This window comes from Aotus nancymaae, unplaced genomic scaffold, assembly GCF_030222135.1.
Source record: "Aotus nancymaae isolate 86718 unplaced genomic scaffold, 86718_ANA_hifiasm-v0.15.2.pri h1tg000017l, whole genome shotgun sequence".
NCBI classification, from domain to species: domain Eukaryota; kingdom Metazoa; phylum Chordata; class Mammalia; order Primates; family Aotidae; genus Aotus; species Aotus nancymaae.
In genome coordinates this window covers 15,959,991-16,031,866 of record NW_026988429.1, presented here as the reverse complement: position 1 = coordinate 16,031,866, position 71,876 = coordinate 15,959,991, and the positions used below count along the sequence as shown (strand labels likewise).

Sequence of the window (71,876 nt, the reverse complement as noted above, 5' to 3'; positions counted from 1 at the left end):
ATTTTCTTAATTACTATATTTTGCAAGAATCAATACTATTATCTTTTTTTTTTTTTTTTTTGAGACGGAGTTTTGCTCTGGTTACCCAGGCTGGAGTACAATGGCGCGATCTCGGCTCACCGCAACCTCCGCCTCCTGGGTTCAGGCAATTCTCCTGCCTCAGCCTCCCAAGTAGCTGGGATTACAGGCACGCGCCACCATGCCCAGCTAATTTTTTGTGTTTTTAGTAGAGATGGGGTTTCCCCATGTTGACCAGGATGGTCTCGATCTCTTGACCTCGTGATCCACCCTCCTCGGCCTCCCAAAGTGCTGGGAATACTATTATCTTTAAAGCAAAATTAGGAATGACTTTGTTCTCCAGATATTGGGATATCTGGACACTCCAAGTCTGGATCTCTTTAGTAAACATTATTAATTTGTTCCCTTAACCATAAACATCTAGGGGCTAGGAATCCCTAACTTTCTAGGGATGCAGCCCAGCAAGTCTCAGCCTTATTTTCCTAGCCCTCACTCAAAATGGAGTCGCTCTGATTCAAACGCTTCTGACATAAGGACTTCCTTCCCAAGAGTACAGTAAGGAAAGAAAAAGAAAAGAGGGACTTTACTGTGAAGAAACATGATGGACACTGTCTTAGCCAGGTGATCAAGGTCAGCATCAACAGGGATAAATCTAACTAGTATCCTCAAAACTGTCAAGGTCATCAAAAACAAGAAAAGTCTTAGAAATTGTCACAGCCAAGAAGAGCCTAAGGACGCATGAGAACTAAATGTAATGTGGTGTCCTGGACAAGATCCTCCAACAGAAAATAAAATTCAGGGCTGGGCGTGGTGGCTCATGCCTATAATCCCAGAACTTTGGGAGGCCAAGGTGGGTGGATCACAAGGTCAGGAGTTCAAGACCAGCCTGGCCAAGATGGTGAAACCCCGTCTCTACTAAAAATACAAAAATTAGCTGGGTATGGTGGTGGGCACTTGTAATCTCAGCTAATTGGGAGGCTGAGGCAGGGAATTGCTTGAACTGGGGAGGCGGAGGTTGCAGTGAGCCAAGATCGTGCCACTGCACTCCAGCCTGGCTGACAGAGCGAGACTCCATCTCAAAAAAATATGTAAATAAAAATATAAATAAATAAAATTTGGCAGAAACTAACGAGGTCTGGATAAAATATTGACATTAGCTAATAATAACAAATCAATATTAGTTGAGTAATTGTTGCAAATATACTGTACTCATGTAAGATGTTGGTTATAGGAGGTATTGAGTACAGGGTATATGGGTGCTCTTTGTACTAATTTCTTAATTTTTCTGTAAGTCCAAAACCATGCAAAAAGTTAAGACTATTTTTTAAAAATATTCAACTATCGCAATGTATTAAATCAACAATTTAAACTAGGATAATATGATTAAATCAATAAACACTAAAAAGCCTGTTTCTGATTTTTTCAAAACTTCCAAGTAAAATGATTAAATATGATAATGATTAGTCATCAAGAGAAACCTTTATACTGAAGAGTAAAACACAGAGCCAATTTTATCCATCACTTTCAAGCTAGAAATACCATGTCACTATTATTAAACATCTTTTTTCAAAATTCTACTCGATATAAGTAGATCAAAAATTGAAATAATTGGGGCCAGGCACAGTGGCTCATGCCTGTAATTCCAGCACTTTGGGAGGCCAAGGTGGGCAGGTCACTTGAGATCAGGAGTTCAACACCTGCCTGGCCAACATGGTGAAACCCAGTCTCTACTAAAAACACAAAAAGAAAAAATAAATTAGCCAGGTGTGGTGTCATGCACCTGTAATCCCAGCTACTCAGGAAACTGAGGCAGAAGAATCACTTGAACTCAGGAGGCAGAGGTTGCAGTGAGCCGAGATTGCACCACTGCACTCTAGCCTGGGTGACAGAGGGAGACTCCGTCTCGAAAAAAAAAAAAAAAAATTAATCAATTTAAATATTGGAAAATAGGCAAAACCATCCAAGATATTTTAGAAAAGAAACAAAAACAGGCCAAGTGTGATGGTTCATTCTGTAATCCCAGCACTTTGGGAGGCCAAGGCGGGTAGATCACTTGAGGTCAGGAGTTCAAGACCAACCTGGCCAACATGGTGAAACCCCATCTCTACCAAAAATATAAAAATTAGTTGGGTGAGTTGGCACATGCCTGTAGTCCCAGCTACTCAGGAGGCTGGGGCAGGAAAATTGCTTGAACTCAGGCAGTGGAGACTGAAGTGAGCTGAGACTGTGCCACTGCACTCCAGCCTGGGCGACAGAGCAAGACTCTGTCTCAAAAAAAAAAAAAAAGAAAAGAAAAGAAAAAGAAAAACGAACTTAAACTAATAAGTAAATTTGGTTAAATCGTTGCACATATTTTCTCTATGAACAAAAATCAGAAATGGAATTGGAAAAACATGTCATTGAATAGCAACTAAATTCAACATGAAATAAAAATAATATCAAATACCTGAGCTTGAATTTGAATAAAATTTTATAGAGGACATTAAAACTAAGTAAATTGAGAGACACCATATCTGAATGGGGAGACTCAGTATCACAGGAATAAAAATCCTTCCAATATTAATAATGTATGGATAGGCCAGGCGTGGCGGCTCATGCCTGTAATCTTAGCACTTTAAGAGGCTGAGATGGGCAGATTGCCTGAGCTCAGGAGTTTGAGCCCAGCCTGGGCTCAAAAATACCAAAAAAAAAAAAAAAAAAAAAAACCCCAAAAAAAATACCAAAAAAAAAAAAAAATCAGCCAGACATGGTGGCGGGCACCTGTAATCCCAGCTATGTAGGAGGCTGAGGCACGAGAATTGCTTGAACCTGGGAGGCAGAGGCTACAGTGAACCAAGACCATGCCACTGAACTCCAGCCTGGGCAAAAAAGTGAAACTCTGTCTCAAAAACTAACTAAATACATAAATAAATAATGTATGGATATTGCTGCAATTCTTACACATGTGTTTGAGCTAGCTAAAAGGATTTCAAAAATTATATGGAAAAATAAATGCTTGGGAATCGCCAGGACACTAAATCAAAGAATAATAGGAAATTGCCTTTAAAGCCACAATATGGTGGAGAATGCTAATTGCTCCCTGCATTCTATGTATATACAACCTAAAGTTAAAATCTCAGAAAGACCAAAGGATCACAGTCATATTCAGTCACACAAAGGTCCCTTTAAAGAGATTAAGGGTGTTGCTTTCAGATTGTCTCAAACAATTAAATCTTCAGTGAGCTTAAGAGCATTGTTCCTCAGCCTCTCAGCAGAAGCTAAGATAGTGAAGGGTTTATCCAGGGAGATTTGTAGTGTTTCATCTAATGTAGTTAACACATTATGCAAGCACACAAAAAGACCCACACATTTCCTGAGAAATCTGTGTCAGTCAGTTTGGAGTGGAAAAAGGCAGACCCAGTACAACATGAAAAGGGATTGTTGGACCTCCAAAATTCTAGCAGGAAGCAGGCTGAGAAAACAGATGTTACCTTTTCTTTTTATTTATTTATTTATTTGAGATGGAGTTTCGCTCTTGTTGCCCAGACTGGAGTGCAATGGCACGATCTCCGCTCACTGCAACCTCCGCCTCCCAGGTTCAAGCGACTCTCCTGCCTCAGCCTCTGGAGTAGCTGGGATTACAGGCATGTATCACCATGCCCAGCTAATTTTGTATTTTTAGTAGAGATGGCGTTTTTCCATGTTGGTCAGTCTGGTCTTGAACTACTGACCTCAGGTCATCCACCTGCCTCAGCTTCCCAAAGTGCTGGGATAACAGGCATGAGCCACCGCACCTGGCCTACCTTTCCTTTTTTTATTTTTTTAAGGATGATTCAGAGGGAAAAAATAAAGAGTCCAGAGGATGGAGCCAAGAGCCATGGAGAATTATTTTTAGCAGAAATAAGACTGAGTTCTAAAATTTGGATTTCAGAATCGCTATGGACCAGTAACACCTGTGTGCCTCCTATTTGCCCCTTTTTTGAAAAAGACGGTGTGTAGAGGTTATCTTGTGCCTGTCCCACCATTGAATGGTGGGTGATATGGTTTGGCTGTGTCCCCACCCAAATCTTATTTTGAATTGTAGCTCCCATATGTTGTAGGAGGGACCCAGTGGGAGATAACTGAATCATGGGAGAAATTTCCCCATGCTGTTCTTGTGGTAGTGCATAAGTCACATGAGATCTGAAGGAGTTTCCCCTTTCATTTGGCTCTCATTATCTCTTTGCCTATCATCATGTAAGATGTGGCTTTGCTCCCTCTTGCTTTCCACGACGATTGTGAGGCCTCCCCAGCCATGTGGAACTGTGAGTCAATTAAACACCTCTCTCCTTTATAAATTACCCAGTCTCAGGTATGTCTTTTATTAGCAGCATGAGAACAGATTAATAATACATTGGGTGTGGAAGGTGGGTAGATATCTCATCTCTTTAGCTTCAGAAATCCACAGATCAATTGGAACTGTGCTCAAGGAGTTGTATTTGGGGAACCACACCCATGGCCTCAGGAAGGAAGTGGCCATGATGGCATAGACGGAGGCTGTGCAGAGGCCCAAGAACACAGGCTCCTCTCACCAAGACTGGTGTGATTGTCCAGCCTGTCAGCAACAGAGACGGATGCTGAGCCTCCTGTGCTTACCCCTATGGCAACCAGCCAATGACTTGGTGACAAGTTTATTACAATGGACCCTTTCTACTCTGGAAAGGGCAGCAACTCATCCTGACTGGAATTGATACAATTTCTGGGTAAGGGTTTGGCTTCCCTGCCTGCAGAGCCAGAGCCAGCACCACTATGTAAGAACTCACAGTGGGAATGATTTACCGATGTGAGATCCCACAAAACCTAGCTTCAAACAAGGGTGATGACAAAGGAGGTGCAGCCATGGGGCCATGACAACAGGATCCACTGTTCCTAACATGTACTGCATCCTCCAGAAGCTTCCAGCCTGACACAGCAGTGGAATGGCCTCTTAAAGATGCAGTTGAGGTGCTGACCTGGAGATGACACCCTATGAGGATGGGAAGCTATTCTTCAGGATGCAACACACTCCTTAAACCAACAGCCATTAGATATGCGGTGTTCCTGAAAGGTAGAATTCATTGAAATGGGGACTAAATGGTGGATAGGGGAATGGCTTTTCTCACCGTCCCACTTGGGGAATTTGTGTTTCTGTTCCTCACAACTTCAGATTCTGTGGGACTAGAAGCCTTGGATCCCGAAAAAAGCATGCTTTATCAGGAGTATAGGAAGAGTCCTACTAACTTAAAGTAGTAGATGCCACGATGCCTACTCGGGTCCCTTCACCAGCCCACGCACCTATTATTGCAATATAGGCTGCTAACAGCTCATGTCTATCTGCCCCCTCTCCAGGGAATTGCCCTGAGATGATATGGCTACTTTCACTGGGAAGTGATCTTTCCTCCAGGTGTAGACTACAGCCAATGACCGAATGAAACAGATGATAAAAGTTAAGCCCCTTGCCTCTAGGGGATGTCAACTATGATGCAGTTTGTTTGCAATGCTTATATCTTGCTAATCAGACCAGGTTCAACTTGACCTGATACCACATCCTTGCTTAGCTCCTTCCCCTGCCCTCTCCTGTTTCTCTCCTTCCACTATAGGTTTTTCCTGAAGGGCACGTCTTCAATACATCATGCGCCCCCAAACCACTGTCTCAGGCTCTGCTTCCAGGGAAGCTGAGCTAAGACCCTTCCCCCAGCTATATGGATTGCTTCAGGGAAAACAGATAACTTCAGCTTGTCCAATTAGGATTAACCCCAGAAATCTGTTGAGAGTCAGCTTATGTGCCTGGAGGTGCAGCCACTTTGCCCCCATGATGGGGGCTTGCTTGTGGATAGAACCAGCACTGAGCAAAGTGTGGTGAGAAACAGAGAGAGTGAGACCAAGTCCTGAGGACATTGCTTACGCCCCTAGACTCAGGCAAGCATTTGTCCTTCAACACATGCTTTTTGTTCTGCTTAAACCATTTTGATTGTGTTTGGGAGGCCCAACTGGCACACCTGCACACACACCTCCTCCCTCGATCTCTCTGGGACCTTCCTTTCTGCACAGTTACAGTGGTCGACATGAAGTGCTTATGGAGATGGAAGGAGGACATGTCGGATCCTAACACACCTTAATTATCCAATAACAGAGGTGGATGTATCTAGTATTGTTTTTGTTTACTTCAGTAGCCCTTGCTTTTCATTTTTAAATGGCTAACTCACACAATGTTGTTAGCATGAACTCTGTTAATGAAACATATTAAGACACCAAAATGTATTCTAAAATAAACGATCCCAGTTAACAAAGAGCTTAACACGTAGGGAAAACAGGAATGTGATTATTCCTATTTCTGAATACATCTAGAGATCAGTCAACAGCATCACATTCAGAGCATAAATTGTAAAAATCCCATAATCCTTGGCCGGGCGTGGTGGCTCACGCCTGTAATAATCCAAGCACTTTGGAGGCCAAGGCGGGCGGATCACCTGAGATCGGGAGTTCAAGAACAGCCTGACCAACGTGGTGAAACCCCGTCTTTAAAAAAAAAAAAAGAAAAAAATCCCATAATCCACCTTTGATTGACAGTCATGAGAGAGTAGCCAACCACAGAGTATCAACAAGGAGAAAAACATGGATGTTTTTACTTACTTTGTTGGGAAGACGCTTTGCATTCTCCAGAGGAACAAACAGATAATTAGATTCACCCTAAATATAAGAAATCCAGATGGTTTACCAAGTCACAGGAATCTATGTCCATCTACAGTAGAGTTCTGAACTGTGGCATCTCCCAGCAACTGTTAGCTGACTCTGCTGCTGATGTCACAGAGAGTATTGCTAACAAGCAGACATCATAATTTATGCATGGAGCTAAGAGAGGTCCGCTGTTCCTGCTGTACTGAAGGTCCCGCTTATTCACAGAAATGAGAACTGGACTAAAGTCTGTAAAAGAAGCTAAATTTTTAATCAATTTAGGCATAAAAAATAAGGTTCAACCATGAGTCTTCAAAGTCTTGTTGTGAGAAACTGAAAGGAAATTAGGCTCCGGAAGTAATGAAGCCAAATGACGAATTGCTGAGCACTTTAATTTGGCTTTTTCTTTCCAGTTATCTCACGTGTGGATTTTCATAAGAATTTGATTCCTGAGTGAATTTTCAGTCTACTGTTTCAATAATTCAGGCTTCTGGAACAATAAAAGGAATGGGTGCTTAAATTGGAGACAAAATTGATTTAAAGACATATTTGGTATGTATTGTGTCTCTAGTGTTTTCCATACATTATATCCCCAGAATGATTTGATTAGGTAAGTATTTTTTACTTCCTTTTTAAATTGACAGGTAAAACTTGTATATATTCGTGGTATGCCACATGGTGTTTTAATATATGTACACACTGTGGAATGATTAGGCCATTTAGCATGTACATTATTAGATAAGTATTATTAACTTTACTCTGCAGTTGAGGAAACCAAAGCTCATGGAGGCTCAAAATTGTGCCCACAATTTCAGAGCTGATAAGTAGATTAAGACTGGATTCAAATCTACACCAACGTGATACCAAACTCCTGTCTTTTGTGAGTAAGAGGGTAAGGAACATCGAGGCATATGAATGGTGCCAAATCTTGGAGGATTATTTCCTGTTCAATTATCATCCATTCCTTGACTTGCAATACATTTCTAAATATTACGGTGTTTGAGTTGTGTCTGGTCAGGAATCAGAAACCACCACTCAAGTTATTTGAAACAGAGGAAATTTGATTCAAGGAATTAATTACAAAACTGTTAGGAGGGATAGTGATTCAGGCAGAACTTCTGGCTGTGGTCAAGTGAGGAAGTCATCAAATCATCTTCCCTAAAAGCAACAACTATAAAGATGGATCAAAAAAAAAAAAAGGAACCATTTCAGCAGGTTGGAAAGTGACCAGAGGGAAACAACAATCTGAGAAGTGTTTAAGTGTTTATGCTTGAGCCCCTGCTAGTCTTTGTGGAGATCTGAGGAATAAATCTCAGTTATTCCAGTCATACAGCCACCCCCAACTCCCAGCTAGATCAATATAGGGTTTCTGCCAGGGAGGACAGCCCACGAGGACCAGCAGTTTCTTAACTGCCATTGAAGGAAACTCCCTCCATTAGGAGCAGTGGATAACACCCACAGTCAGGATCAGTCAGTGAAACTGATTTCCCAGAGGCAGAAGAGTGGGGAGAGCCAAGGTCAAATTTCTACTACTCTGCATGGTTGAGGTTGTGACTGGGGCAAGCATATTCCTGTATGATGCTGTGCACATGTATAGCAGAGACTGAGAATCCTCCAGCTATTCACACACTCCTAGCTGACACAAAGGTTTTGTATAAGCACAGAAGACTCAAAAATGGCATTAGAAAGCAAAACATGGAAGACTTGAGAACAGTCTAATTTTTTTTTAAGATGGCATCTCACTCTGTCACCCAGGCTGGAGTGCAGTGGCAGGATCTTAGCTCGCTGCAATCTCCGCCTCCTGGGTTCAAGTGCTTCTCTTGTCTTAGTATCCTGAGGAGCTTGGATTATAGGGGTGTGCCACTTTGCCTGGCTAATTTTTGTATTTTTCATGGAGATGGGGTTTCACCACGTTGGCCAGGCTGGTCTCGAACTCCTAGCCTCAAATAATCTACTTGCCTTAACTTCCCAAAGTGCTGAGATTACAGGCCTGGCCCCAACAGCCTAAATTTTTAATGTGGTCCCCTATCCATACTCAAATGCATCAGTGGAGGATGCAAATCTCATTGGCTTGAGGTATTTGGACACTATCTAATAATTGACTGACTGCTAAGCTATGCATAGCAGTTGAAGACCAGCCTGGGCAAGATGGTGAGACTCCCATCTCTACCAAAAAAAAAAAAAAAATTAGCCAGGTGTCATGGCGTATGCCTGTGGTCCCAGTTACTCAGGAGGCTGAGGCAGGATGATCCCTTGAGCCCAAGAATTTGAGGTGGCAGTGAGCTATGATAGTGCCACTACACTCCAGTCTGGGTGACAAAGCAAGACCCTCTCTTTAAAAAATATATTAAAAATAAAAATGTGTTGTTGAAGAGTACAATAACCAAAGTAAAGAATTCATTAGAGGAGTTCAACAGAAGATTTAAGATGGAAGAAGAATGAATCAGTGAACTTGAAGATAGATCAAGATAGATTATCCGTCTTAGACAACAAAGAGAGGAAAGACTGCAGAAAAGTGAACACTGCCTTGAAGACCTGTTGGATATCTAGTGTACCTGCACTTAACAGGCATTTCAGATGAGAGAGGAAGAAAGGGCAGAAAAACATATTTGAATAAACAATGGCTGAATGCTTCTCCAAATAATGGAAACATTAACCTACAGATCCAAGAAATTCAGCAAACTTCGCCAGGCACAGTGGCTCACGCCTGCAATCCCAGCACTTTGGGAGGCCGAGGCAGGTGGATCATGAGGTCAGGAGTTGGAGACCAACCTAGCCAAGATGGTGAAATCCCGTCTTTACTAAAAATACAACAAATTAGCTTGGCATGGTGACAGGCACCTGTAATCCCAGCTACTCGGGAGGCTGAGGCAGAGAATTGCTTGAACCCAGAAGGTGGAGGTTGCAGTGAGCCAAGATCGCGCCATTGCACTCCAGCCTGGGCAACAGAGTGAGACTCCATCTCAAAAAAAAAAAAAAAAAAGGGAAATTCAGCAAACTTCAAGTAGGGGAACCACACCTAGACACATTACAGTCAAATTGTTGAAAGCCAATAACTCTTTTATTACTGAAAGCAAAAGGTATAGGGGACATTAATACCATTAACAGCTACTTCTCCTCAAAAATAAGGCCAGAAGGTAGTTGTACAAAATACTAAGTGCTGGGGAACATACCAACAATTATCCAAGAATTCTATATCCAGAATTTAAAAGTATCCTTCAAAATGAAAGTGTGGAGCCAGGCGCAGTGATGTGTGCCTGTAGTCCCAGCTACTTGGGAGGCTGAGGTGAAAGGATTGATTTTCAACAAAGTTGCCAAGAAAATTTAACATAGAAAGGAAAATATTTTAACAAATAGTCTGGGACAACTGGATATTGACTTAAAAAAAAGAAATTAGACTCTGTCCTTTACACAAATATTCACTAAAATGGATTATATACCTAAATGTACAAGCTAGAATTACAAAACTTCTAGGAAGAGAAGGAGAAAAACTTCATCACCTTGAGTTGAGCAAGGAGTTGTTAAATATAACACCGGAAGTACAATCTATAAAACAAAAAATAAGTAAATTAGAATTCATCAAAATCTAAAATTTTTGCACTATAGAAGATACCATAAAGATTTTTTTTTTAAGCCACAGACTGGGATAAATGTTTACCAGACATATATCTGATAAGGGGCTTGTATCCAAAATATATAAAGAACTCATACAACTCAACAACAAGAAGTCAAGCCAATTAAAAACAAGCATAACATTTAATAGACATTTCACCAAAGAAAGAAGACAAATGGCTAATAAGCAAATAGCCATGAAAAGATACTCAATAGCATCATAATCTTCAGTGAAATGCAAATTAAAACCACTGGATACCACTACACAGATGCTTGTCAACTATAATAAGAAAGACGGACAGTACCAGATCTTATCAAAGATGCAGAGAAACTGTACCCCTTGTGCATTGCTGGTGAGAATTTAAAAATGGTAGATCCACTTTGGAAAATAGTTTGGCAGTGTCTTAAAAAGTTACACATAAATTTACTATGCAATACAGCAATTCCATTCCTAGGAATTTACCCCAAAGAAATGAAAACGTATGTCCACATACAGACATATCTGTGAATTATTTCTAATAGCCAAATACTAGAAACACAAAGGTCCATCAACTGATGAAGAGGTAAACAAAATATAGTATTTTCCTACAGTGGGATACTGTGCCACAATTAAAAGGCACAAACTGCTGATGTGTGCTAACACATGGATGAACTTCGAAAACATTATGCTAAGTGATAGAGGCCAGACACAAAAGATGACACTTTGTAAATTCCATTTATATAAAATATTCAGAAAATAGAAATATAAAGAGGCAGAAAGCAGGAGAGTAGTTCCAGAGGGCTGGAGGTAAGAGTGGAAATTAACCATAAACAGACGTGAGGAACATGAGGAAATTTTTAGGGAGTGATGAAACATCCTAAAACTAAGTTATAGTGATGGTCACATGAATTTGCCAAAATTTTTGCAAAGTTACTTATAATGGATGAACTTTATTGCATGTAAATTATATCTCAATAGAGTGTTTTTAAAAGATGTTGGAAGTGCTGAAGGTTAAAAGGGGAAAGGAGATTCCCAAAGATCAGTAATTGCAGGGTGCTACCATCCACCTAACCTGGAGAAAGAAAAGGAAAGGTGTTTTCCAGGACGCACAATCACTGGGCTACTGAGGCTGCTGGGATACACTGCTGCCTCAAGAATAAAAGAAAAAGCCCGTGACTTTCATCATCTTCCAGCTGACTACCAGTGAGTGACTCCCACTGGCAGAACCTAAAATCAACTGAAAAGAGAGTCTAGGAAATGTGGTTTGCAGGCCTCCAGCCGTCCTATGATACGGAGACTCACACAAGGGACGCTAATGGAGTTAAAAGCCAATAGACAACTGATTGACACATTTGGGAAATAGTTATATCACCCCCCCCCAAAAAAACTTTTAATTTTGAGATGAAAGATTTGCAGAAAATTGTAAAAAAAAAAATACCAGAAGGTCACATATACCCTTTTTTCAGTTTTCCCCAATGGTAACAACTTGCATAGCTATTGTACAATATCAAAACTAGGACTTGACCTTGGAGGCAGATAAGCATTAGGGAAATACTAGGTAAAAGAGATGCTGTTGACTTTGGATTTTCCTTGGGTCTATAAATGTTGGAACCAGCTCAGATGGTATTTTCAGTTGCCTTCCATTCTAAATCTGAATCAAAACCGACTTCTTCTAAGAAATTTTTCCTGATTATTCCCCTTACCCCACATTCCTATTTCCTTAGCACCTCTAGTCATTATAGCTTAAGGGAGTAGGGAGGGCAAATTATCTCAAATTTGTATTTTCATTTGTAATTTTTCTCTAATTGTTTCCTTTGTGCATGCTTCATCTCACTTACTAAATTGTAAATTGCTTGGGTTCTGATTTTGTTCTCTTTTGCCACAATTGCCCTACACACTGAGAATGACTAGGAGCATGGACTTTGGAGTCAAAAGAGGTTGGGACCAACTTCTGAGCAAGTTACTTCACTTCTTGAGGCCTCATTTTCTTCCTTGTAATATTTATAGAATAATAATGGTATTAACTGGAAAAGTACTTGTAAGGTGCCTAGCACAGTGCCTGCAACATATTTTAGATACTGAATAATAACAAAATATTATCATAATTATTACAACATGGCATCTGATTTCCCCAGAGAGAGTTATGACAGAGGGGGAGGGAGATGGAGGAGAGAGAGTGGGAAATAGGGCCCACAGTGTATTTTTAACCTAATCTTGGAAGTGATCTATCTCACCTCACCATATTCTATCTGTCACAAACACTAATATGCTTATAATGTAGAAGGGACACAAAGATGTGAATACTAGGAGATGGACTATCTGAGGACAACTTAGAGGCTGGCTGCCCCAACCCCCATAAAACTGGACTGCTCTTGGTTGGTGATGTGTGCTCGGTACAAGGTTGGCCTCCCTGGCCTTCTTTGTCTGGTACCATGCCTAGTTGTGGCAAATCACCAACATTGTGGCATATATGTTACTCTTTCTCTTTAATGAGATGAATTTACTTTTTCCACAGGTTAAGAACAGTCTGAGGCCAGGTGTGGGAGCCCATGCCTGTAATCACAGCACTTTGGGAGGATACGGTGGATGGTTTGCTTGAGCCCAGGAGTTCAAGAATAGCCTGAGCAACATGGGGAAACCCTGCCTCTTCAAAAAAACCAAAATTAGTCAGACATGGTGGTGCGCACCTGTGGTCCCAGCTACTCAGAAGGCCAAGGTGGGAGGATCACTTGAGCCCAGGGGCAGAGGCTGCAGTGAGCTGAGATCTTGTCACTGCATTCCAGCCTGGGCAACAGAGACCAACCCCGACTCAAACACATACACACACACACACACACACACACACACACACACACACCAGTCTGAATCAATAAACCTTTAGCTAGACTGAGAAAAAAAGACAGAGTAAATAAAATCAGAAACAAAAAAGGGGATATACCAACTGAGAACACAGAAATACAAAGAATCATTAAAGACTATTACAGACAACTATACACCAACAAATGGAAAACCATAGAAAGAATAAAGTCCTGGACACATACAGTCTACCAAGATTAAACCATGAAGAAGTAGAAAATGTCAACAAACCAATGATGAGTGCAACAGAATCAAAGCTATAATAAAAAGTCTCCCACCAAAGTAAAGTCCAAGACCTAATGGCTTCACTGCTGAATTCTACCAAACATTTAAAGAAGAACAGCCGGGCGTGGTGGCTCATGCCTGTAATCCCAGCACTTTGGGAGGCCGAGGCGGGTGGATCACGAGGTCATGAGATCGAGACCATCCTGGTCAACATGGTGAAACCCCGTCTCTACTAAAAATACAAAAATTAGCTGGGTGTGGTGGCGCCCGCCTGTAATCCCAGCTACTCAGGAGGCTGAGGCAGGAGAATTGCCTGAACCCAGGAGGCGAAGGTTGCGGTGAGCCGAGATCGCACCATTGCACTCCAGCCTGGGTAACAAGAGTGAAACTCCGTCTCAAAAAAAAAAAAAAAAAAAGAAGAAGAACAATGACAAATTCTACCCAAACTCTTTTTAAAAACTGAAGAGGAGGAAGTTCTTCCAAAATCATTCTACCAGGCCAATATCACCCTGATACCAAAACCAGACCAGGACACACAACAACAACAAAAAGCTACAGGCAAATATAGCTAATTACCATAGATGCAAAAATCCACAACAAAATACTATCTAACTGAATTCAACAACACATTGAAAAGCTCATTTACCATGATCAAGTGGGATTCATGCCAGAGATGCAAGGATGGTTCAACATCAAAATTTGTGGTTTGTATCACAAATCAACAAATGTGATACATCACACTGACAGAAAAAGGATAAAAACCGTATGATATCAACAGATGCTAAAAAAAATAGAGTTTAACACCCCTTTATGATGAAAACCTTCAACATACTGGGTATGGAAGAAACATACCTCAAAATAATAAAGGCCATATATGACAAACCCGCAGTCAAAGTCATATTGAATGGGGAAAAATTGAAAACCTTTTCTCTAAGATCTGGAACATGACAAAAATGCCCACTTTTATCCAACACAATACTGGAAATTCTGACCAGAGCAATTAGACAAGAGAAAGAAATAAAGGGCATTCAGAATTGTAAAGGAAGAAGTCAAATTAGCTTCATACATAGACAACATGGTCTTATACTTAGGAAAACATAAAGACTCCACCAAAAAACTCTTAGAACTGATAAATGAATTCAGTAAAATGCAGGATACAAAATCAACAAATAAAAGTGGTAGCATTTATACACACCAACAGTGAACAATCTGAAAAAGAAATCAAGAAAGCAATCCCATACAAGAGCTACAAAGAATATAAAATACCTAGGAATCAGTTTAACAAAAGATGTGAAAGATCAATATAAGAAAAACTGTAAAACACTGATGAAAGAAGTTAAACAGGATATCAAAAATTGGCAGAATATTCCATGCTCATGGATTAGAAGAATTAATCATGTTAAAATGACAATTCTATCCAAAGAAATGTATGAATTTAGTGCAATCCCTATCAAGATAACAATTACATTTTTCATAGAAATAAAAATCAAATCCTAAAATTTATATGGGACCACAATAGACACCAAATAGCCAAAGCAATCCTGAGCAAAAAGAACAAAGCTAGAGGCATCATACTACCTGACTTCAAAATATACAACAAAGCTACAGTATCCAAATCAGCATGGTACTGGCATTAAAAACAGATACATAGACCAACCAATGAAATAGAATAGAGAACCAAGAAACAAATTCGCACGTTTGCAGCCAACTAATTTTTGACAAAGTCACCAAGAACATATAGTAGGGATAGGACACTTTCCTCAATAAATAGTGCTGAGAAAACTGGATATTCACATGCAGAAGACTAAAACTAGACCCCTATCTCTCACTATACACAAAACTCAAGTCAAAATGGATTAAACACTTAACTCTAAGACCAAAAACTTTAAAACTATTAGAAGAAGACATTGGGTAAATACTCCAGGACATTGGTCTGGTCAAGCATTTTTTGTGTAAGACCTCAAAAGTACAAGCAAAATAAAGGGAAAATAGGCAAATGGGATTACGTCAAGCTAAAAACTTCTGCACAGCAAAGGAAACCATCAACAAAGTGAACAGACAATCCATAAAATGTGAGAAAATATTTACAAACTATTCATCTGACAAGGGATTAATAACCAGAATATACAAGGAGCTCAAACCATTTAATAACAAAAAAATGAAATAATCCAACTTAAAAATGGGCAAAATATCTGAACAGATATTTCCTAAAATATGGCCAATAGGTAAATGAAAACATATTCAACATCGCTAATCATCAGATAAATACAAATCAAAACCACAATGAGATATCAACTTACCCAGTTAGAATGACTTTTATCAAAAAGACAGGGAATAGCAGATCCTTGTGAGGATGTGGATAAAGGGGGACCCTTGAACAATGTTGGTGGAAATACAAACTAGTACAGCCACTATGGAAAATAGTATGGAGGTGCCTAAGAAAAAAAAAACCAAACAACAAAAAAAACCCACTAAACTAAAAATAGAACTACCACATGATCCAGCAAATCCGCTACTGGGTATACATATGAAAGAAAGGAGATCAATATATCAGAGAAACAGCTGCACTCCCATGTTCATTTGCAGCACTATTCACAATAGCCAAGACAGAGAACCAATGTAAGTGTCCATCAATGGATGAATGGATAAAGAAAATGTACTATATATACAAAATGAAATATTATTCATCCATAAAAAAGAATGAAGTCCTGCTGTTTGCAGCAACAGGGGTAGAACTGAAGGTTATATTGGTAAGTGAAATAAGCCAAGCACAGAAAGACAAATATTGCATGTTCTCCCTCATATGTGGGAGCTAAAAAAAAAAGTAGATCTTTTTTTTTTTTTTTCTGCACAGGCTCATGTAATAGAGGGGACTTTTATTTTTTCAGAGAATTCAGACAGCCATTGATTATACAGAGCCATTTCTCAGCACTCTTTTCTTTCTACTTAAGAAATTAGAATACAACATGATGAGGATGATGATGCCAGAACAAGACTGCTGGTTCACATCACCTAGGATACAAATACACACTTAATCACTTGACACTTTATTGAACGCAAAGCAAGATTTAGCATCTTTGCCTTTGTTGTACATAGCTGAAGCAGGAGCCCAGGGAGGGGAGGACTGTATGATTTTTCTTGGCAGGGGAGGTGTGCACCCTGCAGTCCTTTGGTGTTGTGGGAAAATCAGCCCATGTCCTGTCGGTTGCCATAGCCCCTAGGATGGGTGTCCTTCCAGTCATCCCACTCCCGAGCTCTGTACAATGTTTGTTCATCATCGTCTTCCTCCTTTTTTTCTTGATTTTCCTGTTGCTGAGCTGCTTTTCTGAATTCTTCTGGTGTTTCCTTGGCTATTCCCTGATCTGGTAATGCTCCATATTTCCGATGTTGCTCATACCAGTCACTCACCGTCATAGTTGCCAGACTTGGATAACCAGCTCCAAATACTTTGGCTTGGGCCATGTTCCGAGTGAGAATGAAGGGTTTCATTGGAGGCCTCTCCAGGTGAGATGCCTTAGAAGTTGATGCCTCTCTTGAAGAGTCTCTTTCTCTCAGGATCGTTATTTCCTGGTCAATGCTCTCAATCTCTTCTAAGCTGATATCAATCCACCTCTGAAGGTGAAGAAGATAATATTCACGAACACGCTCATCATCTGCTTGACCACTTTCCACAGCAGATTTCATTGTAGACAACCTATGCTCCAACTCCTTCTTCTGCTTGTATCTCTCTATTTTAGCCTGTCTTTGAGATGCCATAGCAACGAGGCTAGGATAAGCCATGGAGGAATCAGCAGTGTGATTTTCAGCTGAGTTGTCCTTAGTTTTGGGCAGCTCAAACTCTGCCACATGATGGCAACGGCACTCAGTTAAGTAGTTTATAAAGTGTTCTCGAGCCCGCTGCAAATGATCTAGACGCTTGCTGGGGTTGACTTGTTTCATGGTGAGGGCTCCTTGAAATGCTGGCACCAACAGATACTTCAGGTCAGTGGAAGCAATCTCTTCCAAATCTTCATTTCGGCTGAACAAGTCGAGCTGCTTTAACATTTCGGCAGCCTTCTCAAGGAGGTCCAGGCCCTGGAACACCTTCTCCTGGACTATCCGGGAACCAGCGGGTTCAGTCGCTACTTCTACTTCATCTAGCAGCTGTTTGCTGGTTTTGAATAGCTCTGGGAGCCGCGGCAGCAGTAACTCGTCTTCAGCGGCCATCTTGAGGAGGGAGCAAAAGTAGATCTTATAAAGCTAGAGTAGCCTGGTGGTTACCAGAGGCTGGAAAGAGTACTGGGGGGAGGAGGATGAAGAGAGGTTGATTAATGGATACAAATATACACTTAGAAGAAATATAACTTGGCATTCTGTAAGTCAGTAAGATGACTATATTAACAATAACATTAATTGTTCATACATTTCAAAATAGCTAGAGGAGAATAAAAAAGTGTAAAGAAAAGATAAAGATATAAGGTGATGGATGTAAGGCTGGTTGCGTAGCGGAGACCTCGGACACACCCCCTTCCCTCACAGAGACCTCCGACGCACCCCCTTCCCTCTCGGGAGCTCAGACACTCCCCACTTCCTTTCGGAGAGCTCAGACACACCTCCTTCCCTTGCCGGGAGCTTGGACACACACCCCCTCCACCCCCCAGGAGCCCGGGGAAAAAAAGCCCCGCCAGGACCTACCTGATAGCATTTTGTCCGATCCAGGCCCCACTCCCCACCATTTGGTCCTATCTGGGCCCCACTCCCTGCCATTTTGTTCCATCCAGGCCCCACTCCCCGCCATTTTGCCCCACTCACCTTGGGCACAGCCAATCAAATGCCTCCACTTCCTATAAAACCCCACGTCTGCGAGGAGTCCGCGCGACTTCTCCGCGGAGTCCGCGCGACTTCTCCGCCCCCTCCTGTCGGACCGCAGAAGCTCGTCCGGGAGCCTGAATAAATTCCTTCGCATCAGATCTTCTTGTGCTGGCTTCAGTTTCTTCACTTTAAACTCGGCGAGTACAGACCTTACAATGGATATCCCAATTAAACAAAAAGAGAAGTCTAGCATATTTTTTCCTAAAACTCTGTGTACATGCCTTCTTATGGTTTAGACTTTCTCCCCTTGAAACCTGGAAGCATAAGTCTTTCCTGGAATGCTGAGTGGCTACTTTCTGGAAGTGTTTGAAAAGCTGCTACCAGTTTCTAGTATGTGTGCTGCTGAAGTGAGCACAATGCTACCAACTTCTAATTAAGTTGGATTTTTACATTTTGTGCAGATCCTGAGCAGGCATCGCATTGCAGCAAACATGACACCGGCAAAAGGAGAGTGTGGGGCTTCATCAGAGGCCTCTGGAAGGAAGGCATGGGTGTCACCTAACAGTCACCAGCACCCTGTGACTCTAGTAGGTTTGGACATTATCCTTTGAACGCAATCCACTGAGTTACTTTCCTATTTTCCTCTATGTTTGAACCATTGCATCCACCCCGGAAAGAATGGGAAATAAGAGGGAAAAAAATGACTCAGGTGACACATGGACATAAGCAGCTTTCTCCTACATAGTGAGATGTGAGGGTTTTCAGGAGGCATTCCTGTGTCCACAACCATCACTGCAAACCAGAATTCCAGCAGCCAAGACTGTGGGAATATGTGCTCCTCCAATTAAAAATTTGTCTATGTAGGCTGGGCACGGTGGCTCATGCCTATAATCCCAGCACTTTGGGAAGCTGAGGTGGGAGGATCGCCTGAGGTTCAGGAGTTCAAGACCAGCCTGGCCATCATGGTGAAACCCTGTCTCTACTAAAAATACAAAAATTAGCCAGGTGTGGTGGCATGTGCCTGTAGTCCCAGCTGCTCAGGAGGCGGAGGCAGGAAAATTGCTTGAACCCAGGAAGGAGAGGTTGCAGTGAGCCAAGATCACACCACTGCACTCCAGCCTGGGCAACACGGTGAGACTCTATCTCAAAAAAATATTTTTTTCTCTATCTAGCGTGCACTAAAATGTAAGCTCCCCGAGTTTCATAAGTTTTGTGAGGGTGAGGGCTTTGTCTTAAACCTCCACGCTTACAACACTGTCTGGAACAAGTACATGTTAAATATTGAATGAATGATGCATGTCTTAAGAGTAAATCATTTCAAAAGTCTCTGTCAACAATCCTTACCACTAGGAAAAATAATGCACCCATCACTGAATCTCAGCATTAATAAGTTCATTCAAATGAAAATCTTTTTGTCCTAGTTTTGAGAAATACTTGGAGGAACATATAGTCAAGGCATCTGCCTCAAGGGACCTTACAACCTAGTACATCTATGTGGTGTCTGTTGGCTTCCTGCGTGAGCTGGCTGACAGCAGGGAAGAAAGGTGACAGAACACAAGCAGATTGGTTCAGTAAATATATGTTACTTAACATATTATATATATTAAGCAGCAGAGACATCTTGGCACCTGTCTCAACATAAAATACAAAGAAACAAACCCAATTCCTGCATTACCAACCATTGATAAACTTTATAGCTTCTTTCAATCCTTCTGTTCCATAGATATGATTGAAACACACCACCCCAAACCCTCCTGTTCCCATTTCTGTTGCTTTGTATGATCCTTTCCACAGTTGGAAGTAAGTATCTTCCTTGTCCCTGTTCATGGGACATGACCTGCATACTCAGCTCACTCTGAGAGTCAGGTGCAATCTGATGGGGGGAAGCTGTCCTATGCAGAGCTTGCCTGGCTGTCTTAAAAAGACAGCACCCGCCAGGTGTGGTGGCTCACGCCTGTAATCCCAGCACTTTGGGAGGCCAAGGTGGGCGGATCATCTGAGGTCAGGAGTTCAAGACCAGACTGGCCAACATGGTAAAACCTCGTCTCTACTAAAAATACAAAATTAGCTGGGTGTGGTGGTGCATGCCTGTAATCTCAGCTACTTGGGAGGCTGAGGCAGGAGCATCACTTGAACCCGGGAGGTGGAGATTGCAGTGAGCCAATACCACACCATTGCACTCCAGCCTGGGTGACGAGCGAAACTCCATCTCAAAAAAAAAAAAAAGGACAGTTCCTGGGACATACATGCAGTGGGGCCCTGGTGGCATGGGGTAGATGAAAGAAAGTGTTAAAAGACATGACGTGTGAAGGCCGGGTGCAGTGGCTCACACCTGTAATCCCAGCACTTTGGGAGGCCGAGGCAAGTAAATTGTTTGAGCCCAAAAGTTTGAGACCAATCTGGGCAACATGGTGAAATCCTGTCTCTAAAAAAAATGCATAAATTAGCCAGGCGTGGTGGTGCATGCCTGTAGTCCCAGCTACTCAGGAAGCTGAGGTAGGAGAATCACCTGAGTCCAGCGAGGTTGAGGCTGCAGTGAGCCATGATTGCACCACTGTACTTCAGCCTGGGTTTCAGAATGAGACCCATTCTGTCTGTCTGTCTGTCTATCTCTCTCTCTCTCTCTCTCTCTGTGTGTGTGTGTTGGGGGGGAGGCGGGCGCTGAATTTCACCAACTTAACTATGTGCCTGGAGGCAGTCCCATTTGCATAGAAAATGAAAATGTTCCTGCTCGCCAGCAGGGATATCCCCCTCCACAGGCTGCTTTCCTCCTAACAGAAATGGTATTTTTAGTCACTTATATAAGTGCAGCATCTAAACTTGGTAACTTCTTATTTATAAGGGGTGTATTTATAATATGCCAGGCGTGTACTAGGCATTTTATATGTCATTTCATCCTCACAATTGTCACATTATTCTTCCATTCTTGAAAGATAGAATTTGAGGTTCAGAGTGGTCAAGAAACCTGATTCAAGTCACACAGAGAGTAACTACAGATATGGGATGTTAGTCCAGGCCTGGTTGGCCCCAGAATGCCAGAGTCTTCATCTTTCTGTCACATGGCCTGTGCAGAATTACAAGGCCAGACATGGTCACTTTCCAAAGAAAGTGGCAACAAGCTCCATCATCCCCAGGGAAACCTCAGTTCTCATGATTTCTGAATGACACCATCCCAAAACCCATGTCCTGGTTCTGGAGTTCAAAGCCTCTTTCTATGTCTGGAGCTCTGGGTGGCCTGAAACACACTCTTGAGAAATTCCAGCCCCTCTTTGGAGAATTTTAAATGGTAAGAGAGCAAAGAGGCTAGGTGCGGTGTCTCATGCCTGTAGTCCCAGCACTTTGGGAGGCTCAAGCGGGCGGATCACCGGGTCAAGAGATGGAGACCACCCTGGCCAACATGGTGAAACCCCATCTCTACTAAAAATACAAAAATTAGCTGGCGTGGTGGCACGCACATGTAATCCCCGCTACTCAGGAGGCTGAGGCAGGAAAATTGCTTGAACCCGGGAGGCGGAGGTTTCAGTGAGCCAAGATTGTGCCACTGCACTCCAGCCTGGGCAACAGAGCAAGACTCCATCTCAAAAAAAAAAAAAGAGAGAGAGAGCAAAGAGGGGAGGGAACTGGTTGCTTGAGCTGATGAAACTGTCTCCAGAGAGGCTGAAATCTTTGGTAGAGGTGCATGTGGCTGTTTGTGGAGGGGTGGGGGGCTCCCTCATTCTTCCTCTGGGATGTCCATATTCAGGTGTACTCCCATTCCACAGTCCATTGATAACCTGGCTGTGTCTCTTCCCTGACACTTCACTGGAAGAAGTGTGTTCCAGGAACTGCATACAGAACCACCCTCCCTTCCAGTGCCTTTCCCTGCTGGACAAGCTCAAGCTGTCATTAAAAGGCTCAAATCTACTCTTCGGGCATAGCTGGGATATACAAGGTGAATAGGGAGAGCTCATGCAGAATCCTTGTATTAAAAAGACAACCATTGTCCATAAACATTTGTGCAGCAAGATATGCAAGGGGGCTGGGCGTGATGGCTCACTCCTGTAATCCCAGCACTTTGGGAGGCCAAGGCGGGCGGATCACTTCAGGTCAGGAATTTTGAAACCAGCCTGGCCAACCGGGTGAGACCTGTCTCTACTAAAAATACAAAAATTCACTGGGCATGGTGGTATGCGTCTGTAATCCCAGCTACTCAAGAGGCTGAGGCAGGAGAATCGCTTGAACCCAGGAGGCAGAGGTTGCAGTGAGCCAAGATTGTGACACTGCACTCCAACCTGCAAGACAGAGTGAAACTCCATCTAAAAAAAAAAAAAAAAAAAACATATGCATGGGGAGTTTGCTGACATCAACCCACCAAAGAAAGGCTGAAAAGACATCTTCCTTTAAACTCTTCCTTTCATGAGAGCTTGTAATTGTCTTGCTTACTTCCTGGTTGTAAAAATTCATTTTACCAAATGTTTACAGTTAGAACTTTTCTTTCTCTCCTTCAAAAGATCTTTAAGTATCTTCCGTGGGACAGGCCCTTTGGGAGATGCTGAAGTGTAGAGCTGAGCCAACATGGTCCTTGACCTCATGAGTGAGTGAATGTAACAACCTGAGCTTAGCACTGTGAGGCTAGCACACAAATGAGCTCTCCGAGGACAGAAGAGTGGCCCAGGGCATCCTCGGGGTGTGGATTGAAAGGTTCCAGCAAAGGGTGAGGCAGTTCTATCTCCAAAGTGCTTAAGAGGGCCAAGCACGGTGGCTCACACCTATAATCCCAGCACTTTGAGTGGCCGAGGTGGGCTGATCACCTGAGGCCAGGAGTTTGAGACCCTCTCTACTAGAAGTACAAAAAATTAGCCGGGCGTAGTGGTGGGTGCCTGTAATCCCAACTACTCAGGACGTTGAGGCAGAAGAATTGCTTAAACCTGGTAGGTAGAGGTTGCAGTGAGATGAGACCGTGCCATTGCACTCTAGCCTGGGCGACAGAGCGAGGGGCAACCAAGCTCTCAAGCTGAAGAAATAATAAATATTTTATTCAGTGTTACTGTGAGATAGAAAATGCTGGTTAATTAGAGGTTTTGATGAATAGAGATTTTTATGATCCATCTAGTACGTGGTTTATCCATTTTGGAAGGGTTAATACACACTCAACATTAAAACTCCATCTGACACACCATTATTTGACCTTGGTAATGATCAGGGCATTTCAGTTTGGTTGAGGGAATGTGGTAGATGTGGCAGGAAAGATACAGTGGAAAGCCCTAATGAAAAGCCATGAATTTAGACAGGCACAGCAGCTCACACCTGTAATTCCAGCACTTCCAGAGGCTGAGGTGGGTGGATCACCTGAGGTCAGGAGTTCAAGCCCAGCCTGGCCAACATGGTGAAACCCCACCTCTACAAAAATTAGGTGTGGTGGTACATGCCTGTAATCCCAGCTACTTGGGAGGCTGAGGCAGGAGAATTGCTCAAACCCAAGAGGCGGAGGTTGCAGTGAGCCGAGATCTCTCTACTGCACTCCAGCCTGGGTGACAAAGTGAGACTCCATCTCAAAAAAAAAAAAAAGAAAGAAAGAAAAGAAAAGCCATGAATTTGAAACAGGGCTCTGGCTTCAATGAGCCTCTGCAGTGTTCATGTGTGGACATACGGGATGAATGCTGTGCTGAAAGATTAATTTGGTGGTAGTGTTCAGGGAAGTTGGGAGAGGTGGAGGGGCTAGACAAGAAGAGAAGCTACAAGGTAATTACAGTAACCAAGGCATGGAGTGATTGTGGTGGTGGCAGGGGTGAGGGAAAACCCATTTTAAGTTGTTTTGGGGTCTAAGTATAGGATACAAAGAAAAGACATGGGGGGAGCAGTAGTTCAGGAGTTTGAGGCTTGCTTCCTAGGAGCACCACTCTTAGGCCCAGGTGAAAAAGCTTTAGAGGTTCTCACTCCAGCCCTGCTCTAGCCATGCTCTTTCCTACAGGTAAGACGTTCTTGAGTTCAAGGAGCTATGGCCACCTGGAGACTGTCACCCTCCCACTTTCTAGGCTATGCTAGAGGGAGCCAGAATTCACTGTCCAAAGATCAAAGCCTATTTCCTGGCCCTGTGCAAGATTCCTCCCTGGGCCCACGTCCCAAGGGTCAATGGTGCTGCTGGTGTGTGCACCCCTAGGCCTGGGCAGTGTCCAAAGGGCAACTGTTTGTGGGGGGTGATGGATGGTTGTAGCTTGGACTTCCTGGCTGTGGTGACCCCATGCATGCATGCACAACCGCTGTGGTGCAGGCTGGAGTCAGGGATGGGAAGAAATAGGGGTGAACTATGGTCAGGGGCCAGGGTCATCTCTTCCAGTATTACCAGACTTTGGCATGGAACGCCTATGAGTCTGAGGATTCTAAAAATCCTGGCCTTGCAGGTCAGCCTTATACAAGTATGATTGTAAAACAGGAAGAGAGACAATTTTATTTAGCAGCTTATTGGCTTGGTCTATAACTTTTAAATACTCAGACATATGGTAGACACTAAGACATGTGGCTTCCACGTGTATACAACTATTAGACGTGGGCCTGATTTTTAGCCAAACATATCCCTTATTGACTTTCTCAGTATGACTTCTCCAAATCTCTTTGCACAAGGCTTACCTCTTAGGTTGTCCCTTATGAATATTAAACTCAGTTCTTTTGTTCATTGGCTTGCTAGTTTTTAATTATTAATTTGTTATCCCTTTTAAATCCCAGGTATGAGTCCTTTGTCATACATATATGTACATATATACACACACACATATATACTATTCTATGGCTTTCCTGTTCATTCTCTTGATGGTGTCTTTCGATGAATGAAAGTTATTAATTTTAAGGCTGATAATTCATAATTTTTTCCTTTATTCATAGAGATTTTTGTGTCCTCTTTAAGAAATATTTACCTAGTGTAAGATTATAAAGATTTTTCTCCTGTTTTCTTCTAAAAGTCCTTTCTTTTTTTTAAGATAGGGTCTTGCTCTGTTGCCCAGGCTGGAGTGCAGTGGCGCGATCAGAGCTCATTGCAGCCTTGAATTCTTGGGTTTAAGCGATCTAACACCTCACCTCCCAAAGAGCTGGGATTACAGGCATGAGTCACTGTGCTCACCCAACAAGCTTTATTGCTTTACTTTTCACATTTACACGTATTTGATCATAACACATTTGCAACTGATTTTTGAGTATAGCATGTGATAGAGGTCAAGGTTAATTTCGTTTTCCATATGGATATCCTCGACTCAGCAACATGTGTAAGCCCATCTCTGCCCCCACTAATCTGCAACGTCACCTTTGTTATAAACCAAGTTGTTTATAACATACATAAATGCAATTGTGGGTCCCAGGGGCACCTTTTTGGGGAACTCAAGCCAGGACACTGTGTCTGTTGCTCTTCACAGCTGACATCCATTCCTCCCCAACCACAAACAGCTGCCCCTTGGCCACTGCCCAGGCCTATGGGCACGCACACCAGCAGTGCCACTGACCCTTGGTACGTAGGCCCAGGGAGGAACTCTGCATATGGCCAAGAAATAGGCTTTGTTCTTTGGACAGTGAATTCTAGTTCCCTGGTATGTGGCATAGCCTAGAAAGTGAAGGGGTGACAGTCTCCAGGTAGCCATAGCTCCTTGACCTCAAGAACATCTCATCTGTAGGGAAGAACGTGGCTAGAGCCTGGCCAGAGTGAGAGCCTCTAAAGCTTTCTTACATGGGCCTAAGAGTGGTGCTTCTAGGAAACAAGCCTCAAAATCCTGAACTACTGCTCTCCCCATGTCTTTTCTTTGTGTCCTATACTTAGACCCCAAAACAACTTAAAATGAATTTTCCCTACATAGGTTACGTTGATCTGTTTGTTACATTGGTTAATTTGTCTATTCTTAGGCCAAAATCATGCTTCCTTAAGCTTTGTACTTACATACTATACAGCATTGTGCTTACATACTATAACTTTGATAGTCAGGTTTTGATACCTGGCAGTATTAAGTCGCTCCAACTTTCTTCAAGATCACCTTTGCTATTCTTGGTCCTTTGCGTTTCTATATAAATTTTAGAATTACCTTATCAATTTCCACGAATAGCTCTGCAGAGATTTTGTTTGGGATTATATTGAATCTACAGATCAATTTGACACCTTAACAATTTTGAGTCTCAATCATGAACACGGTACATTCTTTCATTATTTTGTGCTTTTAAAATTTCTCTCAATTTTGCTATGTAGTTTTCAGTGCAGAGGTTATGCACAGCTTTCATTAGATAGTCCTACTTATTTCACATTTACATTGATGCTACTGTAAATTGTATCTTTCTAAAATTTCTTTTCCTATTTTTTTGTTGTTGACATATAGAAATACAATTTATATCTGTATATTTATCTTGTATCTAGTGACTTTCCTGTGTTGAGTTATTCATTCAAATTGTTTATAAATTCTTCAGGATCCACTATATATTACACAAGCATGTTATATGTGAAAATGACAGTTTTTAAAAAATCTTTCCCTTACTAAATAAGTTATTTGATAGTACTATAAATGGAATTGTTTTCTTAATTTTTTTCTTGGATTGTTTTGGACTGTTCCAAAAGTTTGCTGAATTTGTTTATTAATTCTAACATTTTGTGTGTATGTATGTGTCGTAGTTCTTGGGGTTTTTTTGGTAGGATTTTCTACTTACATGTTATCTGTGAATAGACTGAATCTCTTTAATAGGTGTGAAATTATTCAAATTTTGTATTTCCGTGTCATTTTTGGTAAACTGAATTTTTCAAGGAAGTAGTCTACTTTGTCCACATGTCCAATTCATTTGAGAAAATTGTTTATATGATCTTATTATTTTTAAAATCTTCAGGATCTCTAGTGATGTTTCTTTTTTCATTCAAAAATTTGTTTAAAATATTTTTAAATCTTCTTGCATCTGACTTTTTCATTTTAATTTTGATTGTTCTTCCTTTCGTTTGTTGGTCTTGAATGCTTAACAATTTAAAATGTTTTTCTTAATATACCTCCCTTGCCTTTGTTGATTTCTTTATTGTACATTTATTTTTTACTTCCTTGATTTCTTCCCTTATGATTTATTTCCTTCTATTTATTTTGGGTTTTACTTATTATTCTTTTTCTAGTTTCATGAGATGGAAACTTAGATAATTGATTTTCAGTCTTTTTTTTTTTTTTTTGAGATGGAGTTTCGCTGTTGTTACCCAGGCTGGAGTGCAATGGCACGATCTCGGCTCACCGCAACCTCCGCCTCCTGGGTTCAAGCAATTCTCCTGCCTCAGCCTCCTGAGTAGCTGGGACTACAGGCACGCACCACCATGTCCAGCTAATTTTTGTATTTTTTAGTAGAGATGGGGTTTCACCTTGTTGACCAGGATGGTCTCGATCTCTTGACCTCATGATCCATCCGCCTTGGCCTCCCAAAGTGCTGAGATTATAGGCGTGAGCCGCCGCACCCGGCCCAGTCTTTTTTAAAACACATACGCACTTTAGACTGTAAATTTTTATTAAAAACAGCTTTAGCTTTATCCTACCAGTTTTGGGATGCCATATCTTCATTGTCATTCAGTTAAAAAATATTTCCTCATACTGTTGTGCTTTCTTCACTGACTCATGGGTTATTTAGCATTGTACAATATCACTTAATCTCCATGCAACTTAATTCCACTATTGTCAGAAAAGTGTTTAGAATTATTTCAATCTTTTGAAATTGCTGGAATCTACTTTATAATCCAGGATATAGCCAGTTGTTAAGATGCACACTCTGAATGAAGAGGGCCCTAAACAGGCTTTGTATGAGCAACATAACTGTTTATTCACCTGCGTGCAGGCAGGCTGAGACTGAAAAGGGCGTCAGCGGAGGGCAGTGGGATAGGAGTTGGTTTTATAGGTTTGGAATGGGCAGTGGGAAGTTACAGAAGTTACAGTTGGTGGTTTCTTGCAAGCTGGGAGGGGGTCATAGGTTTGCAAGCTGGGAGGGGGTCGTAGGGTGCAGAGTCATGAGGTTGGCTAAAGTCCAATGGCCTTGTCAATTGAGGCCGGAATAAGAAACAATAGAAGAATGTCTCAGGTTAGTTAGGCCCCACAGGGGCTGATCTTTCTTCCAGAATCTCATCTGGGGTGTACATGCAGGTCACCGAAATTACCGTGCCATTCATGGAGCAATCAGACCTTACACCAGTTTGGGCAAATTCCTTACATTCTTTTTTCAGTATTGCTGCTGACTGTATGTCCTGTCTCCAGGACACACCCAATTCTAAGAAGAAGGCACACCCATACTCTAAGGTCTAAACTAGAAAGTGATACATATCACTCGCTCACATTCTATTGGCAAGAATACATTCACATATCCACGTGGCTTAATGCTAGGAGCTTAATGCTTAATACTAGGGACTTAATGCTAGGGTAGAGGGAAAGCTGAAATTTTGGAACAGATTCTCTCCCTATAAGACAGCAAGAGAGTGGCAAGCTGTCCCACAGATAGTGTTCCATCAGACTGGTCTGATTTGGATCACTTTCCTATGTTTTACCTGTTGCTGTGGCAAAAGGGAGGGAAAGTAATGCTGTTGGACCAAGTCCAGATATTCATTTCCTTTATCAATAACAGACACTGTTAATCCCACAAGAGCCACAAAAAAACAGGTTCCAAGGAGGTCAGGTGCTGCGGCTCATGTCTGTAATCCCAGCACTTCGGGAGATCAAGGTGGGCAGATCACTTGAGGTTAGGCATTTGCGATCAGCCTGGCCAATATGGTGAAACCCCGACTCTGCTAAAAATATAAAAATTAGCCGGGTATGGTAGCATGTGCCTGTAGTCCTAGCTACTCTGGAGGCTGAGGCAAAGAATCTCTTGAAACCCAGAGGTGGAAGTTGCAGTGAGTGGAGATTGCACCACTGCGCTCCAGCTTGGGTGACAGAGCAAGGCTCCCTCTCATACAAAAACAAAAACAAAACAAAAAGGTTCCAAAGAGGAAAGAGGAGTTACTTTACAAAGAAAAGGGAATAAACTGGGCGTGGTGGCTCACGCCTGTACTCTCAATACTTTGGGAGGTTGAAGTAGGAGGATGGCTTGAGTTTAGGAGTTCGAGACCAACCTGGGCAATATGGTGAGACTGTCTAAAAAAAAAAAAAAAAAAAAATGGGGGTAGGGGATAAGTAGTACCATACAAAACCTAAAACTAAAACAAACAAAAATGGTGCTCACTACAAAAAGTGAGAAAAAGGAAAAAGGTAGCTTCTGGATTTGGAAATTCAAAGGTCACTGGTGTTCCTAATGAGAGCCACAGTTGTGGAGTGACAGAGAGAAGCCACCTGTGGCGCAGGAGTCGTCAGCGGGTGGGGAGGAATGGATGCAGCATGGTGAAAGTGGACGTCACTTTCAATGTGATCAACTGTGAAGAGCGGAAGATACAGCGTCCTGGCTGAGTTCCCCAAAAAGAGAACAAGAATTTGAGCTCAAGTTCAGTTTCTTGGGAGGTGATCCCAAGAAACATCGGTAGAAGATTGGGGTAGTGAGTCCGGGAAAGGAAGGAAGCCAACAGAAGGTGCCTTGAGGCGCAAATTACAGCTGTGGACAACTGCAGCTCAAGCCTACAAAGGATGACCGCAATACGCCTAGGACACGTGCCTCCCCGCAGGGCATGTGCGGAAGGCAAGGGAGCCAGGGCATTCTCGACCAACTTTGTCCCTTGTGGAGGGAGAGCAGCTGGGAGGGAATCCAAGCAGCCAGCGCCTCTAAGCCTGCCCATTTCTGCTCCAAGCAAGCTCTCTACAGCCAGCGAATGCCTCTAGGGTGGAGGCGGTGCGCAAGACCGGCAAGTGCGTGCCTGGAGGCCCTGTGGAATTTGGGCAATGATGGGAGAGAGAAGGGCGCTTTTACAATATGCTCGGTAGATACCGTGAGCACCGGGAAACAGGAAGGGGAGAGGACCTAGGGGTTCTTTCTCTAAAAAAGAGTAAAAGATGCGAGGCGCAGGGCTGATACAGGTAATTTATGAGGAAGTGTAGGAAGTTTGTGGGAACTCTAATGATCATTGTCCTCTTTGTCCCTCAAATGCGGCAACATGGTCTAAAAGGAAGTTAGAGTGGCAACCAGAATCGAAGGAACTTTTAAGAGCCACTCCCCGCCGCTCACAGAGGGAAATCGAGGTCCAGAAAAGGGAAAGCAAGTGGCCGAATGCCGGTAAAGGGCAGGAAGAGAGCGGAGCCCAGGGGTCCAGGGGGCCGGTTCGGGACCTGCTTCCACCAGCGGAGTCTAAGGTCATCCCCTTGGCCATGCGCCACCCAGGTCTCGGCGGAAGGAAGGAGCACTCGACCCAACAAAACGGACGCCCGAGTCTCCGTAGTCGTTAAGCAAAGAAGGGGAAGCGCATCTTCACTAGGCCACAGGACCAGGCCTTATAACTTTTGGGTTTTATTCATAAAAGGTCCTTGGGAAACAGAAGAAAAACCCAGATCGAGCCCTGCAAACAGGGATCTTCCGCCGGCACCGCCTCCCGGCTGCGACCTAGGCTCGGGAGGAACCGCCCCAGACCCCGGCACCGGCTCCACCGCACAGTCCGCGCGCGGCGGTAAAGCCGCGCCCACGCAGCGAGCCCCTACCCCTGCTCCCCTGCCGCCGCCGCCCCGGGGAGGGTGCGGAGAGGGCGCGCCGCGACGGGCCCCTGCAGAGCGCGGCGGAGCCGGGCCGCGCGGAATCACGGGCCGGAGGCGGGGCCGCGCCGGGGTGGGCGGGCGGGCGGGCGTGCGTGCGGCCCTCTCCACTCCGGCAGACGCGCGGGCGCGCGGGCGCCCGGGTGCGGCGCCGCCGGCACCGGAGAGGCGCGGCTGCCGGAGCGGGTAGCGGAAGCCGGGCCGCGGCGGGCGCCCGGGCGGGGTCACAGGCTCTGCCGCCTCGGCCGGCTGGTCCTGCGGCGGCTGCCCGGAGGCCCGGGCGCGCGTCCCTTCGCCATGTACACCTTCGTGGTGCGCGACGAGAACAGCAGCGTCTACGCCGAGGTCTCCCGGCTGCTCCTCGCCACCGGCTACTGGAAGAGGCTGCGGCGAGACAACCCCAGGTTCAACTTGATGTTGGGAGAGAGGAACCGGCTGCCCTTCGGGAGACTGGGTGAGCCCTTCCCCATTTCCCGCCTGCCCTCCCCGGAGCGGCCCTGTGCGCCCCCCGCGGCCCGTTAGAACCAGCGCTTTTGTTTTTAAAGGTCACAGATATTCCCTTCTGTCGCTTCTCGGGCATATGAAAACAGATCCAGAATGATCGAAACCTGTCGTTTTTAATGCTTTCTTGCCTCCTAACTTCGATTTAGAATCGGAGTAGTGGTGCGGCCACTCAGGGCTACAGCTGCTTCCTGACAATGACCGGTCCCTGCAGCCCAGGAGACGTCGGCCGCTGGGGCTGGGACCTGAGGCGCGCGTATCGCGGCTCCCCGGATCTGACGCCCCCAAATCTGGCAGGTCCGCCTGGGCGGGGCGCGGCTCCGCAGAGCCGGAGGCTGGCGTCGGCTGGAGTCATTTTGCAGCTTTTCTGCACTGAGGATTTCTGCCTGCTTGACGTGGGCGCAGGAGGGAGAGCTGTGGGTGTTGAAACCCCTAAGGCTTCTGTCACCCAAAGGCGCGGAGGAACGGTCAGGGGGTTTGGAAAAGACCTCTGGATATCAAAAGCAGGAGCTGCAGAAGAGACCCTAGCCCAGGGGAAAGATGTCTGATTTTAAACCTTTTCTTAGTTTCACCAAAGAACATGTTTTCGCAGTTCTACATTGGATTAAGGTCTTACACGAGACTGGGTTCACCCTCCCTCTCTTCCCTGCTGTCTCCGAGGGAATTACCTTCATCCACAGGGTTGAAGCTGGCTGGGCACCACCATACCCACTTGTCCTCGGGTAGGAAGGTGCAGGAGATAGGAGGGGACTAGATGCTCCTTTGTAAATGATGTCATCCAGAAGTTGCCCAGGTCGGTTCAACTCACATCCCATTGACCTGAGCATAGTCTCATGGCCTCCCCTCACTGCACAGTCATCTGGGAAGTACAGCTTCTCTGGGGAGCCATGTTCCCTGCCAGAATTCACCAGAGGTGGGGGCCAGTTGTATTCCAAAGACAAGGAGAGAATTGATACGGAGGAAGAGTCACTTCTGCCTTCGAGGGCAACCCAGAGAGAGCAGTGTTCTATGTCCAGAAGAGGAAACAGTTTTTAGAAATAGGTGTGGTCAGAGTTCGAATGGGTAAAAACTGAATATAGGCCATTTGGAATTGACTGGTCATTGGTGAGCTTCCACAGACAGAGCCTTTGAAAAGGGGTTGTGTAAAACTAATCCTTGGAGGAATGAAGAGCTGCAGTGTAAAGTTACTAAATTTTTTTATTTTGAATAGTACCTGGGACAGCTTTTCATTTGTATACAAGTTTATGATGTAGAATGGTGACTCCATGGAAGGGCCAGTTTGAATACCCAGAAATCTCAGAATATGGAGACTGTGCCTGGAGAATCCCTTTTGTTAACCGGTCTCAGGAAGACCTTAGCAAAGAGAATATATGACCTGAGAGGAGGGGAAGAATTGCTTATAGTTCAGAACAATTATTTCTTCCTTGCATTGTCCACTTCCCTTCCAGACTTCCCTCTGTATTCTTGGCAGTGCCTGGCTGTGAAAGCTTAGGTGGAATCCTAATATTAAAAACAAACATGGCTCCGCCCAGGTGGAGACAGGAGTGACTGGCATTATTACCCAGGTGCTTAAGCCTAGGAATGAGAAGCAGAAGCCTACAGAATTTGAATCCTAAACAGGTACCGCAAATTCAGCAGATGATTAGTAAACATATGTTTTGTTTTTGTTTTTAAGACAGACTCACTCTCTGTCACCCAGACTGGAGTGCAGTGGCGCTATCTTAGCTCACTGCAACCTCCACCTCCTGTGTTCAAGCAATTCTCCTGCCTCAGCCTCCCAAGTAGCTGGGATTACAGGCACACACCACTATGCCCAGCTAATTTTTTTATTTTTAGTAGAGATAGGGTTTCGCCATGTTGGTCAGGCTGGTCTCAAACTCCTGACCTCAGGTGACCTGCCCACCTCAGCTTCCCAAAGTGCTGGGATTACAGATGTGAGTCACCATGCCCAGCATACATTTGGTTTTTATGGGAAAGAAAACAGCATGCTACAACGAAGTTGGTTATATGTCATCACTGTTAAGGGATAGTTACCGTTTGCTTAAAGTGCACTATGTGAAAGCCAAGGAGAAGATTTATAGAGCTAGGTAAAGGCTTAGGAAGGCTGGTGCCCTGTGGATAAGAAGGTAGGCAGTTCAGGTGGGAATCAGGCCTGTCTGTCCAAGGGGACCAGTGAGAGCCAGCTAATGCCTACCTGAAACTTTTGATTTGACTATATGCCATTCTCAGATAAATTATTCTTACTTTTGGCATTTTCAACTGAAAATTCCTTTGTTTGGGCTTACTTTGATTTCTGTTACTGGAAATGCAATGCATTTTATTAAAATTTGAAACAAAATGCTTTTTATTTTATTATTATTTTTTGAGATGAAGTCTCATTCTACTGCCCAGACTGGAGTGCAGTGGTGTGATCTCGGCTCACTGCAACCTCTGCCTCCCGGGTTCAAGCGATCTTGTGCCTCAGCCTCCCAAGTAGCTAGAGTTGCAGGCGTGTGCCACCATGCCCAGCTAATTTTTATGTTTTTAGTGAAGATGGGGTTTTGCCCTGTTGGCCTGGCTGGTCTTGAACTCCTGACCTCAGGTGATCCAGCCGCCCAGAGTGCTGAAATTACAGGCATGAGCCACCATACCGGGCTGAAAACACTTTTCATTTTAAATAAAAATTTGTTTTTCTTCGTACCTTTTCTGCTCTAATTTTATTTAAAAAGGCCACATGTAATAAGAGCTGTTGAAAATGAGTTTTCCCGTGGAATGAGGCACAGAAGAAAGCTCTCACGGCTTCTGATTTTATAGACATGGCCTCTCCACTACCTTCATTCACCTCCTAGAAGCTTGCAGAGATAGACTTGCTTGAGAGCAGCATCATTCTAGTTCTCCTTCCTTCCTTGGTGTAGAAAGCCAGGTTACGGATGTGGAAAGCATGACTATTAAAGTAGCCTTACTGTACAGAGTGACAAGTCTATATGTGTTAAGCCAGGAGGGGAATGCAGTGTGCAGTCAGGGAGAGGTGAAATGAAAATTACCCTCAATACCCTCCACCCTAACAAGAAAAAACAAAGGTAGCAGCAGTTTTGGCAGACCTACGATGCTGATATTATGATATCCACTATGGGGAGACTGAAGGTTGCCAGCAGGATACCAAGAGAAAGAGGGTCCTTGGGGACCGAGAAGCAAAACTGTTCCATTTTATAACAGCCAATCCTGAGATGAGAGAAAGAAAAGCTGGGCATAACACAGCTGTCCTCTCTCCTGCTAGCTGGTGCTGACATTGTCATTCCCCAGTTGTCCTGTGTCCCTTCTGACCCTCCTCTTTCCTTCCTAGGTCACGAGCCCGGGCTGGTACAGTTGGTGAATTACTACAGGGGTGCTGACAAACTGTGTCGCAAAGCTTCTTTAGTGAAGTAAGTGTTAAGACCGCCGTTTTCCAGTTTTTACCTAAATAAAAAACTTAGGCAAAAATGTGGGGTTATTTAAAAGGCAAACATGTATTTATTTTAAAAGCCAACAAATATCAGTTGAGAAGCTTCCTCTAAGCCACTTGGGTTGCAGTCCAAAACTTGTTGCTTGATAAAGCCTGTGTGTCTCTGAGGTGAGCCTCCTAGAAGCAGAGCCGGACTCAGGGTTTCCTGTGTAAGTGATTTCCTGAGGTAGGGTTCTTAAGAGACACCCATCAGGAAGTGGCTGGGCATGGTGGCTCACACCTCTAATCCCAGCACTTTGGGAGGCCGAGGCGGGCAGATCACCTGAGGTCAGGAGTTCAAGACCAGCCTGGCCAACATGGAGAAACACCGTCTCTAGTAAAAAATACAAAATGAACTGGGTGTGGGGGCGGATGCCTGTAATCCCAGCTACTCAGGAGGCTAAGACAGGAGAATTGCTTGAGCCCAGGAGGCGGAGGTTGCAGTGAGCCGAGATTGTGCCATTGCACTCCAGCCTGGGCAATAAGAGCAAAACTCTATCTCAAAAAAAAAGAAAAAAATAAAAAGGAAGCAAGGGCACAGCAGGGCAGGGGGAGAACCAAGTAAAGAGGTGGTTTCAGCCAAAGTCTTTCCTCTCCTGACTCCAAGGAGCACTGAAGCGAATGGCACATCAGAGTTGTCACATTTTGAGCAAGGGGACCAGGACTCTGTGCCCCAGTATCAGTCAGCCATCAGCTGTGGGAAGAGATGCAGGGCGTAGTTTCGCATGCATTTCTGGGCATGGGCTGGTCCCTGGAGAAGGGCATATGTAGCCCTTAGCAGCCATCTCTCATATTAGCAAGGGGTCCCTCAGAAAGAATATCTGGGCAGGGTATAAGAGCATTCACTCTACTGCCCATCTCTGAACAGTTGGATTATGGCCAGGTATGACCACAGTATCACAAAGTGGAAGGTGATTATGTTATACAACGATTAAGATCTAGGGTCAAAAGTGTACGTTTTCATCCCAGCTCTTCCTCTCACTAGCTTGGGCAGATCCCCTCATCCCTCTAAGCCTCAGTGCCCCTCTCATAAGGCTATTATGAGAATTAAATAAGGTGATGCATGTAAAGTTTGTATAGCACAGTGGCCTGGTACTTAATGAGTATTTGACACTGCCTTAATTTTCCTGGCTGTAAATTGAGGAAATAGTAACTACCTTAGGTTATTATGAGGATTAATTGAGCTAATTTAGCTAAGGGCTTTGAATAGTGCCTGTCTTGTCATTCACACTGTATTAAGTGAAAGCACACCTTAGTATCATTATTGCTATTAGTATAGTTGTCATTGCTATTACTGTTATTTCAGTAGGGAAACACTGGGTCGGGCCGCTAAAATCAGGGCTGTCACAGGTCTCCAGTATTCTTTCCATGATGACTGTTGAACACGTATGTGTAGCCAGGTACTGGGAGATATGACTCAATGCAAAATGCTCTTTTCCCACTAACATTTCTTTCTGGACGCTAGATATTTACTAGATTCGGTGCTCACTGGAACATTTCTGCTTTGTTCACTCATTGGCCTTGGTAACTTATGTACCCACTCCTCTCTGTGATGGGTTTTCATGATTCATCCCATTCCTGAAGGAGAGTGAGGCTTCCTGAAGTCATCTTGTGACATATTTATATATTTAGAATGCAAATAACTGTTTCACTAGAATCGGGAATAGAAGTGGAACATGCTTGTTTATTCAGATTATTCACTTAGAAATTCTTTTTTTTTTTAATTTTCTTTTTTCTTTTTTGTAGTAACTCCTCTGAGCTAATCACTTAGAAATTCTTATTAAATATTTATTAAACCTTTTCTGCTATGATTTTTTCCCTAAAGACAAAGGTAAAAGTTTGCTTTTATAAGTAGGAAGCAGAGGATGCTACAAAAAATACAAAGGTCTCCGTATTTGCATGTTTTGCAGTTCTAGGGAAGCAGAGTGAGTACATGGCTGGAGTCATGACCAAGTGTGATAAATATCTGTGACTTTGGAGAGCACCACTCAGAATCCCAGTGTTTCATCTTTAAAATGGGGATGGATGATGGTGACAATACCTGCTCGTTGCCTGTCGGAGGCATGCAGTGTAATCCGTGATAGCACCTTGTAACACTGACATGATCTATGCAGGCTGGAGGTTGCATCATCCTCATCAGCTTCCATCTTTGTCTCAGGTGTCCTGTGAGGGGCTTATAGTAATTCCAGGATATGATGGTTCCCTTTATCCATTTGTCTCTCTCCCATGATTTTGTATGGCTTGAAAGGACTCCAGAGAGTTAGAAATGTAGTCTCCTTAAAAAAAAAAAAAAAAAAAAAAACAGAGGGGCCAGGCGCGGTGGCTCACACCTGTAATCCCAGCACTTTGGGAGGCCGAGGCGGGTGGATCACCAGGTCAAGAGATCGAGACCATCCTGGTCAACATGGTGAAACCCCGTCTCTACTAAAAATACAAAAAAAAATAGCTGGGCACGGTGGCGCGTGCCTGTAATCCCAGTTACTCAGGAGGCTGAGGCAGGAGAATCGCCTGAACCCAGGAGACGGAGGTTGCGGTGAGCCGAGATCGCGCCATTGCACTCCAGCCTGGGTAACGAGCGAAACTCCGTCTCAAAAAAAAAAAAGAAATATAGTCTCCTTCATTTTATAGGACACAATGGCAGCTTAGAGAGGACAGCCAGGTTGCCCATGGCCACAGTAGCTCCTGTTAAGCCAGGACAGTTTTAATCTGCACAAATGGGACCCCTGGCCATTGTGACTGTGTACCCTCGGGGGGCTTCCCAGAGCCTTGGTGGTGTTCAGTGCAGGACCCTGTCCAGCCCAATCCTTCCTCCTGTCACTTCAGGGAGTTTCAGAAATTCATTAAGTCCTCAAGGCTGTAGTCTTAGAACCCTGAGGGGCTTTTATTCTCCTGGTACAGATCAGAGGCTTTCTTTTCCTCTCCTGAGCATTAGTGTTTTATAGATGTAAATAAATCTCCATTTCTAATTACTTCCCAAATGGGCCCATGAGGAAATTGTACAAAAGCAAAGGACTTCCTGCAGAGCCTAGTCTTGGTTCTGTACAGGAAATGAGGGCTTCCAAACCAATCTACAGACCAGCACTGTCCAACAGAAATAGGATGCTAGCCACACAAGTAATTTTAAACTGCCTAGCAGCCACATTAAAATAAGTGCAAAAAAACAGCTGCAAGCCAGGCATGGTGGCTCACGCATGTAATCTCAGCACTTTGGGAGAGGTGGGTGGATCACCTGAGGTCACAAGTTCAAGACCAGCCTGGCCAACATAGTGAAACCCCAACTCTACTAAAAATTCAAAAATTAGCCGGGTATGGTGGTGGGTGCCTGTAATCCTAGCTACTTGGGAGGCTGAGGCAGTAGAATCAGTTGAACCTGGGAGGTGGAGGTTGCAGTGAGCCAAGATTATACCACTGCACTCCAGCCTGGGAGAAAGAAAAAAGAAACAACTGCAATTAAATTAATTTATTATATTTAACTGAATAAATCCAAAATGTTATTTTGACGTGTAATTAATACAAAAAGCTATTATATTTTACATTCTTTTTTATTCAGTCTTCAAAATGTGATGTGAATTTTACATTTGTAGCACATCTTAATTCAAACAGTAAATTTTCATTGGTAATCTTTGATCTGAATTTAGCTTACGTAAAAAAATAAGGTTGAAGAAGTAGACTTATGTACCCAAGTTGTACATAAAAGTTTTTCAATAACTTTCAATGCCAAAAGATCTATTTCCTTTAATATTACACACACATTTTCAAAACTAGTTCATTTTTTTCCAGAAGAATTGATTGGATTATGAAGCAAAAGCTTATCATTTTCAAAATAATGTCCAAATTAAGTAAATTCACCAACTCTTCTGTCAGTTCAATATTGTAAATATCAAATTTAAAGATGTATTGAATATATTGAAAAGTAACTCTAAACTTATCAATATCAACAAAGCATTCTTCAGATTTCTGTTAGTTTTTACAGCCAATTTTCATAATGCTATTACAATTAACATTTTTTGCATACTGAGTCATGTTATAAAACTATGTGAAATCATTGTTATCAACTTGTATTATGAAGTTGGAACTTAAATTCTCACACCTGTCTGGCTAAATCACAAATAAGGTCGTCTTTTCCCTTCCTTGGAGCTTTAAATTTAGCTTATTCATATGCAGTATGAAGATAGATGAGAAGATGCAAATGGCAGTTTTTTTTTTTTTTTTTTTTGAGGCAGAGTTTCGCTCTTGTTGCCTAGGCTGGAGTGCAGTGGTGCGATCTTGGCTTACTGCAACCTCCACCTCCCAGGTTCAAGCGATTCTCCTGCCTCAGCCTCCTGAGTAGCTAGGATTACAGGCATGAGCCAGCATGCCTGGCTAATTTTGTATTTTTAGTGGAGACAGGGTTTCTCCATGTTTGTCAGGCTGGTCTCGAACTCCTGACCTAAGGTGATCCACTCACCTCAGCCTCCCAAAGTGCTAGGATTACAGATGTGACCTAACGTTCTTTTTTTTGTGACAGAGTCTCGCTGTCTCCCAGGCTGGAGTGCAGTGGTATGATCTTGATTATTCAATAATAATCACAATTATTGAAATAATGAATTATTGAGTGAAAATAGTGATTTGACAAACGTTCCTTTTATTTTCAAGAAAATCTGAATTGGATTTGAAAAGCAAATCTTTATTTAAAAAAAAAAAACCTGTCCCTCTCTCAATGAGTGAACATTGGCAGAGAACACAGTATCATTAAATTCATTGTCTTCTGTTTCCACAACTGAGGAATCATCATGTATATACAGAACCATTTCAACAACTGTATCCATGACACTTAGAGTCTGCTTCAGAAAACCTAACACAAGGCTGGGTGCCAGGGCTCATGTCAATAATCCCAGCACTTTGGGAGGCTGAGGCAGGTGGATCATTTGAGGTCAGGACTTTGAGACCAGCCTGGCCAACATGGCAAAATCCCATCTCTACCATAAATACAAAAAATAAATTAGCTGGGCATGGTGATGCACGCCTGTAGTCCCATCTACTTGGGAGGCTGAGGCATGAAAATCACTTGATCCCAGGAGGCAGAGTTTGCAGGGAGCTGAGATTGCGCCACTGCACTCCATCCTGGGCGACAGAGTTAGACCCTGCCTCAGAAAAACAAACAAACAAACAAAAAGAAAACCTAACACAAATGTTTTCGATATGTATCACATAATGCAATGAAGCAAAAGTTTCCAATATGTAGCATACAATAAAATGAAGTAGTAAAGGAAACATTAGTCTACTAAAATCTTAGCAAATCCATATTTTAATAAACCTAACTGAAGTCATATCTGTCATGATAGAAAGTAATTTTTTGCATGTAGCTAAAATTCTTTGACAGATGTAAAAGATTATAAAAAATCTATACTATGAGTTTGATATTTTTTAAGCTGCAATTTGCTGGCATTGTTTCATATATTTGGAAATTTTTTGAGGTAAAACACCCAAAGTATTAATTGGACAGTATCTCTTATGTCATACAGTTCACCTAAAGCTAAAGAAGAATACTTAATATTTTTCAAATTTTGAGTCAGTCTTTGATATTGTTAGAAAGGTTTTATAGTTTATGGGCAATTGTGACTCAACTGAAGATTGTTCCTTTTTGCAAATTATATTTTTAAATGTTTTCCTTAAAATAGTTTTTTAGAACCACATTTGCATCAAGTATACAGGCCATTTTGTAGTCTCCCAGAGTTATTAAACTCAGACCCTGTTAAACATTTGCTTAAGGCCGGGTGCGGTGGCTCACGCCTATAATCCCAGCACTTTGGGAGGCCGAGGCGGGTGGATCACGAGGTCAAGAGATCGAGACCATCCTGGTCAACAAGGTGAAACCCTGTCTCTACTAAAAATACAAAAATTAGCTGGGCATGGTGGCGCGCGCCTGTAGTCCCAGCTACTTGGGAGGCTGAGGCAGGAGAATTGCTTGAACCCAGGAGGCGGAGGTTGTGGTGAACCGAGATTGCGCCATTACACTCTAGCCTGGGTAACAAGAGCGAAACTCAGTCTCAAAAAAAAAAAAAAAATTTGCTTAAAAATGTGTTGGATATTGTGATTTCAGCCACTAGTTTTATTAATTTTTTTTGAGTATTGAGAGGAAAATACTTATCGAGTTTATTATATATTTGCTAAGAATATCTCCTTTACACAATTGTTTTTTCAGTTTACTTTGACCATAGCCTATTGCAGTCACCACTTGTGAGTCTGTGGCATACTTCCTTTCAGATGGAGTCTCGCTCTGTCACCCAGGCTGGACTACAGTAGCATGATCTCGGCTCACTGCAACCTCCACCTCCTGGGTTCAAACATTTCTCTGCCTTAGCCTCCCGAGTAGCTGGGATTACAGGTGCCCACCACCATGCCCCGATAATTTTTTTTGTGTGTGTATTTTTAGTAGAGATGGGGTTTCACCATCTTGGCCAGGCTGGTCTTGAACTCCTGATTTAATGATCCACCCACCTTGGCCTCCCAAAGTGCTGGGATTACAGGCATGAGCTGCCACACCCAGCCATTTTTTTTTTTAAATCTGTTACTGTCCTTGTCGTAGTTCTAGTTTCTGTGTTCCTGCTCAATTCCACATCAGTAGTATGCCTTTATTTTAAATTTAAAATGTTGTCCAAATATTTTTTTCACTAGAAAAAAATTCGGTTTCACCTTTGTTACCAATTGTGGTATACGTAGCTAACACTGTAACTCATGCTCTCTGCATAGTAAACATATCATAATGTTTCATCAGTGCACAGAAAGAAATCACTTGAACTGAATCAATCTATTGTCCTTCAGTAGAATAGCAATTTTTTTGTGTATGATACTATTTGAAATGACACATGGCCCTGATGTGCATGCTGCAATACAACAACCAAGTGAAGTGTTACCCTACCACATCAGTAAAGCTGTGCTTCATGGAAAAATATTTTATAATGCATCCATTTTTAAATTAAAGGCAAATTAAACTTTAGGCTAGGCATAGTGCTCACACCTGTAATCCCAGCACTTCGGGAGGCCAAGGCCAGTGGATCACCTGAGATCAGGAGTTCAAGACCAGCTTGGTCAACGTGGTGAAACCTATCTCTACTACAAATACAAAAATTAGCTGGGCATGGTGGTGGGCACCTGTAATCCAGCTACTTGGAAGGCTGAGGTGGGAGAATCACTTGAACCCAGGAGGTGGAGGTTGCAGTAAGCTGAGATCATGCCACTGCACTCCAGCCTGGGTGACACAGTGAGACTGCATCTCAAAAAAAAAAAAAAGTTAAACTTTAAATTCAGTTCCTGAGTCAACAGTGACCACATTTCAAATGATCAGTAGCCACATGTGGCTGGCCAGTGGCCACTGGGTGTGACTATACAGATACGGAATTGAACTTGCAGTGAGTTAAAAATTTATTTTGTTCCTTCAAGTTCAAGTAGCTTTTCAGTTCTTCCCCTTACACTTTAAAATAGCTTTATTTTTACTCTCAATCTAAAATGTCATTATTTCCACCATTTGTTCACAGACTGGGTTTTGTGGGTGAATCTTAATACGGAAGTGGCATTAACAGTTCTATTCTAAACAGAAGAAGGAGCACAGCTCGTGGAAGGCCAGCGGGTGTCTGTGGGCAGGTTCCTCCCTGGCTCTGATTCCTGGGGAGTAAGAGCAGGTTTCCATTTAAGACTAGGGGTTTTGGAGTAGCTTGAGCTGTTAAAAAAAAAAAAAAAAAACTTGGGATTTTGGGGCTTGCATCTTGGCTGGTCCACACTACCTTTATGATCTGAGGAAGTTTACTTCTCTGTGACCCAGTGCCTAATTTGTGAAATGTGATGCCAGTGCCTCTAGCTTTAGTGGTCTGATTGCAGAGTAGATGCTGTGGGAAGCCCCTGTGTGCTAGGTGCCTTGCCTCACTTTATCTTCTGTGGTGTTATGGTATTTGGGAGCAGGAGGTATATTTCACTATGACCACTGGTGTTCTGTGTCCCATTAGAAAGATACCTTTTTTATTCTGTCACCGAAGCCAGCCTGAGCTAAAAGCAAGAAAAGAAGGGCTTTAAAAAGTCTTTAGATAATTCAGGTTCCTACATAAGCTTCTCTCCCATAGGGAGTTGGGCCAGGATAGTCTTTTTGCTACTTAAATTTTCCTCTCTTCCCCATTTCATTTTTTAGTATGGGTCTGGCTCAACAACCTATTTGTTGAAAAGGTATTGGCTCAGAATTATGTCCAGTTAAGTTTCCTTAGAGATGCATTTTAAAAAGAGCAGAAGTGTTGGACATTAAGCCTTTTGAATTAACTGGGGTATGCCTTTAAAGTTGCATCTAACAGCTGTATGCTGCCCAATAATGCATTTGGGCTTTGTCCAGAGAGACCAAGAGCAAACAGAGGTGTTAGGAGATTGGGTCATGCTTTGCCTCCCTGAAAATCTCTGGGGGAAAGCAGTGGGCTTTCTGAAGGGAGTGACGAAGTGCCCTAAGAAGGGAGGCTGACATTTTTATGTCATCTGCCAGGCTAATCAAGACAAGCCCAGAACTGGCTGAGTCCTGCACATGGTTCCCTGAGTCCTATGTGATTTATCCAACCAATCTCAAGACCCCAGTTGCTCCAGCACAGAATGGAATTCAGCCACCGATCAATAACTCAAGGACGGATGAAAGAGAATTCTTCCTCGCTTCTTATAACAGAAAGAAAGAGGATGGGGAGGGCAACGTTTGGATTGCAAAGTCATCAGCTGGTGCCAAAGGTGAGTTGACACTGCTGTCCCCTTCTCTACTCCTGGTAAGTTCCTATTGTGATGTATTTAGATGAATGACCCTATTGTAATCTGAATCATCGAAGATAGAGACCATGTCTAGTTACATAGTTATAAACGTATTTAGATGAATGACCCTATTCTAATCTGAAATATCGAAGGTAGAGACCACATGTAGTTACATAGTTATAAACACCCACCTATCTACTGATGCCTTCTAAACGTATATCTCCAGTATAGGTCTTTTCCTTTAAGCTCTAGATGCATTGACACCCTCACCATCTCTAAAAGGCATTTGCAACTGAATACATCTGATACAGAACTTTTTATTTCCTTCCCGACTTTGCCCACGCCAGCCTGCTCCTCCTTCACGCTTTCCCCTTAGTATATGATCCCACTATTCATTCAGTCTCTGAAGCTTAAAACCTAGGATTCATCCTTGACTACTCTACTCTTTATTATCTACTCCTAATGCATTAGCAATTCTTGCTAGCTCTACCTTCAAAGTACATTCTGAATAGGCTATTTCTTGCTATTTCCACTGCTCCCCGTCTAAATCAAAGCCCCCATTCTGTTTAGTGTGTAACTGCAGAGCCTGTTCTCAATCAGTTCTTCTTCCAGACAATGTTTTAAAAACATAAATCGAATCATGTTACTTCCTAGTTGAGACTTACCAGCTGGCTTCCTAATGCAATTAGAATGAACTCCAGATTCCTAAAGGTAGCCTGCACCATTTGACATTTGCCCATGTCTCTGATCTCATCTCCGTCTGTCCTCAGCTTTGTTCTCTGCACCGTAGACACAAAGACTGCCTAGTATCTCTCAAATACTCCAAACTTGTCTCTGTACCTAGAATGTGCTTACATGGATTGTTTTCTGTTTTTTTCAGCTCAGATGTTGGCTCCTCAGGGAAGGCTTTTCTAATCTAAAATAGCCTCTGTTTCCATTGTTTTCTTTCCTTCTCCCTGCTTCATTTACCTCCTGGCATTAACATCTTCCTGGCACTATCCTACTTACCTGTCCATCTCTCACATTATACTGTAGGCTTCACACAAACACAGACTTTCTGTCTTATTCATACTTGTACGTTCCTCATAGGCACTCAACAAATATACGTTGAACAAATGTGTAGAAGGGGTGAGGTTTATAATACTAACTCAGGCTGAAAATAGAGGCAGTTCATTAACTCAGTTTATGTGTAATGAACACATAAACTATCTTGGTCTATGACTGCCCTCCTATGCTCTTTATAAAACCATTCCCTTTTGAACTCACTTCTTCTTGTATTGCCTTGGAAGACATCTGGCCATTGGTACTCCTATCTATTCCGAGTCAAAGGGACATCACTGTCTTTTCTACCAACCATAAGACAGGAGGCCTCACCTGGTATCCCTGAAAGGGGGAAAGTTGGACTTTGGCCACAAGCCAGGTACCTCACCTACTTTTCTCTCCCTTCTTGTGACCTTTTCTCAAGTACTGCCTCCCAGTGTGGTTCCAATGATAAATGGCAGAATTGGAGGGGGAAATACATATCATAGTACTCCAGAATCCTGTGGGTTTGGGATTGGAGTCAGAAAGGCCATTCTGAGGACACCTGGGTGATCCCTGGACCCTCACCAGGATAAGACTCAGAGGGACACTAAGCAGCAGGAGGAAGTCAAGAGAATAAAATGCCAAACAAAGACTTTTTGCTTTAGGAGTTGAGGAGATTAAGTTTTTGTTTTCTTATTTTGTAGGTGTTATGTTTGGGAACTATAAAATGAAACCAATAGGATGAATGAATGGCTTTTATTCTTGTTAAACAAGTGTTTATTTGGTACCTACTACATGCTTTGTATAGTTGGCTCAACCTTCAAGCTCTATCCGTTATGAAGCCACTGTTCAGCATGTCCACTACCCATCATCTCTAAACTGAGCCACCTTTACCTCTCACCTGGAGCACAGGAACACACTACATCGGTAACAGCAAATTATTGTTTAGAAACAACCCCATTGTCCCACTGCTATTACAGATATCAGTAGTAAATTTTTGCTATAGATCATGCTTGTTTCTTTTTCAATTTTAATTTTTATTGTGTGTGTGTGTGTGTGTGTGTGTGTGTATTTTTTTTTTTTGAACAATGTCTTGCTTTGTTGCCCAGGCTGGAGTGTGGTGGCATGATCTCAGTTCACTACAGCCTCGACTTCCCCGGCTCAAGCGATCCTCCTACGTCAACCTCTTGAGTAGCTGGGACTACAGCCATGCACCACCACACCCTGTTAATTTTTTGATTTTTAGTAGAGATGAGGTCTCACTATGTTACCCAGGCTGATCTTGAACTCATGAGCTCAAGAGATCTTCCCACCTCTCCATCCTGAAGTGCTGGGATTACAAGCATGAGCCATCACACCCGGCCTCAACTTTTCTTTCTTCTTAAATATTTCTTTAGAGTAAGTTTGAAAAATGAGATGACTTGCTCAAATGACATGAAGTCTTTATGGCTTTCGCTTTGTGTTATCCTATTGCTTTTTCAAAGGCCTGTGAGCTAACAGGGAGCAGTTCATGACAAACTTTCACTAATAGTGTCCTCATTTTTGTTTTCTCATTTTGTAGATATAAAATGATACATAAAATTTAAATTGATTGTATAATTTTGGATACTGGTGTATCAAAAAATCTGAGTATGATTCCTGAGGGAGATGAAATAGCATGAGTCGTGTGTGTAGGAAAAGAGAGAAAGGGAGCTTTTCCAGGTTGATTTTCAGTTTCATGTTCAAGAAGCTGATCAGATGGTAGAAGAAATGACAGGAACAGGGTAGTTGAGAAGGGGGTTAACTTTTGAGAAGATAGATCATTGAATTAATGAACTGAATCAAATTCATTTACACTGAAAGCATGAGACCCAGGTAGAAATCAGCTATAAATCTAAAGCATAGATCGGAAGGTTCTAGCAACTTAAAACCACAATGAGCTGTTGCTACACTTTTATTAAAATGGTTAAAATAAGGAATGGTGACAACTCACTAAAGAGTGAGTTCAGCAATGTTATAGGATATGAGAGCAACACACAAAACTTAATATACCAGCAATGAACATGTGGAAACCAAAGTTAAAAACACAATACTACTTACCTGGGTGCGGTGGCTCACGCCCGTAGTCCCAACACTTTGAGAGGCTGAGGCGGGTGAATCACCTGGGGTCAGGAGTTTGAGACCAGTCTGGCCAACTTGGTGAAACCCTGTCTCTATAAAAAATACACATATTGGCCAGGTGCGGTGGCTCATGCCTATAATCCCAGCACTTTGGGAGGCCGAGGCGGGTGGATCACGAGGTCAAGAGATTGAGACCGTACTGGTCAACATGGTGAAACCCCGTCTCTACTAAAAAAAAAAAAATATTAGCTGGGCGTGGTGGTGCACGCCTGTAGTCCCAGCTACTTGGGAGGCTGAGGCAGAGAATTGCTTGAACCCAAGAGGCGGAGGTTGCGGTGAGCCGAGATCGCGCCATTGCACTCCAGCCTGGGTAACAAGAGTGAAACTCCATCTCAAAAAAAAAGAAAAAAAAATACACATATTAGCCAGGCTTGGTGGTGAGAGCCTGTAATCCCAATTACTCAAGAGGCTGAGGCAGGAGAATCACTTGAACCCAGGAGGCAGAGCTTGCAGTGATCTGAGATTGCACCATTGTACTCTAGCCTGGGCTACAGAGCAAAAACTCTTATCTCAACGAAAAACAAAACCAAAACCAAAACCACAATACTGCTTACAGTAACCCCAGAGAAAATGTGATGCTGTGTATAAATTTAACAAGACATGTACAGGTGCTATATGCTGATAATTGCAAAATGATTATGAAAGAAGTCAAAGAGAACCTAAAGAAATGGACAGACATGTTGTGTTCATGGATTGCAGGATAGTAAAGATGTCAGTTTACCCCAAACTGGTCTATAGGTTTATGTAATTTTCATCAAAATCTCAGCAAGATTTTTGTGTAGACATGGAGCTGCTTCTAAAATTCACATGGAGGGCAGTCACAGTGGCTCATGCCTATAATCCCAGCACTTTGGGAGGCTAAGGTGGGTAGACCACCAGAGGTCAGATTGAGACCACCCTGGCCAACATGGTGAAACCCATCTCTACTAAAAATACAAAAATTAGCCAGGCATGGTGGCTGGTGTCTGTAATCCCAGCTATTTGGGAAGCTGAGGCAGGAGAATCTCTTGGGTCCAGCCTGTGCAGCAAGAGCGAGACTCTATCTCAATAAATAAATTAATTAAATAAATAAAAGTAAAATAAAAATTCATATGGAAAGGCACAAGCCCTAGAATTGCTTAAACATCTTGAAAAAGAATTAAGTATAAGTAAACATGCTACTTGATATTAAGACATATTTTAGAGCTACAGTACTCAATACACTGTAGTATTGATGGAAAAATAGAAACATAAATCAGTGGGGCCAGATGCGGTGGCTCACTGCTGCAATCCCAGCACTTTAGGAGGCCAAGGCAGGCAGATCACCTGAGGTCAGGAGTTTGAGACAAGCCTGGCCAACATGGTGAAACCTCATCTCTACTAAAAATACAAAAAATTAGCCAGGTGTGGTGGTACATTCCTATACTCTCAGCTACTCAGGAGGCTGAGGCATGAGAACCCAGGGGGCAGAGTTGCAGTGAGCCAAGATCATGCCACTGTGCAACAGAGCAAGCCTCTGTCTAAAAATATATGTATATATTTATATATATGTCAAAAAATATATATATCCTCTGTCTAAATATATATGTCTAAAAATATATATATAAATATATATCTCTCCTCTGTCTAAAAAAAATTATATATATGTATGTATACATAAATCAATAGAAGAGAATAGAGAACTCAGAAATAGATGGAAACATATACACTCATCTGATTTTTGAAAAAGGTGCAACAGCCATTCAATAGAGAAAGGATAGGCTTTTCAACAGATTGTACTAGATAAGGTGGATATCAACAGGCAGAAAAAACAAACATCAACATAAGCCTCATACCTTATATAAAACTAACTAAAAATGGGTTGTGGACTTAATAATTTTTCAGAAAAAAGGAGATAGGGCTTAGCAAAGAGTTCTTGAACTTGACTCCAAAAGTATAATTCATAAAAGTAAAAATTGATAAATTAAACCTCATCAAAATAAAACTTTTGTTCTTTGAAACACCTCATTAGAGGATAAAAAGATGAGCTACAAACTGGGAGAAAGGATTTTTAAGTCATATATATGACAAGGGACTCAGATCTAGAATATAGAAACAACTTTTAAAACTTAACAGTAAACAATAGACACACAATCCAATTAGAAAAAGAGCAAACAGTAAGACCCTATCTCTACAAAAAAATTTAGAAATTAGTCAATGTGGTGGCGTACACCTGTAGTCCCAGCTTCTCAGGAGGCTAAGATGGGAGGATCACTTGAGCCTGGGAGGTTGAGGCTGCAGTGAGCCAAGATCATGCTACTGCACTCCATCTGGGGCAATAGAGCAAGATCCCATCTCAAAAAAAAAAAAGGCAGAAGACATGAACATGTATTTTGTCAAAGAGGCTCTATAGAATAAGATAAGCAAATGAAAAGATTTTCCATATCATTGACCATTACACAAATGCAAATTGAAAACACAACAAGCCATCACTGCACTTTTATTAAAATGGTTAAAATAAGAAATGGTAACAACAGCTAATGCTGGCAAGGAGAAACCAGATCACTAATATATTGCTAATGGAAATGTAAAATGGTACAGCCACTCTGGAAAAAGTTTGGCATTGTTTTATAAAACGAAATGTGTAACTACCATGCAACCCAGCAATTTTACACTCTTGGGCATTTGTCCCAGAGAGATGAAAACTTACATCCACACAAAAACCTGTACACGATTATTCATAGCAGCTTTATTTATAATAGCCCCAAACTGGAAACAACCCAGATATTCTTCAATGAGTTATTGATTGAACAGACTGTGGTGAATTTATGCCATGTGCATATGCATCAAAAAGGTATGAACTACTGATTTAAAAAAAAACTGTAGTAATGGTTGTAAAACTCTTGAATATACTAAAAACCATAAAATTGTATACTTTCAAAGGATGAATTTTATGGTATATGAATTATACTTCAAGCTATTAAAGGGATATATCGATTATTTAATGTTAATGGACAATTCCAACGTATCCAGTTTCTTCTGTTACAATGCTGCAGGGAACATACTTGAATATTGATCTTTATGCCTTAACCTTCCTGGTATTTCTACAAGATATAGTGAAGGAAGAGGATTTATGGTAGTAATCTTTATTGTGGTAGCCAGTGACCAGTAGTACAATGGTATTTATTTTGAGTGCTTAGACACTTTGAACTTCTGTAAAACTGAGGTTTCATGGTTGTAGCCAGCCAAGACAGCATTGACAGTCCCATATGGAAAAAGAGTTGGAAGGATATTCCTGGGCGCTCTTGAGGGGAGAAGGGAGCGTTGAGAGACTCGAATAAGGAAGGGAGGGAAAAAGAAGGTGAGTAGGACAATGAAAGCTTCCTGTGGGGTTTTTGCTGTTCATATTTCCTTTCTGCCTTTATAGAAAGCTCTTGATTTGAATTGGACTAGTTTCTCTTTTGCCTTTTCCCTGTTAGGTGAAGGCATTCTCATCTCCTCAGAGGCTTCAGAGCTTCTCGATTTTATAGACAACCAGGGCCAAGTGCATGTAATCCAGAAGTATCTTGAGCACCCTCTGCTGCTTGAGCCAGGTCATCGCAAGTTTGACATTCGGTAATGCATTCATGTCCGTAGCTTTGTTTTTATTCATCTGAAAAAACTGCCATGGTATGTGGTGGGGAGCGGGACATGGAATATGGGAAGTGTTTGACCATGTTTAATAAGTTACCAAAATTGAGCACAGCTGAATGGAACTGAGCTTCTGTACCTAATTTTCTGTTTTTTTCCTAATACTTTTTTCTGTCTAGAAAACGTTACTAAGATTATAGATTTTCTTTTTAAAAAAATACTCTCCTCTGGCCAGATGCAGTGGCTCATGCCTCTAATCCCAGCATTTTGGGAGGCCAAGGCTGGCGGATTACCTGAGGTCAGGAGTTTGAGACCAGCCTGGCCAACATGGCAAAACCCCGTCTCTAGTAAAAATACAAAAATTAGCTGGGCATGGCAGCAGACGCCTATAATCCCAGCTACTCAGGAGGCTGAGGAAGGAGAATCACGTGAACCTGAGAGGGAAGGTTGCAGTGAGCCAAGATCGCGCCATTGAACTCCAGCCTGGGCCACAGAACAAGACTCTGTTCTCTCCTACCCCCGCAAAAAAAATTCTCTGCTATGAAAATGACTTGTGGATCCAAACAAATGAGTATAAATGTATGCTTATGGAATAAGCTGAGAGATGTCCATGGAACACATAGTTCAGGCACAACAGGTTGTGCAACCTTGCCAAATAATTTCTCCTCACTTCATTATTTTCGTCTCACTCTTTATGGGTTTTATGACCATACCTCAGGGGATTTTAAATTTCTGAGCAAAGGGCTTGGCATGGAGAAAGAGGTTGTGTGGTGCATTCTGCAGCTAAACAGCCCTCCCTCTCCAGCTTACCCTTGGCCTTGCTGTCAGCTCCTTGCCAAGGACTTAGTCTCCTTGATTGCTTCATGATGATTTGTTACTTCTTGAACATCAGCCCTATGTCAAATCATCTTCAGGAGGAACACTCTTAAGATTACTACAAGAGCAGACATGACAAATGGAGGTTTTATAGGTTAACCTTAAAAACCAGCCCATCTAGGGTGAGGTGTGGTGGCTCACACTTGTAATCCCAGCACTTTGGGAGGCCAAGGCAGGTGGATCACCTGATGTCAGGAGTTGGAGACCAGTCTGGCTAACTTGGTGAAACCCTGTCTCTACAAAAAAATATAAAAATCAGCCGAACACAGTGGCATGCACCTGTAATCCCAGCACTCAGGAGGCTGAGGCAGGAGAATTGCTTGAACCTAGGAGGCGGAGGTTGCAGTGAGCCGAGGTTGCAGTGAGCCAAGATTGCATCATTGCACTCCAGCCTGGGCAACAAGAACGAAACTCTGTCTTAAAAAAAAAAAAAAACCCATCCGGATCTCTTCAAAATGCTTTGTCTTTTGATCAGTCTCCTTGTTATTTATGGTAAAATGTTTTGTCTCGTTGTAGTGATAACTGACTATCTTAGCTAAATCATAGTGTGCATCTTACAGTTTTAGAAACTTCCCCCTTCCCTAGTTGCCTCCCACTCCTCACCTACCCCCTGAAAGAAGTCAAGGTGTGGGGATTGATGTATATAATATGCAGAAACTTTGGATGACTTGAGTAAAGCAGTGTTTTTTGTTGAATTGCAGAAGCTGGGTCTTGGTGGATCATCAGTATAATATCTACCTCTATAGAGAGGGTGTGCTTCGGACTGCTTCAGAACCGTATCATGTTGATAATTTCCAAGACAAAACCTGCCATTTGACCAATCACTGCATTCAAAAAGAGTACTCAAAGAACTATGGGAAGTATGAAGAAGGAAATGAAATGTTCTTCAAGGAGTTCAATCAGTACCTAACAAGTGCTTTGAACATTACCCTAGAAAGTACCATCTTACTACAAATCAAACATATAATAAGGTAACTTTATTGTATCTTTTTTTTTGAGTGGGAGTTACGTGTTTCTTCTTGAAGGAGCTTTGGGTGTCTATGACTTTCAGAGAATTGTTTCATATAAATTGTCTAATTTATGGGCAAAAATTTTTTGTAATTTTTTAAAATTTTCCTTTTAATGTCTGTAGGTTCTGTAATGATGTCTCCTCTTTCATTTCTGATCATAATTTATATTTTCTTTCTATTTTGCTTGTACAGATTGACTACACATTTATCAATTTTTTCAATCTTTTCAAAAATTAGCTTTTGGTTTTATTGGTTTTCTCTATTTTTCTTTTTGGCTTCTTTGATTTATGCACTTTATTATTTTCTTCCTTTTGGTTTTTGGAGGATATAATTTACTCCTAATTTTCTAGTTGTGGTTTTTGTTTGTTTTTTAAGAGATGGTGTCTCATTTTATTGCCCAGGTTGGAGTACAGTGGTGTGTTCATAGTTCACTGCTGCCTCAAACTCTTAGGCTTAAGGGAATCTTCCTGTCTCATCCTCCCAAGTAGCTGGGACTACAGGTGTGTACCACTGTGCCTGGCTAATTTTTTTATTTTTTGTAGAGTTGGATCTCACTGTCTTGAGCTCCTGGGCTCAAGCCAGTCCTCCCACCTTGGTCTCCCAGAGTGCTGGGATTATAGGTGTGATTATAGGTATGAGCCACCATGCCCAGCCTATTCCAGTTTTTAAGGTGGAAGGTTAAATAATTGATTTCAGATATTTCTTTTTTTTTAAAAAAAAGCATGTCTCAGTTTCCCTCTAAATATTGCATCAGCTGAATCCCACAGATTTTGCTATTAACATAGTTTTCATTTCCATTTTATTAAAATATTTTCTAATTTCCCTTATGATTTTATCTTTGATTCATGTGATTTAAACATTTTTGTTTAATATCCAAATACTACGTCAGGAAGATACTTTGTTTGGTTTCATCTTTAAAAGTTGCCAAGGTTTGTTCCATAGCCCAGAATGTGGTCTTTTAGTAATGTTCTGTGTGCACTAAAAGAATGTGTATTTGGCTGTCGTTGGGCAGGCAGAGTGTTCTTTTTTACTTTTATTTTTTATTTTGAGGCAAGGTCTTACTTTGTTTCCCAGGCTGGAATGCAGTGGCAGAAGCATGGTTTGCTGCAGCCTTAACCTCCTGGGCTCAAGCGATCCTCCTGCCTCAGCCCTCTAAGTAGCTGAAACTACAGGTGTATGCCACCATACCCACCTAATTTTTGTACATTTTTTGTAGAGACAGGGTTTTGCCATGTTGCCCAAGCTGATCTTGAACTCCTGGGCTCATGCAATTCTCCCATCTTGGCCTCCCAAAGTGCTAGGATTACAGACATAAGCCACTGCACCTGGCCTTGTTCTGCCTGTTCTATTTATTACTCTTGTTCTTAGCCAAAAGGCTGAGAAGCGATGCTTGTTCTGTTTATTATTGAAGAGAGAGGCATTGAAGTCTCCCTTAGGTAATTATGGATTTGTGTATGTCTTCTTTCAGTTTTATCTGTTTTTGCTTCATGTCTTTTGATGATCTTTTGTTAGATGCATTTATATTTAGGATTGTTATCTCTTCTTTGGGAATTGACCCTTTTATCATTATGTAATTTGTCTTTATCTCTGGTAGTATTAATTTTCTTTGTCCTTTTTTTTTTTTTTTTTTGAGACGGAGTTTCGCTCTTGATACCCAGGCTGGAGCGCAATGGCGCGATCTCGGCTCACCGCAATCTCCGTCTCCTGGGTTCAGGCAATTCTCCTGCCTCAGCCTCCTGAGTAGCTGGGATTACAGGCACGTGCCACCGTGCCCAGCTAATTTTTTGTATTAGTAGAGACGGGGTTTCACCATGTTGACCAGGATGGTCTCGATCTCTTGACCTCATGATCCACCCGCCTCGGCCTCCCAAAGTGCTGGGATTACAGGCTTGAGCCACCGCGCCCGGCCTGTCCTTTTTTTTTGAGATGGTCTGGCTCTGTTGCCCAGGCTGGAGTATAGTGGCATGATCTTGGCAAACTGCAACCTCTGCCTCCCAGGCTCAAGCCATCCTCTCACCTCAGCCTCCTGAGCTACTGGGACTGCAGGCACAGGCTATCATGCCCAGCTAATTTCTGTATTTTTTTGTAGAGACAGGGTTTCATCATATTGCCGGTCTCAAACTCCTGGGTTCAAGCAATCTACACACCTCAGCCTCCCAAAGTGCTAGGCCTGAGCCACCATGCCCAGCCAGTATTTCTTATTTATTTATCTAATTTTTATATAACCAATCTAGCTTTCTTTTGATTAATGTTTCAATTTTTCAGTTGAGTGTTTGGCTCTGTCTTTTTTCTTTTCTTTTCTTTTTTAGTGCTTGCTCTAGGCCTTACAATATACATATATCAATTATTTCACAGCTTTCTTAGAGTTAGTAATTTACCACTTAAAATAAAATGCAAAAACCTTATAACACAGTTCACTAAATCTTCCCCTCTATGTTATAGTTATATGTATATATCTACACATTGACATCTTTACCACATAATGTTATTTTTGCTATCAAATATATATATATATATATATATTTGCACAGGTATGATAGATTATCAGGTTGGATTCTTTTTAAACTATAAAACCAAACTCTATACTGTCTATAAGAAACCCACTTTATAAAAGGAGAAAAATATTTACCCAGCTACTACTTTTGTTCTTCCTTCAATTCCGAAGTTCTGAGTTTCTCTCTGGTATCATTTCCCTTCAAACTTAAGCATTTCTTTTAGAGCTTTTATATTTACTCATATACTTCCTTAAATTTTAAAGTTGTGAGTCTCTCTGTTAAGCATTTCTTTTAAAACAGTTTTGCTGCTGATAAATCTTAATTTTTTCTCATCTGAGAATATGTATATTTCACCATCTTCCTGAAGGGTATTTTCACTGGATTGATACAAATCTATGGCATTGTGTATCATTTTATCTCTCCATGGTTGTACTCAATCTTTTCTTCTGATGTCTTTGTTTGCTAATCCTTTCTCATCTATTAAAACCTATTAGACATTTTTAAAAGGTAAAAACTTTTAAGCTGCTGTTAAACTCACCTATTGAGTTCTTGATTTTAGTTAGTGTGCTTTTTAGTTCTGAAACTTCCATTTGTTTCTTTTTTCTTTTTTTTTTTTAACTTAACATACTTGGAGTATATCTTTTTTTCATATTATAGTTGTCTTATGAAATTCTCCCACTTGCCTCATATTTTCTTTAACATAATGGCAGTTCTTTAACGTCCGTATCTGATAACTCCAAAATCTGGATTACGAATGGCAGAGTAACTGCTAATCTAGAAATCTATTTCCAGAGCACATGTCCTTAAAAAACAAAGACAAAATATATATATTTTTGAGACAGAGTCTCCCTCTATCACCCAGGCTGGGGTGCAGTGGCATGATCTCAGCTCACTGCAACCTCCGCCTCCCCAAGTTCTATTTGAGAGACTGAGGCAGGAGAATTGCTTGAACCCAGGAGGTGGAGGTTGCAGTGAACTGAGATCACATCACTACACTCCAGCCTGGGCAACAGAGCAAGACTCCATCTCGGAAATCAATCAATCAGGTGACCGTTTGTGTGAGGGTCTGTTCCTGGGATCTCCAGTCTGTCCCATTGTTCTACCATCCACCATGTCAATGCTATCCTGTCACAATGAGTGAGACTTTTTCCTTGCTATATTCTCACGTAGAGCCAAGCAGAGTAACTACAGGACTTGGAGTCCCATTTCTGCAGGAAGTATAGGTGGTTGGAATTCTGACACCAGATAAACCAAGTTTGCTCGAAAAAGAATTCCTATTTTAGGCAAAAGCTTCACTGGAAGTTTGCGGCACCCCCTCCACATTGTTCAGTGCTATTCAGATGCTATAAATGCTCCTGGCAGCTCTCAGGTTTTCTTTTTTTCCAGCTAGCCTCCCCCTAACTTCCCACTCCAGCCAAAAAAATAATGTACTGTATAAAGTCTCTGATGATGGTTAAAAATCCTTTAAAGTGAATTATTAATCTTGCGCTTTCAGCAAATAAAAAAATTAAGTTTTGATTTGGTTCTGATTCTCAGTTTTTCCTTTATATGTTGGAATGTAATGCTTCTTTCAATTTTATTTTATTTTATTTTGTTTTTTTGAGACAGAGTCTTGCTGTATCACCAAGGTTGAAATGCAATGACGCGATCTCAGATCACTGCAACCTTCACCTCCCAGGTTTGAGTGATTCTCCTGCCTTAGCCTCTTGACTAGCTGGGCCTATAGGCATGTGCCACCATGCCCCACTAATTTTTTGTATTTTTAGTAGAGACGGGGTTTCACCATGTTGGCCAGGCTGGTTTTGAACTCCTGACCTCAAGTGATTTGCCCACCTCGGCCTCCCAAAGTGCTGGGATTACAGGCATGAGCCACCACACCCAGCCTCAATTTTATATTTTAGTTTTTTTTTCTCTCTCTTTTTCACCATGAGCGTCTGTTAAACTTTTTAATCTTCCTTTTTAAAGAATATTTTAATTAAAAACAGGCTGGGTGTGGCAGCTTGTGCCTGTAATCCCAGCACTTTGGGAGGCTGAGACAGGTGGATCACTTGAGCCCAGGCGTTCAAGACCAGCCTGGGAAACGTGACGAAACTGTCTCTACAAGATACAAAAAAAATTAGCCGTGTGGTGCATGCCTGTAGTCCCAGCTATTCAGTAGGCCAAGACCAGAGGATCGCTTGAGCTCGAGGTGGTCAAGGCTGACTGCAGTGAGCCATGATTGGGCCACTGCACTTCAGCCTGGACAACAGAGTGACAGGGTCCTGCTTGTTTTTGGAGATAGGGTCTCGCTCTGTTTCCCAGGCCGGAGTGCAATGGTGTGATCTCTGCTCAGTGCAACCTCCATTCCCAGGTTCAAGCGATTCTCCTGCTTCAGCCTCCTGAGTTGCTGGGATTACAGGAATGTGCCACCATACCCAACTAATTTTTTTAAGTGGAGAGTCAGGGTTTCACCATGTTGTCCAGGCTGGTCTCAAACTCCTGACCTCAAGTGATCCACCTGCCTTGGCCTCCCAAATGTGCTGGGATTACAGGTGTGAGCCACCTCGCCTAGCCAAGAACATTTTAATTAAAGCAAAAGTTAAGGGTGTTCTTGTGTAGAACAGAGATTTTTCTTTTAATGTGATGTGTGCTTGTCGATGCAGGTTGAATATGAATGGGAGAAGAAATTTTTTTTTTTTGAGACGGGGTCTCGCTATGCTGCCCAGGCTGGAGTGCAGTGGCTATTCACAGGTGCGATGCCACTACTGATCAGCACGGATTCACTAAGTTCGCAATGCCAAACTTAGTGCAGATACCCGATCAACATAGTGCACTACAGCCCAGAACTCCTGAGCTCAAGCGATCCTCCCACTTCAACCTCCCAAGTAGTTGGGACTACAGGCATGTGACCGGCGAGAGGAGAAATTTTTCTTATAATTAGTTTTTAAATGGCTTATCTTAAAAGAACCATTTAAACCAAAATAGTTTTTAAAGGTTTAAATGTATCTATTAAAATATTTTTCTTTTTAGGAAAAAAGAAAAGGAGATTGAAGTTTGTAGGGGGCTGAGGGAGGATTGACCTTGGCTCCGAGTTAACAAAGGCCTCAGTTCTTTATTAAAGTCAGGAGTCAAAACCTACATCTAGAACTACATCTTAGCATCTTAGAATTAGTCACATGCATGCCAGTTCCCTGTATCTTTGTCTTTCTTTTTTTTTTTTTTTTGAGACAGAGTTTTGCTCTTTTGCCCAGGCTGAAGTGAAGTGGCCCAATCTCGCCTCACTGCAGCTGCAACCTCCGCCCCCTGTATTCAAGTGATTCTCCTGCCTCAGCCTCCAGACTAGCTGGGATTATAGGTGCCCGCCACCACGCCTGGCTAATTTTTGTGTTTTTAGTAAAGATAGAGTTTCACCATGTTGGCCATAACTCCTGGCCTCAAGTGATCCACCTGCCTTGGCCTCCCAAAGAACTATGATTATAGGCATGAGCCACTGTGCCCAGTCGGCCCCTGTATCTTTTTTCCTTCCGAATATACAGCTGTGTAGGACAGTTATCTCTGGTAACCCTAGAGTCATTGTAGCACATTTTATTTACTGAGATAAATGTTTTGCCCCAGGATTCAGTTGGGTGAAAAATCAGGGAAGATCTTTATAAAACAGAAATGGCAGAGGTTTTCTGGAATGGTTGTAGATAAGAGGTATTTATTATTTCTAAATAATAGATGTATGGTTATAATGAAATATACTTGTTCATAAGAGTAACATTTATTAAATGGTTTTTAGGTTCCAGGAGTTATGACCAGTTCCTTATGTAATTATCTTGTTGAACAATCACTTAGATTTTGGGCTGACCTGAGACCTCATGTACTTGTTCATTATATTTCTGAGATTCACTTTCAACTTTTTTCTGTTTCACTAAAATCCCACCGTTTTTCCATTCATTCGTGCTAATAATACTTCTACATTTCAACATTTAGTTTCAACATGTATAGCTCTTAAATCTTTTAATCAGCAATGATTTGGTATTAGAACTGGAACTAGTGAAATCATGAGGTCAGCTTTTTTTTTTTTTTTTTTTGCAAATCCTGCCCTTCACCAAATGGCAGTCCATTCTTTACATGGCAAAGATAAATGGAAATGTTTTATGTGTTATAAACAAACATGGCATTACCCAGCTGTTGGAGGAATCTTCATTTATAGAGACCACGGTGACTTGGCACTCTGCTGCTTCTTGAGTAGAGAAGGCCATCTATGTAAGGCCTTACATGTCAGGGAAAGTCACTCGGACTCAATTTTCTTGTGTTGCGGGTTCTCCTGAAGATCCACGTTTATCATGTCAAGACCTTTTGTGGTTCCCGTCTACATCTTGAAGAAGTTGAGTGATAGGAAAGCAGCTTTTGCCTGAAGAACATGAGTGGCTGCAGAGTTTTCTAACAAATGCTTGTTAAGTAACATTCTCTTGAATAACCTATTGGTAATAAATTGAAAGAGAAGTCAAAGCTGATATTTGTATTCATCTCATGTAAAATCTGTCAAGCTCACCTCATGTCTTCCTTTTTTGGCCACGCTGTTCTAATGAGCATTCCCCCCACACCTCACAGGAACTGCCTCCTGAGCGTGGAACCTGCCATTAGCACCAAGCACCTCCCTTACCAGAGCTTCCAGCTCTTCGGCTTTGACTTCATGGTGGATGAGGAGCTGAAGGTGTGGCTTATTGAGGTCAACGGTGCCCCTGCTTGTGCTCAGTAAGCCTGAACGTCATTGTGTTTTCACAAGTGGGAAGTTGGTTCTGCAGTTGGGATAGTCTGTGGGTACAAGTGTAGATGCGTTGACTGCTGTGAGGGAGGATGCCACAGTGATAGGAGACCCTTGTTGAGGACTCTGTCTGGCAGGGGGCTTTGCTGAGTCCATTTCCTTTCCCATTTTTCTGTGTATTGTCAGCAGATAGGATAGTGCAATGTCTCATGCCTGTAATCCCAGCACTTTGGAAGGTCAAGGCAGGTAGACTGTCTGAGCCCAGGAGTTCAAGACCAGCCTGGTCAACAGGGCAAAACCCCATCTCTACAAAAAAAATACAAATTAGTTAGGCATGGTGGTGTGTGCCTATAGTACCAGCTGCTCGGGAGGCTGAGGTGGGAGGATCACTTGAGCCTGGGAGGTTGAGGCTGCAAGGAGCCATGATCACGCCACTGCATTGCAGCCTGGGCAACAGGGTGAGACTCTGTCTCAAACAAACAAAAAAAAAACAGTAAGTAAGCAGATAGCCTGTGCTCAGGTGGGTGGGAGATACCATGAGAGTGTTAAAGCTCATTACTGCCAGAGAGACCCATATGACAAGCAGAGTCAGCAGGATCCTATGATGTGGCGACCCAGAAGTTCAGTGGCTCCTGAGGCAGGAAGGAGTCTGAGAAGGCATCTTAGACATGGTGGATCTGGAGCTGGGGTGCAAGAAAAGAGGGCTCAGCTGCCCCAAACGGCTGTAGGGAGAGTCTTCTGAAAGGGGTGCAGCGTCCTACAGGTCCTCGCGCTGTCCTGGGCTCTGTGCAGGTCTGGGAGATGCCCAGAGGAACAGAAGCTCCTGAGAACCTGCCCTCCGGAACTTCTGCTCTTCTTGGGAGAAGCCTAGCTGTAGCATGAGTGTCACGGAGTCATGAAGGAGGAAGGAAGTTAGGTGGGGACCTTCTGTGGAAGGCCTTACATGTCAGGGAAAGTCACTCGGACTCAATTTTCTTGTGTTGTGGGTTCTCCTGAAGATCCACGTTTATCATGTCAAGACCCTTTTGTGGTTCCCATCTACATGTTGAAGAAATTGAGTGATTTTTCAAAATGTTTAAGAGAGAGTCCTGTACCTGCAAGAGACAGCGTCAACACACAAGTTGTTCTTTGGTTAGAAGCTAGGCCTTTGCCATTGCCTGATGGTTGTGACAGGCATGATTCGTCTTGTTCATTGGTCTCTGTAGCTGATAAGTGCTTATTAGGTGCTGCCTACCTGGCCAGGCTCTGTACAAGGCCGTGAGTTCACAGTGGGGAGCAAAGAGACACAGTCCCTACCCTTCATGGAGAGAGACTGAGCAGACAGAGACCAGGCAGATGTCAATTACAAACAAGGACAAGTGATTTAATAGAGAACAAAGGATGTTGAGAGATAATATAACTGAGCCAAGGGCGCATGATGGGAAGTGAGGTTGGACTGAGATCTGAAGGTGGAATGTAAGTTAGATGAGCTAAAGGCGGAAGAAGGCAGGGCTCTGCACCTTCCCTCACTGCATTGACAGTGCCCAGTCTCACCTGCTGTCCTTTCCATCAGGGATTTGGCCCTCCATGGTGCTCTAGACCTTACCCTCCTCCCGCTCCTGTCCTCTCATCTGGCTCATTTACATTGTCACCTTTTTCCCTCTCTGCTGCATAGTTCCCATCAGCATATGCATTCCTAGTGGATTTTCCCAACTATTCAAAAAGATGTCCTCCCCCGATGCCACATCCTGTTCTAATGATCATGCCTTCTCCAGTTCCCTTCACAGCCAAGCTCTGGAGAGCAGCTTCTGCACAAGCTGTCTTCTCTTCCTGTGTTTCCATCCATGCTCTGGTCCATTCCAGGCCGGCTTCCATCCTGATTGCCCCACAGAAACTGTTCTTTGCAGGTCCCCAGCCAAGTCCTTATTGCCACCTCCAGCAGTCTCTTTCTGTTCCTACCTCCTTGGACCCGTCAACAGCATTCGAGTCAGCTGACAGCCCTCGCTGAGCTGCTCTCCTGTCGTGGCTGGGCACTTGGTGCTGGGCAGGCTTGCCTGGGGAGGTGTGGGCAAGCTGGGCTCCGTCTTCCTCATCCAGTGCCTCTGGTCTTGGGCCTGGGTGTTCAGCTCCTCTCTCTCTTATGTGATCTCATCGAACTTCATGATTTTAAAATTACCAGATTACATCACAGCCCAGAGATGCAGACTAGTATCTGCACCTGCCTTCCCTGCCAGAATGTCCCCCTACCTACCTCCCAGACTTGTTGATCTCAGTGGCCACCCGCTGTTCCCCCTAGAGCCTAAGCTGGAACTTGACAGTGATCCTGCCTCTGCCTTCCCTTCCCCTCAGGTCCTGTCCATCAGGGCCCTGTGGGTTCTGCCTCCAGCCTGTGGGGTCCTCTGCCCTCCATTTGCACTGCCATCACCCTTGCACAGGTCATCTTCCACCATAGCGAAGGCTTTGGCACAGAGCCTCCTAACTGGGGTCCACTTGTGCTCTTGCCCCAGTGAAATCCATCCTCCCAGAGCAGCCAGTGTGTAAAGTGGACACCAGACCATGCCATTCTCCAGACTTCCCATTACACCTGGGACACAAACCAGACTCATCTCTCCACCTGCAAGGCCAGTGCCTTACCCACTTCTCCAGCTTTACCCTAAGCCACCATCTCCCTTGATTGCTCTTATCTGCAGTGGACCTTTGTGATTTCTGTTACCTGTATGTGGAATCCCCACCACCACCACCACCACCACCACCAGTCTTACCATGGTTGGTTTCTGCTTTACCAAAACATCTTGAGGAAGCTTTCCCTGAACAGTCCTATCTCTGATTTTCTCTAGCCAGAGCCTTTGCAGTTTCCTTCATTACACTAACTGCCATCAAACTAACTCATCAGAAGAAACTGTGTGTGTGTGTGTGTGTTTCTACCCTGTCATCCATTCTCTGTCTGCCTTCTATTCATCCCTGGGTCTTGGCTTACCTGTCACAGAAGAGTCTTCCCCTGTCACTGGGGAGTCTTCTTCAGTGTCCCTTCAATTATGCTGAGTTGGTCCTTTTCCTGGGTAGGGCCTGCCCCTCTGTGTAATGCAGGATGGCTCTTATACACTCTTGAAGTTGCCTGCCTTCCCTGCCAGTTGTCTGTCTTGTTCACCTGCAAGGCCTTTCATCAGTATTTGGTGAGGGAATGCTTTATCTTCATGCAAAGCCTTCTGTAGCATTTGTATATACAATGGCAACCAATTTTAGAAATGTGGTCATGAAATAGAATTTCTAAGGTAGATCTTGGTGAAAAACAAAAACAGGAAAAACTGCCAGGCATGGTCCCAAGTGAACTGGCTTATGCCTATAATCCCAGCACTTTGGGGGCCGAGATGAGAGGGTTGCTTGAGCTCAGGAGTTCAAGAGCAGCATGGACAACATAGCAAGACCCCATCTCTACAAAAAGTTAAAAAATTAGCTGGGCATGGTAGTGTACACCTGTAGTGCCAGCTACTTGGGAGGCTTAGGTGGGAGGATCCCTTGAGCCCAGGAATTTGAGGCTACAGTGAGCCATGATTGCACCACTGCACACCAACTTGGGAGACAGAGCAAAACCCTGTTTCAAAAACAAACAAAAAACATTGATTTATTTTTTTGTTTGCACTTTGATGAATGTCCTCAATGATGATTTCTAAAACACATTTCAGGAAGCTCTATGCAGAACTGTGCCAGGGCATCGTGGACATAGCCATTTCCAGTGTCTTCCCACCCCCAGACATGGAGCAGCCACAGACCCAGCCAGCTGCCTTCATCAAGCTGTGACGCAGGGGCACTCCCAGCTGCCTTGGAAAAAGCATGGGGTCCTGCTCCAGGGGACGGTGAAATGACTGGATTGCTCTTTATCCAGCCACAGCAGGGGAAAGAAAGGCAACTCACAAAGGTGGGATGGAAGAAGGCACGTGAGCAGAGGAGGCGACTCTCGAAGAGGGGGTTGCTCGGGGGGCTTTCCGGGTGGAGCTCTCAGCAATGCTGTTGAGAGTTTTGAAAACTGAAGCAAATGTCTCTGAGAAGAGAACAAAATATTCTTCTTGGGGGGGAAAGCAGGGATTTGTCTTTTTATGTTCTCATCCTTTAAAACAACTTTGTACACAAAGGCAGCCTTGTGAGCAGAGCCCCTTCCCCTCTCCCCAGGAACAGCAGGGCACTGGGACATCTGGTCGGTGCCTCCCACCCACTGCAGCCCTAGTGCCTTAGCTCCATGCCCGGCTGCAGCCCCGCTGCTCTGGGCCATGGATTGGACTTAAGAGCATTTTGGAAGTTGCCTGCATATTCCCCGCCCATCCCATTCATAACACTCTGCCACACCAAGCTCTGGACAAGCATGCACCAACAGTCCTTAGTTTTGTGCTGGGCGCTGGCCTCTCAGCGAAGGTGGCCCCTCATCACCTTCCTGATGGCGTTTGGTCAGTCACCTGTCAGGGTTTGTGCGGGTTGGGCCCCAAACAGCATATGCTGCTCTAAGTCTGCTCTCTGCATGTTTTAGAAACAAAGTGGCAAGTCTGCCCTGAACCTGTAAGCATCAAATAAGCATGAGAGAGAAAAAACATGATATATTGCTTTACTTGATAGGTTGAATGTGGTAGGTCTTTCAAAATATGATGATTCAATTTTTTCTTTGTTTTAACCAGAATTCTAAATGCAACTTTGCCAAGTTCCCTTTTTTTTAAAAACCTTTGTAAAAACCTCTCTGAGGACCAGAAGACAGTAAAATTCCACTCCCCAAGTGGCCCTGCCCCAGACACAGGTTGCTTTCCCTCTTTTTGTTCTTCTTGTGCCCCAGGCACTTTCTGCAGTAGCTAGAGGGGCAGGTTTCCTTCCAGGAAGGATTCTGAGTTCCTGTGCCTGTAGGCATCAGGAGAATATATATCCTGCCTGAATGGGAAAGTCCTCTAGAATGGGAAAAAAGTAGTTTCAGCTCCACACAGGATCTTGTGAGTCTCAACAAATGTGTACTGTTAGAAGTGGCTTCCACTTACTCGATTAACTAATACTTTGTAGGCTTTTCAGGAGGCCACATCACTAGCAGTAGGAAGAACAAGATGTCATTTGTGTTCAGTGTGAGCTGAGTAATCAGGCCTTTCCTAGAGTGTCCTGGAAATCACAGTGACCCATTGAAAACCACACTCCTCCCCAGAACGTGGCTTGTCCTTTCTTCATGCCTGTGTGCACTCCATTCGTCGTTTCTACTTGGCTCACGAAAACATTTCTGCAGTCAGGTGAGACTTTTACAAAAGAGGAGAAAATGAATGCCTCCTTGAATATGATAAGATGTGAGAGCTTACAATGAAAAAGGCAATGATGATAGAAGTTACTTCATAGGTGCGGCACTAGTTGATAGGATGTGGGGGCGTTACCTTGGGGTGAAGTGGAGAGAGTCCCAAGTGAATGGGCTCTCATGGGAATTGGGAATTATAGTATAAGTGTCCTGAGGGTTACCCGGAATACAGATTTAAAAGTCTGCCTGTAGAGCAAAATAAAACAGTCAGTTGTAATTATTAATCCTTGAGGCCCAACGCAGCTGATGGGTTGGTGTTTGGGAACTTCTGAGAAGGGAGTGAAGTCTGATCAGATCCTGGGAAGATGTATACCCAGTTAGAATGTGTAGGGTGCTGGGTTCCTGGCAAGTCTAGGGGGCTGGTGACAGGGAAAGCACAGACATTTTTGTAATGCTGTCACATGCTAACACAGGTTTGTAATTATCTTTTGGACCCAAATTACAGTGACAGAGATAAGAATTCAGATGTTAGGAAGTCTGTGAATCTTGATGGATTTTCTAAGAAACCTGAATCAATGGCATATATATTAGGGAAGTAAGACTTTAAGAAAAGAAAAAGTTATTCTTTATTCCTCATGTGGCTTCCAATAAGTATCTTATACACTTATTTCTTTTTAAAAAATATTTAAAAAAATTTTTAAATTACATTATTTTTTATAGAGACGTGGTCTCGCTATGTTGTCCAGGCTGGATTACAGTGGCTGTTTGCAGTTGCAGTCATAGCACACTGCAGCCTCGAATTTCTGGGCTTGAGTGATTCTCCCGTCTCAGCCTCCTGGGTAGCTGGGACTACGGGTGCATACCACCAAGCCTGGCTTTATTTATTTCTGGTCATGTGGAATGGCTGGTTCTGAACTGTTCCATTCCCTTCCATGATGTCCTTGACACAGAAAGTCATGCTTGGCTCCCAGTCAGGCTTCATACTTTTGGTCCATGTAATTGCTGCCTGTTGCGGGGGGAGGAGCTATTGTTTATTTGGAAATGTCAGTTGCAATCATGGTTCTGTCATTTGACTGCACAGTATCAGAGGAGCCTGTTAACCTCTCTGTGCCTTAGTTTCTTAGCCCATGAAAAAGATCATTGCCTGACCCAGGGACTACCTCAGGGGCTTTTGATGAAGACAAATGACAGTAGGAAGACGCAAAGCCTTTAATACCAAGGTTCTCAACACTGACTACATGCTGGAATGACTTGTGAAGTTTTTAAAAAATGTTGGTGCCCAAAAAAAAAAAAACAACAATAACAATGTTGGTGCCCACTCTTCCCCGCTCCTCCTGGCCAATTAAATCAGAACCTCAGACAGCAACATCCTTTGAGATGCCTTGAACCACTGCTTGAGAAGGAAGGACACACACATTATTACCTTGGAAGAATTGCATAAGGCTAATGACTTTAAAAAAAATTCTTCTTGGAAACACAAGCGTTTCTTTAAGAATGACCAGATATTGCCATATGTATTTATGGTGCAAGCAAATGTTGTCTAAGCAGTTTCTCTGTTTGCTTGTCATAGCAGCATTTGGAAACTCGAACATGCTTTCATTTATGTAACTAGCTTATGAAGCTTTGACAATAAATGTAAACAGACATGAAATTATAAATCTGCTAAACATGTATTAAGGTTATTAATTATTGAAAGTCCCCTTGCCCCACACTCAACTCCTATGGCAATTATGAACTCCATTTTACCAAGAACATTTAAGTGCCTCAGCATCTGTATGATATAGTGGAGCAGGTACTGGCATAGGTACCAGCTGACATGTGTATCACTAGCTCTGTGGGATGATTGCCACATACATGGAACATCTGGGAGTGCTGGAAATGTACTGGGATTGAAGCTACAAAGTGTGTTTTCATTCACAGTGGAGGCTGTGGCAAGCAGGAGGAGGTCCAGCCCTCTTGCGGGTGTGATGAGAGGCTCTACTAGCAAAGACATGGGTGCCAGAGTGGGTTCCATGTAGCATGTGGGTGCTGTAGAGAAAATTCAGTGATGTACATGACTCTGATCCTGGACACAGAATCTGTACTGGTGAGGAAATGACTGCTGGAATAAGGCAACTGTATGAATATTTTAAATGCCTGAAACACTAAAGTAAAGTAATGATATGTCAAGTGTTTTTGTGCACTTTGGTTCTTGTCGACTGTCCTAGGATATCACTGGTCATTTAAATTCACCACATAATTATCCGGGCGTGGTGGGACATGCCTGTGGTCCCAGCTACTCTGGAGGCTGATGTGGGAGGATCGCTTGAGGCTGTGGTGTGAGGCTGCAGTGAGCCATGTTCACATCACTGTACTCTAGCATGGGAAACAGAGCGAGACCCTGTCTCAAAAATAAATAAATAAATAAAAATCCATGATGCCATTACTCAGGGGTAAACAGACTTGCTGTAAAAGACCAGATAGTAAATCTGCTAGGCTTTGCAAGCCATATAGGGTCTCTGTTGTGTACTTTTTTTCTCCAACTCTTAAAAAATACAAAAACTCTTCTTAGCTCTTAGGCCATATAAAAGCAGGCCAGATGTGGCAGTAATTTGCTGACCCCAGGACGCTACCCGATACATAAGTGAACAGATTGTCCTTCAAAACTGACGAGCTGCTCAGTGAAGCACTGAGACAGTTTCAGCTGCCAGAGTCCCAGCCGCATCGTTTCTCATGTGTCCTGTGTATTCTCTGCATCATGATACAATTTGTTAAGTGAGGCCTGTGGTTGTGAAGGAGAGTTGTGTGTGCATCACACATGGGGTGGAGCTGCAAAGGCTTCTGAAGTCAGGCTACTTCATATAGCCAGACAGCCAAGAAGTGCTTACAAAGTGTTTCACCAAGGCCAGGTTTTTAAATATCTACAAACCTCACACATTTCAGGTGCTTAGTCTTGGGGATAGAAAGAGTTTCATTAATGCAAATTGTCATTAACTTGTAACTTCTTGTGTAATAAGGCTGAATGCTTTGGACATCTTTCCCTTGTATGGCTGGCCTGCCTTCTGTGGCTGCTTCTACTTCATAAATATACCTCTGGCACAGAGGAGGTTTCCATGCCAGAAGGCCTGGTATAGGCACATCACTCTGAACAGGTTTCACATACAGCATGACACATTCCCACTGGACCTAGCAGAGACTGCATGGGCAGGGTGCAGGGGGCAAGCAGACATGGACTTAGGCAGGTAGCTACTTAGGATCCTGAGGGTGGACAGGTCCAAAGCCTTTGGAGGACTTCTCTTAAAGACTGGCCCCACTTGCTGTCAGTAACTGTACCTTCTTAAGTTCTCCCATGGCCCAGAGGTGTAGTAATATTTTAAAGGTATTTTCCCCAAAGCATCCCTCCATATCTTAGTCTATTTTGTATTGTCGTAACAGAATGCTACAGAGAAGTGTATTTGGCTTAACAGTTCTAGAGGATGAGAAGTCCTATATCAAGGGGTCATATCTGGTGAGGGCCTTCTTGCTGCCTCATAGCATGGCAGAAGGCATCACATGGCAAGAGAGAAAGGGAGTCTAACTCATCCTTTCACCAGCAGCCCACTCCTGTGATAGCTAACTCACTCCTGGGATAACATCATTAATTTATTAATGAGAGTAGCGCTCTCATGACCTAATAATCACCTCTCAACACTATTGTAATAGAGATTAACTTTCCAACACGTTTACTTTGGGGAACACATTCAAACCATAGCAATCCCTAAAGGCAAAGGAAAATGAACCACTGTCCAATGCAATACATAGTAGCACAACTTAAAGATTGTTGCAAGCATAATTCCTTTTAAAACTTAGGAGAGGACATCAGTAGGAATAATAAAGTAAGAACCTCTGAAAACCTCTCTTCCTTAAAGCAATGAGAACACTAGCAAAACTGTCTAGATATTAGCCAGAGGCTTGCAGCCATCCATTTATTCAAGAAAAGGGTTGCATCTGGGTAAGAAGAAGTTTCTGACATTTTAAGAGACCCTATTCCCACTCCCCGTTTCCCAAGCTCCACGACAGCCTTGGCCACACAATCATGGTGACATCCGGCAGCCGAGCCACGACTGTAGGGCTCAGAAGGGGATTGGAGCTCCTCCAAAGCCTCATTACCAGGGAATTGCCATTTGATCTTTTTGGTAGTTCCAGGTAAGTGTCAACTCCTAGGTCTTGTCTTTATTATTTGATGTGACTAAGAGGTTATCCAGTGTGAACAACCTTTTCCCTGGGTGCATCTGTCAGAAAAAATCAACAGCAATTCTTTAACATCTCAACTTCCTAAGGTGGCTGGAAGTAACAGTTGGAACAAACAAACTGACCAAAAGACTTAGAAGGCAAAGCTGGGAATGAGATGTCAATAAGATGTTTCGAGAAGCTTCAACCTATTCCTAATACAGAAGGCCACACGTGTGTATGGCTGTGCACATGCCCAAAGAGACCTGAGAATTGTCTAGCTCTTACATCTGTCTGACCTTAAGGGTCTGCACAAACAGAGAGGACAGAGGCAGAGGGAAGGAGGAAGGGGAGGAGGAAAAGTAGGAAGAAGCAAAAGAGAGAGAGGAGGAAGGAAAGAAAGAAAAGCAGAAAGAGGGAAAGGGAGGGAAAGAGGGAGGGAGGAAGGAAGGGAGGGAGGAAGGGAGTGAAGGAAAGGAGGGAGGGGGGGAAAGGAAGGAAGGAAGGGAAGGAGGGAGAGAGGGAGGGTGGGAAGCTTATAAAATAGAACGAAGTAGAAATTTTGGAGTTGCAAAGTACAAAAATATGAAAAATTTACTTGAGAATTTTAAAAAAGGTTTGAACTGGCAAAAGAAGGAATCAGTGAATTAGAAGTTATTTGAGATGATCCTGTCTGAGGAACAGAAAAAAAAAAAAAGCAAAGAAAAATTATCAGTACTTCAGAGACCTGTCAGACACCATCAAACATACCAATGTACACGTAATAGGAGTTGTAGAATAGAGAAGTGAGAGAGAGGGAAGGGGATAAAATATATTGGAAGAAATAGTGACCAAACCTTTTCCATTTTGATGAAAAACATTAAAGTGAATCCAAGAAGCTCAACAAATTCTAAGTAGGAAAGACTCAGAGTCCCCCTCAAGACACAGCAGCCACTAAGAAAATAACTTTAAATATGTAGTAAAAAAAAAGACAAACTGAAATATTACACTAAAAAAATACCTATTTAAGAAAAGAAGTAAGTAATGAAAAAAGGGAGAAAAAAGGCACAGGAAACAGTAAAATGGTAGATAAATCCTGCCTTATCAGTAATTCCATTACATGCAGATGAATTCAGCACTCCAATCAGAAGGTAGAGATTGGCAAATTGGTTTTTTTAAAAATCATGATCCAACTATATGCTAGCTACAAAAAAACACACTTCATTTTATTTTTATTATTTAGAGACAGAGTCTTGCTCGGTTGCCTAGTCAGGAGTGCAGTGGTGTAATGATAGCTCACTGCAGCCTCAAACTTCTGGGTTCAAGTAATCTTCCCACCTCAGCCACCCAAGTAGCTGGAACTATGGGTGCCTGCCACCATAGTTGGCTAATTTAAAACAATTTTTTTTTTTTTAGAGATAGGGCCTGGCTTATTTCAAAATTTGCCTGGCTATTTTCATTTCACATAATGATCTCCAGTTTCATCCATGTTGTTGCAAGTGACAGGATCTCATTCTTTTTATGGTTGAACAGTACTCCATTGTGTATAAGCACTACATATATTTTTTAGCCATTCATCTGCTGATGGACACTTAGATTGCTTCCAAATCTTGGGTATTGTAAACAAGACTGCAATCAAATGGGAGTGCAGATATCTCTTTAAAAAGTTTTTTTTAGAGATAGCGTTGTACTGTGTTTCTCTGGCTGGTCTTGAACTCCTGGCCTCAGGCAATCCTCCTGCCTCAGTCTCTCCTAAGTAGCTGGGATTACAGGCATCAGTCAATACACCTGGCAAAACAGACTTCAGATTCAAAAACCCAAATAGGTTGAAAGTAAAATGATGGAGAAAGATACGTCATGCAAGCTGTAACTCCAAGAACTGGAGTGGCTATACTAATATTAGACAAAATAGGCTTTAAGAAAAAAATTGTTCCTGCAGACAAAGAAGGACTTTTTTTTATATAGTTCCAACTTTTATTTTAGATTCAGGAGGTACATGTGCGGGTTTGTTACATGGGTCCTGAGGCTGGGGTACAGATCCCATTGCCCAAGTAGTGAGCATAGTACCCAACAGTTAGTTTTCCAATCCTTGCTCCCCTTCCTCCCTTCTCCCTCTTGTAGTCTGTCTCCCTCTTGTAGTCTTTAGTGTTTCTTGTTGCTATCTTTGTGTCCATGTGTATCTAATGTTTGGCTCCCACTTATAAATGGGACCATGTGGTATTTGGCTTTCTGTTCTTGGGTTATTTCACTTAGGATAATGGCCTCCAACTCCACCCATGTTACTGCAAAGGACGTAGTTCCATTCTTTTATATGGCTGCATAGTATTCCACTGTATATATATACCACATTTTCTTTATCCAATCCACCGTTGATGGGCGGCTAGGTTGATTCTGTGTCTTTGCTATTGTGAATAGCACTGTGATAAACATATAGGTGCATGTGTCTTTCTGGTAGAAATAACTATTTTATTTTGGAAAACAATGGGAGGCTGTGTCAAAAGGTAGCTCTTTTTTTTTATTTTTGTTTTTTGATGGAGTCTCGCTCTGCCACCCAGGCTGGAGTGCAGTGGTGCAATCCTGGCTCACTGCAACATCTGCCTCCTGGGTTTAAGTGATTCTCCTGCCTCAACCTCCTGAGTAGCTGGGACTACAGGTGTGTGCCACCATGCCCAGCTAATTTTTGTATTTTTAGAGATGGGTTTCACCATGTTGGCTAGGCTGGTCTCGAACTCCTGACCTCAAGTGGTCTACCCACCTCAGCCTCCCAAAGTGCTAGAATTACAGGTGTGAGCCACTGTGCTCGGCTGCTCCATTTTAAATTCTTTGAGAAATCTCCATACTTCTTTCCACAGTGGCTCAACCAATTTACATTCCTACCAGCAGTGTATTAAGCATTCTCTTTTTCCCACAGCCTCTCCAGCATCTGTTATTTTTTGACTTTTTGATAACAGCTATTCTGACTGGCGTGAGATGATATCTCGTTGTGGTGTGATTTGCATTTCTCTGATGATTAGTGATGATGAACATTTTTTCATATGTTTCTTGGCCACTTGTATGTCAAGGACATTTTCAATCGATAAAGGGATCAATCCATTAGGAAAATATG

At 42.8% G+C, this 71,876-nt stretch overlaps 2 protein-coding genes across 4 annotated transcripts; one reads left to right on the top strand and one right to left on the bottom strand.

Annotated features, from left to right (window-relative positions):
* Nucleotides 1-16,549: 16,549 nt before the first annotated feature.
* On the bottom strand, nt 16,550-17,569 carry LOC110568878 (immunoglobulin-binding protein 1-like). Of its 2 annotated transcripts, XM_064377811.1 has the most exons (2): nt 17,088-17,569; nt 16,550-16,811 (listed from the first exon to the last, which is right to left on the bottom strand). In XM_064377811.1, exons 1-2 carry the CDS (start codon nt 17,567-17,569, stop codon nt 16,550-16,552), a joined length of 744 nt encoding a protein of 247 aa, XP_064233881.1. The 2 variants fall into 2 exon arrangements, with proteins under 2 accessions (XP_064233881.1, XP_064233880.1); XM_064377810.1 differs by having other exon boundaries at nt 16,550-17,569.
* A 13,499-nt stretch (nt 17,570-31,068) lies between these two features.
* LOC110568876 (tubulin--tyrosine ligase) lies at nt 31,069-66,772 on the top strand. Of its 2 annotated transcripts, XM_064377980.1 has the most exons (7): nt 31,069-31,231; nt 34,601-34,679; nt 43,239-43,471; nt 50,110-50,245; nt 51,838-52,107; nt 59,220-59,363; nt 63,036-66,772. In XM_064377980.1, the coding sequence occupies exons 1-7, from the start codon at nt 31,075-31,077 to the stop codon at nt 63,148-63,150; spliced, it is 1,134 nt and encodes a 377-aa protein (XP_064234050.1). In that variant the 5' UTR covers nt 31,069-31,074; the 3' UTR covers nt 63,151-66,772. The 2 variants fall into 2 exon arrangements, with proteins under 2 accessions (XP_064234050.1, XP_064234051.1); XM_064377981.1 differs by lacking the exon at nt 59,220-59,363.
* The last annotated feature ends 5,104 nt before the right edge of the window (nt 66,773-71,876 follow it).

Coding starts and splice junctions, on each gene's coding strand:
- LOC110568878 (XM_064377810.1), bottom strand. CDS start 17,569: ATGGCCGCTGAAGACGAGTTACTGCTGCCGCGGCTCCCAGAGCTATTC.
- LOC110568876 (XM_064377980.1), top strand. CDS start 31,075: ATGTACACCTTCGTGGTGCGCGACGAGAACAGCAGCGTCTACGCCGAG. Junction 50,246..51,837: donor CATCGCAAGTTTGACATTCG/GTAATGCATTCA, acceptor GTTGAATTGCAG/AAGCTGGGTCTTGGTGGATC. Junction 59,364..63,035: donor GGTGCCCCTGCTTGTGCTCA/GTAAGCCTGAAC, acceptor AACACATTTCAG/GAAGCTCTATGCAGAACTGT.